This window comes from Atractosteus spatula, chromosome 4, assembly GCF_055471065.1.
Source record: "Atractosteus spatula isolate fAtrSpa1 chromosome 4, fAtrSpa1.hap1, whole genome shotgun sequence".
Taxonomy (NCBI): Eukaryota; Metazoa; Chordata; class Actinopteri; order Semionotiformes; family Lepisosteidae; genus Atractosteus; species Atractosteus spatula.
In genome coordinates this window covers 23,226,994-23,299,082 of record NC_142709.1, presented here as the reverse complement: position 1 = coordinate 23,299,082, position 72,089 = coordinate 23,226,994, and the positions used below count along the sequence as shown (strand labels likewise).

Here is a 72,089-nt window from a genome sequence, read left to right as displayed (position 1 = left end):
AGTTAAAGTGTTAGCGTTGCGTCGCAGTTCATTTTTTGAAGGTTCGGGTTCTGCACGGAGAGGGAAAATACCATTAGTGAAAGAACTCAACACCGCAAATTACCAAAAAATAGAAAACGGTGGGAATTTTATTATAGACACCTTTAAGTGTGCATGCTAAAAGAATGTTTTATAACATGACACAGACAATCCTTAATACCGACCTCTTCTCCCAGGTGATCTGGTAATATGCTCCACACCCTCTGGTATAACGTGAACATCTGCATGTGTCTCCACAAGGTTTTGAGGGGGTATTGTAAACCCCAAATGAGATTTTTTAAACGTATAGCTCGTTCCCTCCCCAGCGTCTGTGAAATAGACACACACGTGTATTGATGTGGAGAAAGTACCCGTGTGTCTTTTAGAGCATTTAATACTGTGTCATTGTTACTGGACAGTACCTTGTGTTGTCTGCATCCTTGCTCTGTTCCTGTATGATGCTTGCATTCTCCTCAACATCCTTGTTATAGTGTCTCATTATATAATCTTTTAATATTACAAATGTAATTTTACAAATTAGTGGAACAATGTAAATTATTGCTACATGTACATTGGAATTATTTCATTGGAATTCAATGATAACACAAGTGAAGAGATTACGCAAAATCTATTATACTTTAGAAGTGAACATAGAAAGGACGCAGACAACATAAGGTACTGACCAGCAACAATTACACACACAGTATTGAATGCTCTATTTACAAGTGTGTGTGCTGTATACACATTTTATGTCTATGTACTGTATGTCAATTAATAAAAGCATCAAAGATCATGCAACGAGGTCAAAGATCCCTTCAACACACCAGGGTCTCTTGCATATACTGTAGCATGTGTGATTAATGCTGATGTATTGATTTTTTATTTATGTGTGATACCATCCAATTTAAGGTACATCAAGTCATCCTGTATCATTTAATCAGAGGAAAGATGAGATGGTAGTACACTGCACCACACCTTTAATTAGGTTGATTCTGTTTGAGGAAAATCATATATAAAAAGACTAAAACATACAGGGTCTTTTATATTATGATATTAATGTAAGATAGCATCATTATTTGAATTACCATGTGTATTTTAACCAATTTACTTTCAAACACAATTAATCATGTCCATTCCTTGATGTCATGTGCCCTTTCAGAAAACTCTAAAAATCATTTCAGTCTGTGAAACATATTTGAGGTTAGTTTCCATACTTTACTTAAAAGGGTACACATTTAAAATATAAACAAAAAATATTGAGTGTGCAAGATGGATTATAAGGATACCTGATAATCTGTCATTAATTACCTTGTTTGTATCACTTAAATTTGGTATTGTATCTGGAATTAATTCTATCTTTATTTTTTTAGAATATCTGCTTTTTATTGAAGAATTAAGATACTTCTCAGCTTTTGGCAACATTTGTATTATACTTCTGTGTACAGAGTATTATTTATTGACTATTTCATTCCAGTTAAAGTTGCTTTAAATTGTTTGGTTTTTTCAAAACTAATGCAAGCCATGTTTCAAATATAATCTCCAATAAACATTGAAATAGACTGGTAGCGTAATGTCTGAATAGAAGAAAATTATATTTATGCTCCACATGTATGAAAAAATATTGTTTTCTTTAAAGGTCATTAAATTAAAAGGCATCCCTTTTCCTTCTGGATAGAGACAAAGACAGGAACCCTATTTTTCATAAATATTTCTTAAAAATACAACTATTTACTGGAACTAAGCTTTGGGGATTGTAGAAGCTGTGTATGCATTTAGTTGTTTATTTTGTTTTCAAAAAAGCAATATTCATATACTTCACAATAGTCTGAAAACAATCCAGAAAACATTCCTCTGTAGTGCTGGCTGACAGGAACTCAGATCGTTCAATAATCCATTGCTTTCATTATATCATATAGTTGCAGCTTTAGCTTCTTTTTTAATGAAAGGTCTATTTTGAATTATTTAATTTCTTTAATTTTATTTTATATGTTGTATGGCTTCATTGAACATCTCTCTTTGGTCAAACCATCATGCAGCCTGGATGATATATCTGGAAACATGGAATAGGAGCCATAGTTTGTGGAGTTGTAAACGTATCTTGAAGGCCCCAGAAATGTTGATGACCCGACAGATCTGCTTTTAATGGGATCTGAAGCTTTCTCAGTGACATCTGCTGGACCCATTGTGCAACAATTCCTGAATTGCATTCCTGTAGATTTCCTCTCAAGCCAGCTGCCAATATTAATACTTATCCCAGAGGGAGGAAGTCTTTCCAGAGCCTTTTTAGATTTAATTTGCTAAGACATCCTGTTTAGGTACTTATCAAAAGAACAGAAGAGTTTGTGCCAGATATGACTAGTGCTTTAGGGACTTGTAAGATAACAAGGCCAAGTAATTTATATTGCATGGACACTGAGTTCCTTTACCCACCCCTTCCTTTTTTAAAGAACAAATCTAAAAATCAGTTTTAGTTGCAAAGTAAAATTATATTCACATACTGTATTTAAGGTTTAGATAAAGTTTCTAAATAAAAAATCCTTGTCCCTTTCATGTTTCTTTCTCAAAATATTTAACAATATTGTCATTTGAGCATCTGGAGTCAGTTAATCTAGGCAAAAGATAATATTAAATTAAATATTAAAGATAAAATATTTTTTATTCATTACAATCTTATATAACAATTCCACCCAACAGATTTGTGAGCAGTGAGAACAGAACATATAAAAAGTATTTTAAACACTAGCCCACATGTGGCTGGATACCTAAGAAGGCATGGGTGTTAATTCTTTGTGATAATGTGGGAGTCTATCCTCAAAACAATATTTGTTCATTTTGTAAGTATAACAGTCTGCTATACTTGTAAGACTAGGGAAACTACACAAATTGTCCAATTTTTCTTTTTTTTTCCATGTTTTGGTGGTCTCATGATTTACTGATTGAAACAGAAAATGTTATTACATAAAATCGTTTGGAATAAAAGCAATAAACATTATGTAATTTATAAAATCTGTTACAAAAGTTCATGTTTCCTAATCTTTTGTAAATGTTTCTGAATAGTTCACTGCAATATTTCAGCAAGTGATACTCATGCGATTTCTTTAAAAAAAATATCCAGGAAGTTTTCTGATTAAGACATAAGAGCAGTTTTCGCTTATGTGACCACCTTAAACTTCAAGCAATACTTGCCAAGCATACTAATTCTTCTCTTTTTTTGTTATTGTAGAAGAGAGCTATATTTTGAGTCTGTAGTATCTGTTTTCAGTAAGTGTTTCTGCAAAAGAAGTGAACATTGAATCTTACTGAATTAAGCTGTAAACTTCCAGGCATTCCAAGGCATTCTGCAGTTTGTTGCTATCAATTGGGTCTTTATACTTCTCAGTAGAAGCCGGATGTTCACAGTTGCCGGCAGCTGTTGTTTAAGGCCGACCAAACAGCTGATGGACTGGCAGAGTATTCAAGAAGTGTGGCCTAGAGCCTGGGAAAGGTCCCATTTCTGAATGCACCAAGTGCTGTTTGGTAATTAGCTTACTGAGTATAAGATTAGCAAACTAGTACAAGTGGCAATCCAAATATTTTTTTTTTTATATTAAAATTCAAAGCTAACATTATTTCATTGAGAATGTCCCAGCACCACTTTCATGGTCATTGAGTTTTAAATACCTTTTATATATAATATATAAATCTGTGAAAAACTCATATATATCTTTCTCATATCATTTTTTTCTTTTTATGCAAGATCTTAAGTTTAAAGTTATTGTGTACTGAAATTTTGCACATATTATGTTTAGATAATTAAGTTATAATAGATTTATATTTTTCAATACAAAAAATAGCCTTGTAACATTATGAATGTGTAGAGAGTAATAATTTTAATGATGGGGAACACCTGACAGTCCGTCAGATCTGAATGGTAAATATGATGGATGAAATACTACAATACTTTATACTGTTTTTATATTTATCATTTACAGTACGTTGAATTGCTGTGATCACAAATTAAAAACTAATAAATGGTAAGTTTGGATTGGAATACTAATAATAGAAAACAGTCGTGGAGTAAATTGTTGCTCGTAACACATACACTACATTGCAAATCCTGAATGTTTCTAAAACATTTACATCTACACAGGCACATCATTGTATATGTATTTTACAATACCATTATAGGTATGAATATCATTTATTAGTAGGTACTCTAAGATACATATAAACTATATTTTAAGTTTTTAGTGTCCAAATATACATACATCAGTAAACATATTAGAATGTATAGGATTTCATTTTTTTTCATGCTATGTAGACCAATGTCACTTATTATCACTTGAAGTGTTCAGCCTTTTAAATGTATTTTTAAGTTAATTGCAAAAGGAAGGATGTGTTTCAGTGTACAAATGAGGCTCCAGCTATATTAGCTACTTCCTATGTCAGAAGAAGGTCAGAACAAGGAGTCAATTGTCAAGATGTTATCTAAGGTTGATGATGTCTGTCTTGCTTATTTCAATGTTACTCTCCCCTGATAGAACAAAGAACAGATCAGAAGCTACATGATGAAAAATGCAGTATTGAAAAAGAAACAATTATCTACCTTCATTAATAAATTTTCCCTTTGATTTTATGAAGGGAGTCTACTTAAAACTTACAAAAAACATTACTGTATGACATAAAGGAATTCCTCATTTTGTTAAGTCTGTATTGAGAGACTCTAAAACATGTGTTTGAAGGCATGAGTTGGTATTCTTTGTGCAGAACAGATGGATCAGAGCTTTTTATTAATCTGACCATACGGTTACATTATAAAGTGTTTAAACTGCAAACCACAGTGAAACAAATGTGTGGATAAATGTATTTAAATAGTCTAGTACTTAGTAAGCTCCTTCTCTGGCATTTACATTTACAGTATGAAAGTGTAACTTTGAGTGTGTAGTCAGCATCTTTCTAGAGATAGTTTTCTGTATTCTTCAGTTACAAAAAAATGTATGCTTAAAATGGGTTGAAAACTAGTACTTTAGATCAACTCATAATGGCAGCTGGATTTGTTTTTGGTGACTGGCTAAATCAATGCTTTGATCTTTTCCTTTGTATTAACTATGCTGTTGATATGGTTGTTATCTAACTCAAATTTTCTTAGGTTACAGATTGAGTTGAATTTCAATTTATTTATCACAAGTTCTTTTTAGCATCATGAAGTATTTTATATACCTCGTCTGTTATACTTCCTGTTTATATTAAATAAACTCCTAAAAATTAAAACACCAGATCCAATCTACTGCATTTACATAGCTGTTTGTTAAATGTAAGCAATAGCAAAGAAGATTGGAGAAACAGAAAAAATGAAAGTTTGTTTCCATAAACACATAAATAAAAATATTTGGCAAAGTCTACATTTGTACCCAACTTTGACGAGACATTAAGCTGAGGCAATGTTTGGAAATAACATTTTATAGTTCAGTACCAGAAGGTTTTCATTTTAGTTGGTGCTCATGGGGTTATCTTGAACTTTTGATTTGACATAACTTCACTGTTTCTAAAGTGTAGTATGTTTTCCATTGATTAAGTATGTAAAACTAAGGTATTGAGCTACATACCTTCTAGCTAGACTGATCCTGGCCAGTAAAACAACGGGAGGCCTTTAAAGAAAAAAAAAACTTTAAAGTTTCTGCTATAGGTGATACTGGGTGACCAGTAGGTACTGTAAGACTGTTTCCTCTGGACCAGAATGTTCAGAATTAATCCCCCATTTTTATAAGTGTGGATTGGAGATATTGATTACTTGCTCATCATTCTGTTCATAAAAGTGAGAGGTATTATCCCAGTATCTTGATTAAGTATCACGCTAGGCTTGCTGACACACAATGGTTGACATATTTCATTTCCGATGAGTGCTGCACTTCAGTTAAAGAGTTTCTGTTAAAGTAAGTTTCTTTGGGACATGTTGAGTGAAAAGCACAACGTAAAATGTAATTAATTATTGAACTGGTAAAATTCATTTTGCAAATTTCATTTTGCATGAGATAGTTTCACCTTTTAGAATAGGGAGACAGGCTTCAATTTATTTTGTGGCATCCAGGTTTGCAGAGAGAGATTTAATTGTTGGTTGTATTCAATTTAGTTTAGAAGACAGCTTATCTCATATTCTGGGCCCTGTAGGCATTATTTAAGAGTCAAATACTTGGTAGCAGTCTGGAGTTTTCTGGGTAGTCTAGACATAGGTCTCTGAAACACCTTCTCTGTAAACTTGTCATGTACATAAGGAAACTTGTGTGTTGTATGTTTGTGTAGTATGTAGTGTGTGTAACTGTTAATAAATATTTGTTTAACCCAATTGCCTCTTTTCACCAAAGCTGTGCCAGAGAACAAAATTGTCAGCGAACATAGCAAAGTTTAAGTAACGTATTAACCCATCTGAATATTCAAATTAATAGTTAGAGTACTTTTCCAAAAAGACCTTGAAATTTGCATGAAAAAATGTTTTTTTTTCAAAATAACGAATATGAATATACAGTATGTTTGTATTATACATATAAATATCTGTATTCCTTTATGTATTTCACATTGAATTGCAGAAATGTCCAAATTATTGATTTTTAGTGCAGTCTATGGAATAAATATATTCAAATATTTTAAAGAATATAATATATTTAGAGTAGGATTAAACAATCTAGACAAGTATGCAAAATGGTAAAAGAACCTGAAATGTGTAAGAAGGGAAATATGAAGGAAACAAAATTCAGTGACAGAAAAAAACAGCTTTCAGTATGGAAGACATTGAATAACTAAATAACATTGACTGATCTCTCACTACCTGCAGCAAAAAAATCTTCAAAGAAACATCAAAAGATTAAGAGGAAGTACCCAATCATAACTGTTTATTGAGGTTCTTTGGATTTTTTCTCCTAAAAGCCTTCTCAGGTTTCAGGACAGAAATCTATAGCTGGATTATTTATTCTATTAGTAAGGCAAAAATAAATGGATTCAAATTAATAGTTAAGGGAGATAAGAAAACTGAATGTCAGAAATATTCAAGTGGAAACCCTGAATGCAAAATAAACAAAATACACTCTGAAGAGAAATAAATATGGAAAAGTATCACCTTCAAGGTGAATTGGCTTCAGTTAATCAACTCACCACTTACAGATGCAGCCATTCAAAATGCGTGGTACAAACCCGCGGTACGGTAAACTGCCCACAAGCCAACGCGGGGCACCGCAGGGCACCGCGGTAAGTGATTGGCTGGCCAAAATGACCGACAGGGGCACTCGTGGTGCATTGGTTGGTAGTGAAAAGATTTAATCATTTAATGTCTTTACTGTGCACATTTTAATCCGCTTAGTTTTGAATATTTATATGGAATTTTACCACTAAAGGGAAATTTTAGTAGCTGAGCATAAAAAGAAGAGGAGCATAACGCATCTGAAGGTCATAAACGATATTAATTTAGGAACATAAACATTACTGTATGCACGTAAACTGTACTGTGTATGGCTGGTCTTGGTAGTTTAAAGAAAAAATACACACCAGTCTTCCATTTCTCCCTAAACATTTTAAGTATGAAAGTTTTATGAAACGGTACCCAAATATGCAATTGCTGTATAGAATGAATTTTAATTTAAAAAAATTATTTAACACGAAAATTAAGCTGTTTACATCTTCCGCCTGAGAACAGTCACCCAACGCAGAAACACAGCCACTAACTAGCAAAGAGAGGACATTAGCTAGCCAATATGATAAAGAAATAAATGATTATTTTGTTTATTTCTTTTGCACATTTATTTGAACATTTCCATCGATTGTACAAGCACTTGGAAACTGTCCAATCCCTAGTTCATCAGGCATTTTCTTTTACGCTGCGGGCATTCTCCCGGTCTGGCGCCAGTCTGTGTCTTCTAGGATATAACGCCAGCGAACTCTTGTTTTTATGTCCACTATAACAGACAATCTCCTTTGCTTTTAACCGAGCGTTTAATAATTTCCTAAAATGAAAATGATTTACTTTATTTCCCTCACGGGATCAATAAAAGTATCTATCATCTATCTACATAAACTATCGGACAGAATTCTTGGGTCTCCCCATACCAGAGATTATGGTAGGGCTGTACCAGGAAGAGGATTTCTTTCTATTCGAAACGTGTATTTTTAAAGTTTAAGAAGTAAAAACCTTACATTGTACACAGATTTCTAAACTGATTAGGATCGTTATCTTTGTCTTATGCATAATAATGTTCACCGCTCTGTCCAGCAAATTAATAATAAACTTTATTTTATATAGCGTTTTAAACGAATAAGTAATTAGATTGCTCATAAACCTAATCACTTATTCTACATAAACACAGCGTAATTGCTCTCTGAAAATGCTTTTTCTTTTTATTTAGGCTCAGATTTCAACTATAGATCGTATTATTATAAACTTTCTTGGAAAAATGTATTTTATGTAAACCATGTTTGCTATTAATTGATTTAGGGCTAGAATATGTTCATTGTCTTCCAATCGAGTCGAGTTGACATTAGAAGCTTGCCACGCCCGGACTGTTACACCAACGCATTAGCATGTTAAAGCGATTTCATTGAGGAGCCTAGCTTTCTTAACTAGTAAGTACTGTACTTCCTTGGTTTTGGAGGGGGGAGGTGTCTTTCGCTGGAAATCTCGCCCCCTTCTACTTTGAAAATACCTGTGAAACCGGTTTAATTCGTCACAGCCAGCACTCCCGCAGAGAAGGGGGTTGTACTCGTTAATGTCTAAGCCGGAACACATCATTATATCTCATTTTGTATTTCTATAAAAAAATAGTTTGCCCAGCCTAACACTATTGTTGTTATTGTTTTTATCCTGTAAAGCGCTTTGAGGAGCACAGCTTTCTCACCACTTAGATTACTTTTTGATACCATCCTTACACAAAGCAAAAACTTCTTGTATTTTCCGATGACATACAAGTGGAAAGATTACAGATTTTAATCGTCTTTTTTCTGAACCAGGGAAAATCTGATCATGTTTCTCTATAACAATAATAAAAAACTTTATTTTACATATCACCTTTAAAAGTGGCATCTCAAAGCAATACAGTAGATGTAAACCACAGATTACAAAGTAAATACCCAGACAAACGCAAATGCGTTTTTAATAAAATGCTTTTATTCATTCAGCAGAGAGAGAGAGTAAAACCTGGGCATAACAGCTGTTCCTTTTTCTGATCACTCGCTCTCTGGATAAATGTCTCACCTGTCCTGTTCTTTGTTTTCCTAATTTGCTGATTATGCCTTCTGCGATCCACTCCTGCCCTCACACCTAAAGAAGACTATTTTAAATTTCTTTGCGCGGTCCATTGTGCAATTAACCCTTGTATGTGCTGTCCTTAAGGTGATATCACATAAAGGTGATATGTAAAATAATGTTTTTTATTATTGTTATAGAGAAACATGATCAGATTTCCCCCGGTTCAGAAAAAAAGATCTAAAGTATACTAGTTTGTCACTAGTATACTTTTAATACAGTCTTTGCTGTGCTCTTGAGGATCCTTGTGATATTTCGAGCTCTGGTTGAATGATAAGTGTTGCAGTTTAAATCTCTCTCTCTCTCTCAATTCAATTCAAGGTGCTTTATTAGCATGACAGATGGATACAATCAGTGTTGGGTATTTACTTTGCTTTGAGATGCCACTTTTAAAGGTGATATATAAAATCAAAGCTTTAACTTGCTTTAACTCCGCATGTCTGAGTTCTTGTGTCTGTCCTATCCGAACCCGAAAGTATTACAATATGTATCTTTATAGCAGGTGGTGTACAGCTTTTTAGTATAGATTACACTTTTCTAAAATGTATTTAAAAAATAAAAATGATTACAATCTAATCTTTCCACATTTGATCCCAAGATCCCAAGAAAAATAAATCTAAACGGGGAGAAAGCTATGCTGAAAGTTTATTAAGATACTTTGAAGATAAAGATATCAATTTATGTTGCATTTGTCTGATTGTGAATAAAAAAACACATATATTTAAACACGCGTTTGCGATTTAAATCAAAACGTGATTTAAATCAATATAAATGTTTATATTGTAACGCATAGGTGACTATTCATTGTTATTAAAATGACTTAAATTCGATCATGTTGTGATATTTAGAAATATAAAAGTCAATTAATTGTCCATAATATTGCTATTCTATTTTTTCAAAGAAATGTCGCAGTACACGAATATAATCATATCGTTATTAATTTCTTTAGATACCGATTCCATATTATATTAGCAGAAAAGCTTAAAACTACCACTTTTTTACACGCTATTTCACATGTTAGTTAAAGACTTCGATGCTTAAAATGTTTAGGGAGAAATGGAATACTGGTGTGTATTTTTTCTTTAAAGTACCGATTCCTGGAATCTGACTGGCTGAAACCCTTCTGAAGTGGTTCCATAATATCTGGTATACGGAAAAGAAAGCATTGATAAAAAAGCCTGGATTCTCATGTATCTGATACAAGTATCTTTTAATACAGTCTTTGCTGTGATCTTGAGGATCCTTGTGATATTTTGAGCTCTGGTTGAATGATAAGTGTCGCAGTTTAAATAATTTTCGTAGTTAGAAATTATGAAACGCTCTGTTAAAAGCAAGGGAGTTTTTATGTCCGTTGCAGTAAAAGAAAATGCCTGACAAAGTATGGCTTGGACAGATTCCAAGTGCTTGTACAAATGTGCTAAAGAAATTATACTTTGAGTTTACAGCTTGTCCAAAGTCATTCATTATTAATACTATTAGTAATATCTTCGGTAAAGGCTTTGATGCATAAATATTTCTGATAAAGGTTGGTTGTGTACTTTTGTCCAACTGAGCAATCTTGCTTTCATAAAATATACCAACTTTTTATTGACTGATGATTAACATGCTGTAATACACAGTTTAAATTTAAAAGCTCAAATGCTGTACATGAGAGGTTAAGCTTTATTGGCTCCTCCTGGCGGTTTTACGAGGTGATGCCGGATACTTTCCGGCATGACGTCAAATGACGCGATTTACCCCGTGATACTGCGTGATACTGCGACACGCCCACCGGGGTATACCGCGAAATACCCCACCCATTTTGAATGGCTGCATCTGTATGCACTGGATTGCCTGCTGTGTGCCACATTCAGCATCTGAGTGTATAAATGAAAACTCCAAATACATGTAAGAAGATTAGATTAAACATGTGTTGCACTTAAATTGACTAAAAGTAACAGTATAGCAGTAAACTCCACCTAACAATACCAGAAATATATTTCACTGTTTTCAGCACTGAATACTGTACATTGTCTTTATCACTTATTGGTACTGGCTAGTGGAAAGCTTTCCTACAGGTTTCATAAACAAAAATCCAACTTCCAACACATAGTGGCAAGGCTATTAATCTATTTTATAATGAAAATACAAATGAATACCAAGGTGCTAGTGTTCTCATTATAATATAATATGAAGCTTTAGATGATAGAGTGAAAATACATTTTTTTTTACTATAAGCCATAATTTCACTATAATCCATATGTTTATCACCAGATGGCAGGTCACTGATGGAAAATATGATGTCTAGACGAGATACCTGTACACACAATAGTCTGTTAATAGCTTATTGTTTTAAATGATCAATCTTTATCTTTGTCACCAGTTATATATTCCCAACCACAGCTCCATTAGCTATTACAGATGTCCAGCCTGTCATGTTTGTGTTGGTCAGTTACCAGTCTAATGAACACAATCATAAATATTCATGTATTTCATGTATTTCAAGTATTAGTAAATAGTCTTTCAACAGTGTATACACTTTTCATACCTCTTGTGCACGGGATCATTTTGATTGGGAAGTTAAGCCCCTGCTGTTCTCTAGCATAATAAAAACCTTTTTGTGTTAATAGTAAAGCTGTTTGCAAAGAAATGCGATTTCTGACCTGAATGAATGATTTCCTTTCCTGTAACTGTCAATCATGTGATCTGAAAATACAAAACCCCATAATGTTTCTTCAGTTTTAGAGCATATATTTTAATAAAAGCTTTTGGAACAAATTATGAACAGTGTATTAGTCAAGTGTTCGTATTTGGAAAAATAAACTCAAAGTAATGAAAGTAAATATATGTAAGGAAAGAATGTAAGCAAGTACTGGATTAAATCTTATATTGGAACTAGGTTAGATTTTTAAAACCATTGCATAGCTTGATCCTTATGTTTACACTGATGATCCTGATGTAGTGACTATAATATCAGTCTTTACTTCTCAAAGAAATGTCATTGAAGATTCTTATTTTTCCCCAAAATATTTCCCCTTAAAATAAAAGTTAAGCTTTCAAAATTGATTTTGATAGGGTGGCACAGTGGTTAGCAAAGCTACCTCACAGCACTGGGGGCCATCTGCATGGAATTTGTATGTTCTGTCCTTGTTCATGTGTTTTTCCTCTAGGTGCTTTGATTTCCTCCTTCTAAAACCAAAAATCTTTAACCTTTAGTTCACTCATAGTTAAAACACCAAAATATGCTGGAAAAACAAGTGTTTTCAGCTTGTTTGTGGTTTACTACAACTATTTTAACAGACTAAACTTAAGGAAGCTGGGGAGTTCCTGATTGCCATTTTCATACACAAGTTCCAGTGCCAATCTAAACACTATGAGGTAGGTAGGAAATGTAGCCCAAAATATACTCATGAGTGATTGTTTACATGGTAAATAAAACTAAATTGTTTAGTCACACACAAATAAAGGTATTCCGCATGAATTGCAAAATAAAAACAGAAAGAGAAAATGTATGTCTTTTGTACAGTCAACATCACTAGAATCAAAATATTCTGCCAGTATTTAGTCAGTATATGAATCCTTATCTTGTCCATCTACTGTGTATTAATGTTCCTCAGGAACACTAATTCAGGATATACCAATGTTGTTTAGCCTCAGGTACCGTAACCTAATCAAAACACAATGTTGTTCATCACTTGAAAATAATAAGAAAATACACAATACAGCATCTTTTCTTCAGCTCTTTCAAACACTTTCTGCATATGGGAAGTTTACTTTGCCATGTCAGTATGTACTCTTTCACAACATTACACAACATTCTAGGTATTTTGAGGTGATATATTTAATATTTATTAGTTTACAGAACCTTACTTAAGTATTTCAACTTTTGCACATTTTGTTACTTTAAAGCTCACAATTGTGACACTCTGAAGTAGCAATGATTATTTTATATATGTAACCCACTGCATTAAAATGAAAAATACCATTGAATATTAAATAGAAAAGAGTATTAAATAAATAATTAACATGAAGGAAAAGTGGAAAATATTATGTAAATATTCAAATCCTTTGTTGTGGTAAACCAAAATTAATTTAGGTACACAAAATTACTGTACCTTAGTCAGCCACACAATTAGTTGCATAGGCCTCTGTCTGGCCTTTGCCTGTGTGTAATAATGGAAGATCACATGACTTCAGACTTTAGATACACCTATCTTGGTAAGGTTCCTTAGGTGCAGTAATTTGAAGCAAAGAATTAACCATTAAGACCAATAAGCTTTCAAGACAACTCAAGGATAAAGTTGTAGAAAGGCACAGATATAAACAGGTATTTGGTAAAAAGAAATTTCAAAGAACATATCTCTTTGAGCATAGTGAAATTGATCATTAAAAAATGGAAGGAACCCAGCCACAATGTAGATCAGGCTTTCTTTCAAAACTGATCAGCTGAACATGAAGGACACTGTTCAGGCATGCCAACAGAGACTTTGGAAGAGTTATAGAGTTCAATGGCTGAGATGTCAAAACATGTGCAAGGGCCAGCCCTATCGTGGTCACTTCACTAAAGGGGTTTGTATGGACTTAAAAAAAACTAAAATCCCACATGGGGTTTGCAGCAGAACACTTAAGCAATATTGCAAACAAAAGTGGCAAAAGGTTTTCTGTTCAGACAAAATGAAATGACAACTTTATGGTCTAAATGCAAAGCATTACAACTGACACAAACCCAACATAGTTCATCACTCAGTCAACGCCATCCCTACTGTCAAAAATGGTAGTGGCTGCATTATGTTACAGTTCTGCTTCTCAGCAGGGACTGGAAAGCTTGTCAAGATTGATGGGAAAATCAAAACAAAGTGCTTAGTGGAAAGACTGGACACTATAGAAACAGTCTGAATGCTTCATACTGAATACCGTTCTGTGATGGGGCCCATCCCACGGTCGGCAGCGTTTGTTACAGGCCTGAAAAACAAAGGAAAAAAAACAACAAAAAAAATGGACTCACCTTTTGTATCCATGATGTTCCTCATGGCGGCAGGCCAGGACAAGCTGAGTGGAAGAGGATGAAGAAAGTGGGACTGTACACATTGTACAGATATCTTTGATTGTTTGTTGGCTGTGGCTGTTCTTGAGATTTCGGAGACACTAGAGCACATTATGCTTGGTTTCAGAGTCAAAACCACGTTCAGGGTCAGGGCAAAATTTAAAGCTTGAGAAAAATGACCGGATGGCTGTTGGCAGGTTTCCACGGTGCCCTCTTGTGGACTGGAGGGGAGCTGGTTTCTCCATCCATTCATAAACACTGATGTCTAAGCAATCACCCTGCACTAATTTGTACAAAACTTTTATTTCCATGGAAAATATAACCCAGGCAAATACTTTATATTTCTCTGGGAATAATGTTTGTTTTGGTGCATTGTGTTTTTGTGTAATGTGTAAAAATGTTGGTAACAGAAAAGGTTGCCTTTAAGGTAATTGTGGGATGTTAGAGGGGTGGAACTTCCTCAATAAAATGCAGAGGCTGAGCTCTGCTAAATTAATTTATTGGCCTGAAAGAGGAAGGTGCTCTGATTTCTTAGTTCAGTTTTTTTGGGGGGAAAGTTATTGCTTGCTGTCTTGTAAAAGGACCCCCTTTTTGTTTGTGGACTGCTAAGACTTATTACAAACTGAGCCCAGGTGACCATGCAGTAAAGAGGGCCCTATGACACTTTCATATATTATCCCATTTTGTGAAATTTCAATGATACTTACATGTATTCAATTATTTCAAGACCTGAATACTCAAACTGATGACTTATAATAATCAGAAGTTACATTAAATGTCATGTTTCCAAAAATGTGAAAACTCTGTAAGGATCTGGAAACTTTTGCAAAGCACTGTATGCTTAATGTTAAGCTATAGGGAAGATATTTTATCTTTTACTTTGACTTCTGTTAGTCCCAAAAGTCAATTGCATCACTTATTGTAACCAGAAATTTTAGAGGAGTTAAATAATTTGATTGTTTAAATATTACCTTATTTTCAACACTGTTCACAAAAAAGTGCCACAACATCAGTTGGTTTAATAAAGCAAAGAAAAATATACACTTTATCCAAGATTTCTGAACGCTCTCCCCCTGCTCACCGATTTGAAGACAGTTACAGAAAAAAACCATAGTGAATATGTTGTAAACTGAGTATTTCAAGGCTATGCATTGCTTAGAACTAATATAGACTTTAAAGTCTGTCTATGGAGGGACCAAATTTGTTAGAATGTTTAGCATATATTACTTATGTTGCAGTTCCCTGGTTCCAATGAGTGGACGTTGGTGTATAATTTACTGCTGCTTGTTATATGATTTTTTTATTATTTCATTTAGCTTCCATATTTTTAGTATTTTTATGATTGTTCATTTTGTCTCAAGTATAGTTCTGCTGATTTGTGGTTCTCTACCTCTTTTCTGTCTATCCTTCCATCCATTTTCCAAATAGTTCATCCAGTTCAGGTCACGGGTAAGCCGAAGCCTATCTTGAGAAGAAATTAGCACAAACAGGGTGTAAGAAAACTGGTTCAGGGACGCCAAATATGTAACGTTGCCATAGCCAAAATGTAATGTAGTGGCTCTCTGAAGGCACCAGTTCTGTAGGGTTTGGGCATTTACTGTGACAATTATTAATTGTAGCAGTAAATCACAAAGTTGATTCTTTTGATGGCTTTAGAATCCAACCATGCGATATAACTCAAACAACGCACACACACAGGTACTAATACACGAGGATACATTTATTAATACATAGAATATGCATGTAAACCTAACAGATCTTATTGTGAGGGTTATCAGAATACAAAGGTATATATTCAATCAGTTACAAAGTGTTACACATATCAAGAGGACATACGTTCAGTATATCATTCATTTAGACCGTTTCGTACATGAACTTGGTTATAACTTCTACATTAGATACTCAAAACAAGTACATAACTCTTAGGAATTAAATTGATATCAACTGGTTGGGATAACAATTGAATTCTCAAGCTGTAATGCAGTGAAGTTGAATACTCATCCAATTTCTGGGGATTCATACAGATGCAGCCATTCAAAATGCGTGAGGTATTTCGCGGCATACCCCGGTGGGCGTGTCACAGTATCACGCGGTATGACGCAGTTAACGTGGTGTCACGTGGTTAACTATCCGGCGTCGCCTTGTAAAACCGCCAGGGGGAGCTTAACCTCTCATGTACAGCATTTGAGCCTTTAATTTTGAACTGTGTATTACAGCATGTTAATCATCAGTCATTAAAATGTTGGTATATTTTATGAAAGCAAGATTGCTCAGTTGGACAAAAGTACACAGCCTACCTTTATCATAAATATTTATGCATCAAAGCCTTTACTGAAGATATTACTAATAGTATTAATAATGGATGACTTTAGACAAGCTGTATACTCAAAGTATAATTTCTTTAGCACATTTGTACAAGCACTTGGAATCTGTCCAAGCCATACTTTGTCAGGCATTTTGTTTTACTTCAACGGGCATAAAAACTTCCTTGCTTTTAACAGGGCGTTTCATAATTTCTAACTACGAAAATGATTTAAAATGCGACACTTATCATTCAACTAGAGCTTAAAATATCACAAGGATCCTCAAGAGCACAGCAAAGAGTGTATTAAAAGACACTTGTATTTATCAACGCTTTCTTTTCCGTATACCAGATTTTATGGAACCACTTCAGAGGGGTGTCAGCCAGTCAGATTCCAGGATTCGGCACTTTAAAGGAAAAATACACACCGGTATTCCATTTCTCCCTAACGATTTTAAGCATCGAAGTATTTAACTAGCATGTGAAATAGCGTGTGAAAAAGTGGTAGTTTTAAGCTTTTCTGCTAATATAATATGGAATCGATATTGATTTAAATCGTGTTCTGATTTAAATCGCAAACGCGTGTTTAATTATATGTGTTTTTTAATCATTATCACGCTAATGCAACATAAATTGATACAGTATCTTTGTCTTCTAAGCATCTTAATAAACTTTCAGCATAGCTTTCTACCCGTCAAGATTTATATTTCTTGGGATTTTGGGATCAAACGTGGAAGGATTAGATTATAATCGTTTTTATTTGTCAAATACGTGATTGTATTTCTGAATGTTATGTGACACCTACAGTAGTTCACTGCTTTAAATACATCGAATTAAGAAAGTTATGTGTAGCACTTTAGATCTTTTTTCTGAACCAGGGAAAATCTGATCATGTTTCTCTATAACAATAATAAAAAAAACTTTATTTTACATATCGCCTTTAAAAGTGGCATCTCAAAGCAATACAGTAGATCGAAAAACAGTTAAAAGGGACCAGATTAAATACCAGACAATCGCAAACGCATTTTCAATAAAATTATTTTATTCATTCAGCAGTTTGTGAGAGGAACATCCAGCAGGGAGAGACACACACACCGGTTTTCATTGACAAAATTGTTTTTTTTCAATTCCTTTTGTCTAACAGGAATGTTTTGTTTGTGGACAAACTGTTAGACAAGAGGAAAAGACCGCCTCCTCCTACGAAGCATTAATCGCGTATCTAAGGAAAATTGCAGTATACCTTTGTTCATGCACATCATTATACAGTACAGTATCTCAATTTGTATTTCGATAAAAAAAATCGTTTGCCCAGCCACTACTGTTGTTATTGTTTTTATCCTGTAAAGCGTTTTCTTTTTCTGCGTTTTCCATTTCCTTTTTCTGATCACTCGCTTTCTGGATACACATCTCACCTGTCCTGTTCTTTGTTTTCCTGGTTTGCTGATTATGCCTGCTGCGGTCCACTCCTACCCTCACACCTAAAGAATACTATTTTAAATTTCTTGGCGCAGTTCATTAACCCTTGTATGTGCTGTCCGCGCCCAAAATGCAATTAAAAAAAAAGTAAAAAACCGCGCTCAAAATGCAATTTAGAGCTTAATAAGATACACTCCACAGGCAAAATTAAAGACAAAATTAAAGACGATTAAAATCTGTAATCTTTCCACTTGTACTGTGAGTCATCGGACAGTTTCTGCTTTGTGTAAGGATGGTGAGAAAGCTGTGTTCAATGTATTTAAGGGACTCAGAAGTAAAAGAAGATGCTTCATATTGCGTGACTAATTTTAAAAACCAAGTTATAAATGCAGACGCTCCCTCGGTGCCGCGCCGGGTGTAAATATCAAAGTATACATTCCCAACAAGAATTGTACCCATCTGTCAAACAAATAAAACACCTTGAATTGAATTGAGGGAGAGATGGGGGTAGTGGGACAGAGATACTGTAGACAGACTCAAGGCAAATAAGATACTTATGGGTACGCAGGCATTCACGACAGCAACATACGAAACGTTTGCACGTACTGTATAGTTAAGTTATTACTTGGTTTTCAAAGTGCAACGAAATACAATATTGTTGTTGCTGCTGTTCTGGTTGTTTTTATCCCGTAAAGCGTTTTGAGAAGCCACCTTTAAAGGCGATATATACTGTAAAACCACTGATTCTTATGGAATGTGCTCCGCAGGAGATTCAAATTTTTATTTATTTATTTTTTAATCGCGTATCTTAGGAAATCTCAGTATAACTTTGTTCATGAACAGTGGCATGTTACATTATCATTCGTTTTTTTAACAAGGCTCGCCAGCTAATGTGAATCGAAACCTGTCTTGCTAGCTTTTAAAGTCGTGCATGTGTAAACTGTACTAGAGGGCATGCAAGTTACTCTGCCCCTTTCAGCGGCAGGGAGTCCCTCTGCTGCAACACACAGCAGACAGAACGGGAGACTATTGCCTTTCATATCTGACACCAGTGAAGTAAAAGGGGTGTCTAAAGGGGTGATTTTAGACCACATTTTAGTTACTTTATTTTGTTTACTTTTAACATTTCTGTAATTTACAGTAGATGTCACAATAGAAGCCCGAAGCCTATTATACTCAGTCTAGCCTTGGATCCTCTGAGTCCCTTGACTCAGTTATTGCATATTAATTTCTTGAGATACGCGATTCCATATTATATTCCCTTTTAATCAAATTCTAAAAGTATGCTTGTTGACTCCGGTATCGCGTTACTTAAAGACTTCGATGCTTAAAATGTTTAGGGAGAAATGGAATACTGGTGTGTATGTTTTCTTTAAAGTACCGAGACCAGCCATATACTGAACGTTTAAGTTCCAAAATTAATATCGTTTATGGACTTCACACGCGTTGCAGTATGCTCCTATTCTTTTTATGCTCAGGCACTAAAATCTCCCTTCTGCTTTGTGTAAGGATGGTATCAAGAGCAATCTTAAGTGGTGAGAAAGCTGTGTTCAATGTATTTAAGGGACTCAAAAGTAAAAGAAGATGCTTCATATTGCTTGACTAATTTTAAAAACCAAGTTATAAATGCAGACGCTCCCTCGGTGCGCTGCTCTGGTGCGCCGGCTGTTACACAGTGCCTGTCTGCCGTAAGCGTTACAATATACATACCCAACACTGCTTGTACCCATCTGTCATGCAAATAAAACACCTTGAATTGAATTGAATTGAGGGGAGAGGGGGGGAATACTAAAGCCAATACTGGCTCAATACCCTCAATGGGCTTTGACGTGCTAATGCGTTGGTTTAACAGTCCGGGTGTGGCAGGCTTCCAATGTCAACTCGACTCGATTGGAAGACAATGAACGTATTTTAGCCCTAAATGAATTAATAGCAAACATGGTTTACATAAAATACATTTTTCCAAGAAAGTTTATAATAATACGATCTATAGTTGAAATCTGAGCCTACTTTAAAAATAAAGGAAAAGCATTTTCAGAGAGTAATCATGCTGTGTTTATGTAGAAAAAGCGATTAGGTTTACGAGCAATCTAATTACCTATTCGCTTAAAACGCTATTAAAAATTTACTCTGTTGCACACACACACACACACAATAGAAGCAGGCACCGCTGTCAGAAGGGAAGATATGTTCAAAATATCGCAAATATCGATCATGTTGCGATATTTTGAAATATAAAAGTCAATTGATTGTCCATAATATCGCTATTCTATTTTTTCGAAGAAATGTTTGTTAAAAGAAAAGACCAGCACCAGCTGGATTCGAAAACACAACCTGTCAGCTGGTAGTCACGTCTACAAGACAGCTCACATGAACAGGCAGGCGAAACAGCCCTACACAGCCCTGTCGCAGCACACGAATACCATTATTAAATTCTTTAGATACGCGATTCCATATTATATTCCCTTTTAATCAAATTCTAAAAGTATGCTTGTTGACTCCGGTATCGCGTTAGTTAAAGACTTCGAAGCTTAAAATGTTTAGGGAGAAATGGAATACTGGTGTGTATTTTTTTCTTTAAAGTACCAAGACCAGCTATACACTGTATGTTTATGTTCCAAAATTAATATCGTTTATGACCTTCACACGCGTTACAGTATGCTCCTATTCTTTTTATGCTCAGCTACTAAGATTTCCCTTCAGTGGTAAAATTCAATACCTACAACGGGCACAGCAAAGACGTTTACTGTCTTTCTACGACAGACCAACGGACCACGAGTGCCCCTGTCGGTCAACCAATCACGTACTGCGGTGCCCCGCGTCATCTTGCGTCATACTGAGCGACGTCACCTGCGGTACGTGTCTGTAACGCGCACTTTGAATGGCTGCATCTGTATCTCCTGCAGGCACAAAGAATCAGCTGCAGGCTTGTTGCTGTCCAATCCGCGCTCTCTGGCTCCGTGCCAGGCTGTGCTGTGCGGCTTGCGACGGTGCGCTGCTGATGTTCACTGACCGGCTAGTTAGTGTTGGCTTTAACTAGCAAAGTTTGTGCACAGGAGAAAAGATGACTGTGGGTCCCAGCAAGTCAGGAAGAGGACCGGTTCGTTCCTGATGAAGAGCTAGTTCTGAATAGTGATTCAGCTTTCCACAGTTCCGACCTGTTCACGAGGCCTGCTGCTGGTGCTAACCTCGGGTGGATCCTCGGGTTATTCTCTGGCAACCTCCGCTCTAGACTCTTAGAACAAAGGAAAGTTCTGGCACTCAGACACACTGGCCGTTCCGGGGTTGTCCGGGCTGAGTCTCAGGATGGTCAGGAGGCGCGCTGCGAGAATGTCCTGCCCTTGGGAGCCTTCTGCTCCTGGGCCGTCCTGCCCTGGAATTCTCCTTTGAATTCCCTTTAGAACAGTCCACAGAATTCTCCACAGAATCTTTTGAATCTCATTGAATCTCCCGAATCTTTCAGGCTCTCTGTGTTGCCTGTTTTTACCTGGAGAAACTTCAGCTCGCTGATTGGCTGAAAGTTCCATGGGCATCAGAGTCCCACATGGGTTACTCGGCCCTACCAGTCCCTGATTGGTTGATCACGGTGAGATATGAGTCACTTACTCCTGACACTTAGGAATGCAGTCCAGATGTCCATCTGGCACTCCCTAGACAGATAGGCGCCAATGGATGACCATTGATCATAATAGCCAGACTTAGCTAAGTGCATCCCCCTTTGGGAGCTGTCCTAGGACCTTAAATCACCCTGCATGAATAGTCTCTCTGTGGCTGCACCACAGAGATGAACAGAGAAATGGGGCATCATTTGGGAAGGCTCAGAACACTTAATTCTTTCTTATTAATAAGCCTCGCCGCTACAGGGTATACCCTGGAATGCATGTCAGTCCATTGCTGGACATACACAGACATGTACACATTCACACCAGGGCCAATTTTCCTTGAAGCCAATTGACCTACCAGTATCTCTTTGGGCAATGAGAGGAAACTGGAGCATCCTGAGGAAACCCACACAAACACATTGAGAACATACAAACTCAGGGGCCCAGTGCTGAGAGGTAACAATGCTAACCAGTGCATCACCGTGCTGCCCCCTCACTACTTATTGTCATGATCATCATCCCTCCTCTAGAGTGCCCTCCGACCATATTTGTATTTTAGTTTCATTATCACGTTCACCTACCCCTTGTTCCTTGTATATTATTTAAACCTCGTGGCTCTGAAGCTCAGGACTCTGCACTGGAAGACGTACTCCTGGAGGCCCGCCTAGTATCAAGTCGCCCTAACTCTGTGGCTTGAAGGCATAGGCTTCCGAACAGCGTCCTGACCAACTGAGTCCGGGGCTCAGAGTGCCTGGCCTTGTCACTCTGTTTTTAAGTTCCTTGTTCCTGTCCCTGTTCATGTTTTTATTCTTGTCTTGTCGATGATGGATCACATGGTATAGGATTTTGGACTGCACCCTGATTTCCCTTTTGGACTGTTTTGGAGTTGTTTGCCTGTGCTCCCCCCTGGCACCTGGATCACTGTCAACACCGCCCCCTGTTCGCCATCCGTTCCATCCCTCACCATGTTTTCCCCGTAGCCCTTCTCCAGTCACTTCCGAATTATACCGTCTGCACAGGGTCAGGACCGGCTCCCATTAAATCTATTGCTTGAAATTCAGTATCTGACAGAAATTACAGAAGCATATTTATTAAACCGCTTTACACTACAGACTGTTACTCTAATTCATAGTCCTTTCAAACAATTTGTTTACCACATGAACTGATTTAGGATTGAAATACTGTACAAAATAGTTCCATACTTACTCAATTTATAATCTTCCAAGCATATTCAAAAGTGTAATCAAAAGTGTAGGTACTAAATATAAAATCCTATATATATCCTATTATTAATGTAATGATTACACATGGCATCAAAATCTAGAAACTTTGCAGGGGGTTCAATAGTATTTTTGCAGGGCACTGTATATAGTTAAAGAATATAAATCAAGAAATGTCATGTTAACATTTATAGTGCACTGTACTCAACAAAAAGAAGAATCCTGATTTGCACCTTAGTACCAAGAATGGAAGGAAGTGAGGCCAATAGACCTTAGCAATTAAATGTGCATTCTGGAGCCGGTAGTTAATGATCAGGAAAAGTAGAAATTCATTCAAACAAGGCAGAGAGTAACTTTCAAGGTGTACTATTTTGATTTATTGGCATCAAAAAAATGTGATAAAGGTGTGGGGTGGGAGTTGACTTTTTTGGTGTGGGAGCAGTGTTGAAATAAGCATAAGCAAGGTATTTCAGGAAAGGAAGCTACAGTATGTATTAATATTGTACACTCTGCTAAAAGGTTGGAGATGATTTATAGTTTGACTTCTCAAAACAACCACCAAAGTGCCAAGCTAATGACACGTAAGCTCAGAAGAAATCACAGACATCCATCAAACTTGACAGACTACATCAAAACAAAATTTCCTTCACTGTTACATGATATGGAGTTTCAATCACACAGTTTCTTTAACATTGTAGGTTCTTGTAGTGTTACTTGGGTACCTATTTTTATTTTGTGTATATAATATTTATCATTTAAGCCCTAAACAACTGATTTTTTTAATGAGAGATAAAACATGATTTTATGAAGGCCTGAAATATGTGGTTTTCTATTTTATCTAAATATTTATAAACAGTTCATCTTTATTAAGTATAACAAAAATATTTATAAAAATTTAGAAAAAAGTAAGGAAAGTTAATTACTTTTCATGTTCCCATCAACAGCAAAGTGAATATTACACTGTATGTCTTAAGGGAAAGGCCATTGTTTTAGATTTGGGTTAAGAAAAAAAAATACTCTGTGTTTGTTGTAATGAATCACCAAACATCAAGACTGTTGGAGTATATGAAATACAGCAGAGTTACACTGAAAAGCATAAAGTATTATCTGGACCAAAGTATAAATGTTCCTTTGTCTACACTCTACAACAACAAAAAACACACATACAGTAAGTTGTCCCTAAAAATGATGTGCAAGTTTTATAACCTTTTTGTCATAGAATACCAAAAATGTATATACTATATGCCTTTTGGTTTGACGGTAACAAAACTAAATTCACAAAGTGCATTTTGTTTTTTGGCATAACTGATTTGTTAAAGGGAAAAGAAAATGAATGCTTATACAAGTAGCAGTTAATTTGCTTAGCCATACTTAACAGCTTGATCACATGAATGAAAGTGTGCACCACTAATGAGGCACAGATTTTAAGTGGTGTAGAGTGCAGGTTAATAGGGTCTCATAACTGGTCTTATTTGTGTTCTTAAACTAAATTTTAATTATAGGGGCTGGATAAACAAGACTCCAGTTAAAGCTAACCTATAATGGAAAATAATGTATCCATGTTTATACAGGTGTTAATAATTGCTAATGTTAAAAGTTTTCTGTAAGTATAAAAGCTAAAGAAACTATACTGATGACTTTGTCACATGTCAGGCCATGTCTGAAGTGGGAAGTTCTCAAGACTCCATTTAGGCTGAACAAAAATGAAAGACTTCCCACTTGTCTCTCCAGAACAGTGTATGTATTCATCTCCATCATTTTTGGTTAGCAATATTTCTGCGATTCCACTAACATCATAATTGTGTGCTATTGTAGTATTGTAGCATTGCAGCTTTTATCTCATGTATCTTTTTGTTTAGTATTCCTACTGTAGCTTTTAGTTATAAACACTTAAGTATCTATTTTTCCCTCAGGTTCTGTTTTTTTTACATTATTGTCCATGTATGTATCTTTTTTATAGATTTTTTCTTTGGCTTCTCCCCAATTACATTTTAGTTTCAGTGATTGTAGACATCTTTATGAATCCTTATTCCGAGACATCTGGAGCCAATATTAATTAGATGTACTGTAATCCAGCACACCCATATTATAGACTTTATCATGTAAAGATTTCCAGTAGCTGAGAAATCTAAAGCCTTCATCAGCACACTATGCCCTCAGCCTTATGTTGTTTTGATACAGTATATTATAATTTAATGATGTTCACCTTTGCCCAGTGTAAGTAGGATTCCTGAGAAAACTTGTTTAGTCCTGTTCCTGTTCTTCAGTTTGCTTTCAAGGTGTTTTAATTTGTCACAGAAGAAAAGTGTGTTTAAAAGTACTGACACTAATGACATTAGACATTAGATTAATGCACACTCATGGATTGATTGTCTGTGGTATGTAGCATTAAATGTAGGAAATATAGGACACATATTTTTTTCTAAACTGATAAAGATTGATTTATTCTGTAACGAAAGCGTTCTTTCAGGACCCTATGTAGACAACACAATCCAGGGAAGAGTGAGGAAAACACGGGGAAAAAAGCATGCAAGGGGGCTGGAAGGAAAACAGGGGGCATGTCCATGGTGCACTGGTGTTCTGGGGGGTGAGTCCAAGGCAAACAGTCCAAAGAGTGTCCATAGGAAATCCTTGACGAGGCAAATGTCCAGAGCTGGGTGGTCCATCCAAGATGAAGACAAACGGAGTTAAAAACCGGAGCGGGATCCGGCGGAGGGTCAGGGGGAAAAAGGGGAAACGGGACCGGTCGCTCCAGGTCCCGGACTCGGCTGGTACTGGAAACCAATGCAGAGCGTGGAACAGAGTGAGCATCTGGCTTAAGTAGGGAGGCAGGAACCAGGAGCAGGTGCACAAAATCAACTCAAATGTGAAGAGCCGGAGCGCCCTTAAGGGGGAGGGACTACAATTTGACATATTCTTGTCTATGGTTTACTTTGCCATGGGAATTCAAAACAATGAAAAGTCTGCATTTCAGGGAAAGGCCTATGTACAAGGTTGCTGCAGGTTTTAGAGCCACATTTAATTTAGCACCTGATTATGATCTGGAGAAACACAGGTGATTTATTATTTCTTAGTAACTGAATTAGTAAAATGAGCTTATTGAGGTCTGAAGTGAAAAAACAACAAGAAACAAACTCTGAATTTGAGGACCAGGGTTGATTACCCCTGCTCTAAATAATCAAAATTGCTTGGGCAGTTCAAGACTTTTTCAGACTTTCTTCCCAGTGTGCTATCAATGGGGAAATAATCCTTCTTAGAACAATAATCTGTTTATTCTCAAAAAGGTTTTTAAGATTTGCATCGTTTTCATAAGTTACATTTCTTTGTGACACCACACTTGTAAATTCTCTTCTTACAATATTCTTTTATACTGTTATCAAAATGTTCATGTTTAGGTGAAAACAATTAACAGAATGAACCACTATTGGCCTTTATTAATAAACCATTTGTTTCATTTGTTTGAAAAAGACATAATTCATTAAGGGTCCTCAATTCTGGTTTGTCTACAGTTTTTCAGTCCATCTTGGCACTTAACTTGATTCAGCTCAAGTTGCCTTAATTGGACCAGATTACCAACTTCTCCAGGTCTTCAGATGCTGGTGCTTTAAACAAATCTGGTCAACCTGCAGGAACACGGGCACTGTAGGATCAGGATAAGGGACCACGGTCATAAATGAACAATGGTTTCAAACACTCAAACAAAAAAAACATTAAATTATTGTGTACTAAAAATGTTGTTTAAATAGAGGTACAAATATTTTTACAAAATTGTTTGGCATTTGTAATATTTCAATTCCAGATTTTTAATATGTTGGCCATATATATTAAAAATGTAATATTTTATTTGTTGAAGACCATTTAAAATAAAAATATATGAACAATGACATATCCAATGCTAGAGGTGAACAAAATAAAATGTGTCATTGAGTGTCCATGATTTGGTAATTTGCGTTTTTACTGCATCTGTATTTAGCACAGTCTTTAGCTGTCTGTTTTTTTATTGAGCCATTCTACTGCCTTAGCCGGACAGAAATGTAGATACTGTACTTCACTTTCATCTGACAGAGCACTTTCCAAGCTAAACAGTACTTTTGGATCCAGGTCAATAAATGCTTTACCATGTTCTTTCTCTTTCCCCCTTGAGCTCACGAAAGAGTTGAGTTCAATTCAGCCTTTGACTAGGCTCCCTGAACTTGATCAATGTAGTCTGAGATTGGATAAGAGCACAAACCTGGCAGAACCATGTACATGAATCCACTATTACCATATCGGTAATGCAAGGATTTGAAACCAGAGGAAAGCCTGTGAGTTTGTTACTGTTACATTCTTGTTGGCCATCAGCTCTTCAATTTAATGTACATAAATACAATTTCATAAGCATAACTCTATATAGATTTTATCTTAGAATATTGTTTCAGATTTCCACTATGATGTCGAGATCTGTTATTTCCTTCCTGGTATAGCAAGAAAACCATTGTAAATGTGTAGAAAACAAGGTCAGATGACAATTTTCTTCTATGGTAAAATATGACAGTCTCTTGGAAATAGAGAAAGGAATACCTTTTAACCATAGATTGCCAAATACTGAAATTCTGTAACATTTTACAATGTTATTTCTAAATACACACCTATATCTTTCTACTATTTTATAACACTGAAAATAAGTAATAGCTATTCAAGGTTAATACTGGCAAGTATTACAATACAATACTGTTATTTAGGCAACTGGATAAAAGCAATGTAAACCAAACATTTTGCAAATGTAAACTACAAAAAAGTCTACATTCTAGAGTATTACAATCTTATAGTGACGATATATTAACTCATAAATTAGCAGTAGCTGTAATAAATTTGTAAATTTCTATAAATAAATGAAATACAATATTTGACTAGACTCGGAAGCTAGTGTGGTTTAAATAATGTATTTCACCCCAACAACATATAGCCTATGTTTGCCAGATGGCACTGGCATGCTAAATTCTAATTTGTAGTTTGGTTATTATTTTGTATCTCTTAAAGTCCAGCAGTAAAAACATATCAAGATATGAAGTAGGATCGTCCATCCATCCATTTTCTAACAGGTTTATCCAATACAGCATTGTGGGGCAAGTTAGAGCCTATGCTGGCATGCAATTGGTGCAAGGCAGGATACATCTGGGATGGGACACCAGTCCATCACAGGGCACACACAGATAAACAGACATGCATAAATTCACACCAGGGCCAATTTTCCCAGAAGCCAATTAACCTACAAGTACAGTATGTCTAGATATTGCCATAATTTCCTTAGGGGTATGATAGAAAATGCCTGAATTCTGTGAATACAAAATAAATCACACAAAGACAACAAACATTCCTTTGAAGACTACTTCTATTTCCTGACATTTTATATTTTCCACACATCTTAGGGGGATATAAAATTAATATATTACTTCTGTATTCCTCTACTGTATTTACTTATGCTACAGTATTTGATTGACCAATGTTTGTTTACTTTTACTGTGTTCCCTTTTTTGTATGGTGCTATTCCAACAACCAAAACATTTTTTAACAATCATTAAATTCTGGCATAATGTTTTCCAAAATGGAAGTTCTTTTAGTAACAAAAAAATATCTTACTCATCTCTTCTTATAAAATTCAATTCAAGAATAATTTTTTAAGGCATTTATTTTAGGGCAAATAATTTTTTATATACATACCAAATTTAACAGTGAAGTTTTCTTCATTAATAAAGTAGACACATATCTGACTTAGGTTAATAAATATACAATTAATTGTATAATTAGTAGTTGATCAGTTCTACTTTTGTTGATAAAATATTAATGTTTATATTAATGTTTCGTATAATATTTATACAAAATTTATTTTTATAAGGTTTTATACATAAAGTTGGACCCACTGTAATAAATATTACATTTAATTTATGTTAATTGTGTTTACTTCATGAATTGATGTCTTACTAATGATCACCCGGGTATAGAAAGAATAAAAGATTTTTCTAACAGCTTATATACAGTATTGGCTGTGTTGTCTTATGATACACTAAACAATTTGGAGACAGGACTGTGAGTTCAGAAGTTCAGTAAATGTTTTACTACAATCATGTACTTACTCTTATTCTGTCAAGGACTGCAGACCAGGTTTTTCCCCTGTATGGGTTTTCTCAATGATTTATATTTAATAGTTCCATAACCCATTTGTTTGGTATAGCAGATACAAATAGGAAAAGGAAGTATTAAAGTACCATAAATGGTTCATACTTGCCAAGAGGCCTTTATGAACAACTCTGTGAAAGTCAAGTCAAAGTCAAAGTTTGCAGAGAAATAAAATCTAAGAAAAACCTGCTTAGTTTTGTAAGTAGTTGTTTTTTTTTTTGCTTTTGTACACCAAGATAAAGATGAATAACATGTAAAGACAAATTAATTGGCGATACATTGTAATCATGAAATACATGGTTACATAAACATTCTAATTCAATAGATTTTAATATGAATATTTAACAGTATTCAAATGATGTGAGGAATACAAACCAAAGTTAAGCTTTCTTTATCCTAAATAAGAACTGAATATTTTATCTTAATTAACATTTGTTTCTGTTTTTCTGTGTTTTTGTATTTCTTCCTACTGTAACTCTTATTACAGCATTTTTATAAAAAAAGATGCAAATAAAATGACCCACGCAAAGATTATAAAATAAAATTTTTATAAAAAATATTATCTGAAAAAAAAAACTGATAAGACTATATTGTTTAAACATTCACCATTGAAAATAATATCTGTGCAGCAGTAAATAAACTTTTTAAATCTTGGAATTATCTTTTACAGGGCAAGCAATAACTTTAGAATAAATCTGACTCAAGAAAAAATGCTTTAAATTGTGACATTTCCAGTTGATTACAGTCTATTTACATTTGTGAGCTTCTGTAGCATTACCCAGGCATAGTGAGATATTTTTCTTCACATACAGAAAATGAGTAAATCATTAGGGTTTAAAAAACAAAGATTCACTCTGTCTACACGTGTCTGTAAAACACCAGAAATTAGTTTCAAGCCAAAGAATGAATGAGGAAAGTATGTGCAAGCAGGCCAGAAGCATAGGAGGGTCACAGACTGGGTTCTTTCCTTTAATAAATTTTAATGAGAAACTTTGCATTCCAAAGTTGAAACAGTCAGACTGTGTCTCGGAATGACTGGGTTGCAGTTGTTCTATTAAGAAATATTTACACCATAAAATTAGGTACTTACATTGATATTAAGCATGTTTATTTAATGAATATGTGTGCAGACAAAAATCATTGTGCTACGAAGTAATGAATTACTTAATTTAAGCATATTAGTAAGATTAATATGATGACTTTTTGCATGCCATGAGTCAAGTGAAAGAGGAAAGCAGTAATTTATTTAATTTCACCTTTTTTAGAATAAACAAACAAAAATAAGAGTGGTGTTTAAGTAAATGAAGTTGTGAAATTCAATGTTCAATATGGAGAATTAAGGAAAAATTAAGGAACCTGACTGGTGTTTTGGAATAAAAATCCTAGAGATCCTGCTTTTCTAAGGGAATAGTCAGAATAGGTGTTAAAATGTAATGATATATATTGCATCATTAGTGATCATTACTGTGTTACTCTACTTTCTTATTTTTAATCTGTATAATGTAATGGTTTTACATTAGCATTGCGGATGTGGGAAATGTTAATACAGTTTGCAAAAATTATATTTAAAAAAACCCTAATGCAGATTTACTTGAATCAATCAATATTGCATTTGTCTTTGAGAAAAAAGTGAAAATTTACATTGAAATATCTCACATTAATTTCACTGTATGAAATCACTGTAAAAATGAAAAGGTAAAAAACATTTTGCCTGGGAGCCTTCTCCAGATAGAAATATATTATTATATATGGTCTTGTTTTACTTTATAATATAAAAAATAAGCTCTAGTTGTAATCTCATTAAAAAATAGTACTTTCATAGAATTCTGGAGGGAAAATTCATGAAAATAATAAGTATTAAAGTATTTAAGCCAGCATCCATTTGAATTTTTTGAGACTTGGTAAAAACTTACTTAAATCTATTATTTATAATGGCAGTGGCAGATGACAAAGGTAGATTGCTTTGTCTATTCGGAAATGTAAAGTAGATGCACTTCACTTGTAAAGCATATGTGCATAATGTTAATGGATATCTTCATCTATACTAAAGTATTAGTATATTTACATTGTGTGACGGATTCTACCCAAGGCTGGGCGGTCCCAAGGATCCACATACATAAAAAGTCAAAATGACCAGAAGAAGTGAAATCCAGGAGGCCCTGTTGTCTTCCTTTTCAGCCACCCTTGCTCATAAGAGTAAGGGTGTTTACCTCAATGACCTAGTTAAATTCCACTCTGGTCTTGCATGATTAAACCTAATGCTTCCTCTTATTTCAACTGGTGAAACAATTTCTCACTTCTCTACCTGATCCGCTCTGTAGTGTGGCTGTCACATATCAGTATAATAAAACATTAATATGTGTCTAAGAAATAGAATAATTATTATTTTAAAAAATCTCTACTTTTATCTTTTTATTGTTTAAACCTAAAAGATTATCTTAATATGACAAAGGACCAATGGTTTTTATTTGCATCTTTTTGTAAACTTTTTCTTTACCAACCTATAATTCAACATCTACAATGAATGACTGCAAATGCATAATCCCAGCCAGAGCTGAGATATTTTTCAATGTAGTCATGTCCAGTAGGAGTAAAATATGAATCAACAGTAGGTAATCTTTTAAATGGAGTTTATTTAACTAAAGTTTGGGAGGGATGAAAACAACCACGCTTAATCATTCCCAGGCGTCAGTGATTAGCAATCACTCCCTTCGTCTTTCCTCCACCGAACACTATAAATACCAAATGCGATATCTCTTTCCCTCGTGTGCGACTTTTGCATCCCACCTCCACCCCAACTTCACCTCTGCAGCTACCCCTTGGTTACCTTGCGTGGGGGTCCTGGCCTCCTCGTCCTATGGCCAGGAGGTCAGCCCTCAGCCAAGCGGGTTAAGCCAAATATTCGCTCCACAATAGTTCGTTACACTTTGATTTTGGGTGTTGTCATTCCTAGTGAAATACTATCATTAAATAGTACGTACACATTTCAGTTACACAAAAAGAATCCATTTTCTGTATCAGACCTTTAATTAAAACTTCAGTATTAAAAAAGCCGGCGTTACATTACACAACTTTTCCTAGGATTTTCAGTCGTGGCCTTCATTTACATAATTGTGAGAAAATCACAGCGAGTTGGAGAGAGTCGCAGTGCGCGCCCATTACCGTCAGTTATAGCCCTCTTATTAGCCCCTACGACTCTCCGCGATTTGCTACGATAATATTAAACAGGTTCGATTTTCTCGTAGCCAGTCTCAAGTCATAGGGGTGGGCTCTTGTGTCTGCGACAGTCACAGCAAATGAGCGCTCAACAGGAAGTACAATGCATACAATGTGGCTACAAGGAAAGAAGGAAAACTAATGTTTTGGACTGTGCAAACGGAGAATTTTGGAGCCAGCACAGATGTCTGTTTGATGTTTTGTGTTTGTCTTTTCTTGTCTGTTGTTTGCTTACTTTCTTATAGTGCCCCTCCTCTTATTCTGGTGTGCCCCATTTTGATTGACTGCCACAATGAGGCGACCTCGCAGTACTTTCACGGCGCAATACAAGATTTGGAACCATGATGAAAAGTCGTGACAGAACCGTGTAATTAGTAACTCCGTGCGATTCCTAGTGGTATTATTTGACACCCTTTAGGACAGAAAAGACGGGAAGATTCAGCAACTGCAGTCATTAACTGATGTGTGGTTAATGTTCTTGCACCCTATGGTTGCCGTCGCATCATCCAGGTGGATGCTGCACATTGGTGGTGGTGGAGGGGAGTCCCTTACCTGTAAAGCTCTTTGAGTGGAGTGTCCAGAAAAGCGCTATATAAGTGTAAGCAATTATTAATTATTATTATAATTATTAAATATGACATTCTCTCCAACTAGAAGTGGTGTTGAGTCCTGTAGTGTGACGTCGGCTTAAGAGCAAAGCTAATACAGAACTTTACCAGAGCATTGAAGCAGTACAGTATTGAGCAGGTGTTGTAGTTTTGGGTAGATTTCAAAAGATCTTTAATCATGAAAAGCTCAACATTTAAAACCAACTAAAACCAATGTCAGAAGTTTCCAAAGTCCTCCCCTGATCTTTACTGTCCCAGCTTGACCTTTGCAGTCCTGGATTTGTATCTTCACTAAACTGCAGCACCTCATATACTGACTTTAATTTATGAGATGTGTGATTTCCATAGACAGTTCAGTCAATGCTGAATAAAGCCTACAGCTCAATTTAAATCTGGAACCTCTGAAAAAAATATTTATATAGGAAAGTTCCCAAAATTAGGTCACGTGCACAGCCATATGCCTTAAATTACCTAAAACCTAACCTCATATAAAACTTTTTTATATTTTATTACAGTTCTGATAAAACTGCATCAGTTCTTTCCCTGAAAATTATATGAATCCGCCGTGTGAGAATTCAAAGTTGCAATAGAATTAATGGAAAATTGCAATAAAGAATATCACCCAGGTCATGTACACCAAGTTGTGAGATGTAGTTGCTATATTTTTCCCTATACATACAGTAGGCAGCCAACTGTTCTTTAGCTCAGACTTTATTATTAGGAGAATATGGGCTACAGCTATAATCTAATTACAACATTAATGGCTTATTTATGTGTGTAATTTATTCTAACTACTTGACACGCAAGTTTGAGATGGCATAAACTGAACACAAAAAACAAAGATTGTATAAATGTTGAAAGAAAATTTGCACAGAACTAATGTTTAGGCATAGACATTTTGCAATGACTTCTGGCTGTAGTTTCTGGCAGGGTTTTGGACAGTTTTAGCATATGAACTTTTACTGTCTGGGGTCATGAAAAAGCTTTCCAAAAAGCCTGAGAAGAGAACTGACTTTCCTGTCATCTGTACTCTATAAATAAATTAAAATGATGTTATCCAGCAAGAGTTTATTTCTTAGCTGAATACTCCAGATTAAAAGAACAAGACAAAAAAAAACATTTATTTTGTGGCGCTTAACTAAGGAAGGAAGCTTCTGTACATTAATCCACTTGAGTCCAATTTACAAAAGGAGTAGGAAACCATATGTACCAAAATCACAAGAGACAGTATGTCATCAAATATCAGGAGAATGTAATAAATTATTATTCATATGTGATTTCCATGAAGCAATGAACAGATATTACTACTACTAGAAAGGTTTTGAAAAATTCTTCACTGAAAATGAAGCATTGGAAAAAGAAAGTGAATTCAGAACTTTGATTAAAATAAAAAAAAATTAGTTACCCAATAGTAATCATAGTTTTGCATATATTGTTTTAGCATATTATATATACAGCAATATCTTATTATTTTTAAATAAATATTGAAGTGCTATGGAATATTTTTGGGTAAAAATGTATGTGTAACATTATGTGGTTTTTTGTTGACACAGCAGTTCATGCTATAGTAAACAATATCACCATTATCTATAATTGAATAAAAAATTATTATTCCATACATTTCCTTGACCTGTAGCTACTGTTTTCTTAAGCTTTGCCTCATCATTTGTAGTGTGCAATGCCATTTTTATTTTTAAATTAAAAGTGCACACATTGAAAGGTCTGATTAGAAATAAGCTACCGTGTCCGCCTTTTAGAGAAGTGATCTATGAACAGTAGAAATAGAATCAACACAATGCAGGAAAGGAAATCTATTTTTATAGATTTATAAGTTGGCAACTTTTACCTTTTACAGAACAACAATGTGGAGTGTACCAAATACCTAATATCCTTGTTAAACCAGTTTTGAGCTAAATCTTGCATTGCTGCATTTTGCATGGGTCATAAGAAAATTCCATTAGGCTGTTTACAATATTTTAGCAGATTTTAGATCTCTTTTGGATTTTTACTAGTATTTAGTAACTGCACTCTAGTATCTATCTACTGCTGACAAATGTAGAAGGACACTTACTACAAGCACTTACTACTTTCTTTTAGCTTGTGGTTCATTCTAACACTTCTTGTTTAAATTAATCCTGCTTGCCTTATGTACTTTTTTTTCTAAATGAGAAAGGGGATACTACTGCTTTCCTTATAGTCTTATAAATGCAATCACTGCAAGTCCACACACAGGGATTTTTCTTTGAAATATTTGATGTTTACTTCAGGAACAGAGTATTCTTTATTGTGTTCTACAGGTAGTTTTATGTCCTGTTACTAAAAGTCATCAGCCAAAAGAATGTTTTAGTTTTTGAAAGTATAAAGGTTTTTGTACATCTTGTGAACCTAAAATATCTCAACTTTATATTAAAAAGAGTCAAAGTAAATAAATATTTTGCAGTTGCACCAAAATCCCAGTCTTGTTATTACAGTAATTGTTTGCATAATGTAGATTGTTTCATTTATTAATAATAATTGCTTACACTTATATAGCGCTTTCCTGGACACTCCACTCAAAGCGCTTTACAGGTAATGGGGACTCCCCTCACCCACTACCAATGTGCAGCATCCACCTGGATGATGCGACAGCAGCCATACTGCACCAGAATGCTCATCACACATCAGCTCTCAGTGGGGAGGAGTAATGAAGCCAATTCATCGATGGGGATTATAGGAGGCCATGATTGGTAAGCGCCAATGGGAAATTTGGCTAGGACGCCGGGTTACGCCCCTACTCTTTTCGAGAAGCGCCCTGGGATTTTTAATGACCACAGAGGGTCAGGACCTTGGTTTTACGTCTCATCTGAAGGACGACGCCTGTTTACAGTATAGTGTCCACGTCACCATACTGGGGCATTAGGACCCACATGGACTGCAGGGTGAGCACCCCCTGCTGGCCCCACTAGCAGCAACAGGTTCCAGCAGCAACCTTAGTTTTTCCCAGGAGGTCTCCCATTCAGGTACTGACCAGGCTCACACCTTCAGTGGGTTGCCACTTGTGAGTTGCAGAGTGATATGGCTGTTGGCCATTATTTTGTGATTTTTAAGGATCACAAAATAATTCACAAATAGGAGGAAAGAATCACTTCTTCTTCTACCGAAGTGCATCACCCACCCATACCAGCAAACCCACTACCCAGCAGATTTAGTAGAAATTACTTCTACAATTGAATCAAAGATGGAATTCAGAGAGTCCAGGTTATCCAAGTCCAAAGCAGAATTCACAGAGGACACTGAGATTAACATCCCTACATTATGAATAGTATCATGGTATTTTAATTACTAAATATTCAGGACTGTTATCTCAATAATCTCCAGAATGATTATCAAATAAAATGAAGAGAATATCTTAGAGAGAAATTCTTATTTTTTATCCATCTAGGCCTCAAGCAATAATGTAGATATAATTCATATACTACCCTAATGATACCATCTCAGGAGTCTCCATGTCTCATCAAAAGGGAATTACTGAGTATGTAACTGTCTTAACAGGGATGAGCCTACAACAAACATTTTGTTAAGTGGAGTTTCAGAAGAGTTGCTTTGTGGTATGTTTTGTTTTTATCATTTTTGTCTATTTGCTAATTCAGCAATACTTGTGTTCTTTAAATACACCTTTAGCTTACATTTTTTTAGATGTGAAATGGACAGTGGAAATACCTCATGCATCCATTCTATGGCAGATTCTTTAAGCTTGTTTTTAAGACAGACAATTATTTAGTCTTGTTTAAAATGTATTTGTTAAAATATTCTATTTTGACAGTATGCCTCTCCTCTATAGCACATTATCAAAATATATTTTAAGTGAATGACTATCTCCAGGGTATGTTTGAACCATATTTAGGAGCAGTTTGACAAATTGCTATTTTACATATGATATTTAAGTGTTCAGCCAATATCACCAATATGAATCTCACACAGCTCCACTGCAGCTTGAGCTTTATTTTGTGTCTTTATAATATATATATATAGTTTTGGTAATATTTCACAGCTGCATTCCACATTAATAAAACAAATAACACACTCCAGCAACCAGTGAAAGCCCCAAACATATTTTCTTGGTGTCTCTCCCTTCAAACCAGTTTGTTCAAAAGGACACAGAATGGATTCAGAAATCAGATGAATATTTAAAATATAAAGATATAGTTATTAGATTTAAAAACATATAAATTAGATTCAGCTGTTTACAGTAGCCATGATACAAGGGGAAAATAAAGATTTAAGAGTTTAGGCTTTATTTGTTAAGTAAAGGATTCATGTCAGAACACTATGTAACTGTACACCTGCAGATTAAAAACAGACTATTCATTTGTTTAAATCTGGTATTAATAAGCAGCTTTGGTCAATTTCTAAATGATGGCAACAAACAAACCCTGTCTTGGCTCCAAGTTGGATTATATAACAGGCTAAGCTTCTTTGCAGATCTGTCTGACCTCACATCATGAGTGTAAATAACCTGCCTTAATTGGCCAAACAGGCTTCAGTCATCTATTATGGGTTTGAAACATTCTTCCGACCACATTATCAAAGTATCTGAGGACATTTATAGAAACCTAATTACAGACTACATAGTATTTCCTTCCTCTCTGCTGGCTCCTCAGGGGTCATTTATTGTTGGCTCCATGCTCATGTGTTTTCCCAACAATCAAGCACAGTCAAATCAGTGGCTTTTCAGTGATTTGGGAAAATGACAATTTGGAATATGAAAGGGCTTTCCCTACCATTCAACGGGTTTCACGTTTCACTGGCAGAAACATCACTGGATAATTGGTTCATATTTGCCTGTTAAATAAATATTCTGGTGGTTTTGTGGATATGAAATAAATACAACCTTTACAAACATGCTAATCAACTGTTTCTAAAGATGACTTTTTCATTATCAAGAATTTAACCTTAAGGAAAATTATGCAAAGAAAAATAAGACCCATAAAATCACTGAAGACTTAAACAAATAAATTTGTTAAACAAAGATTTATTAAAATGTAAAGTCATGGACATACATTTTAAGAACTTAATTTCCTTCTATGTTTCCACATTATTTTTTATTTTTATTGGTCTTCCAAAGGATACAGTGGTAAATGCCCCCTATATTCCTTTAGACAGATGCCAAATATATCTGGCTGGGACCAGAGATGACCTTAATTCAAAGTAAACAAGCATTGCATATAAATGAAAGTCTAGGTGAAAAGCAGAAGCATATATTTTCATTATCATGTAATAATGTGTACCAGGAGTACTGCATGTATAGATATGGTGTATACTGCATTGTTGAAAGGCTGGCCTTACAGGTGGTTGACCAACCTGGTTACTATAGTCAGAAGAGAATGAAAAATTTGTGAGGAGGTTTTCATATTATATTTAATACATTCAAGAAGACTGGTTTTTAAATAAAATAAAAGGCCTCAGGGTGTCATGGTGGCACAATGGTTAGCATGGCTGCCTGGCAGAGCTATGGCCCTGGGTTTAGCTCCTAGGGTAATATTTGTGTGGATAGATGATGTGAACATTTTTATGTTTTCCCCGTGTTTGTGTGGGTTTTGGTGGGATACTCCTGGCGAAAGACATACTGGTACAGACATACTGGTAGGTTAATTGGCTTCTGGGAATATTGGTCCTAGTGTGTGCGTGTCTGTGTTTGTATCTGTGTATGCCTTGCAATAGACTGGCATTCTGTCCAGCTTGTATCTTGCCTTCCACAGGGTTCTTGCCAGGATATGTTCTGGCTCCCCTGCTAACCTGTATTGGATGAAGGAATTAGGATAAAGGAATTAGAAAATGGATGGATAAAAAACCTAGTTAAGATGAAAGCAAATATGAAAAACTGGTACAAAATACTCAGTCTACATATTGTACATGCACAGTTTTCAAGGTGAATGATTTCCAAATCACTTCATGTACGGTTACCATACAACAGATATTCAAAGAGAGGCTGATGATGTTTAGAAGAAGGGAGTGGTGTAAAAACAATTTCACATCCAGCATTCTATTTTCCCTATGGCCAGCACTGGGTGAAGGTCGTTCCTTTCCTCTTTGTTGATTGGATTCTACTTCATGACAGATTTTACTCCATTCTCTCTTGGAATAAATATTAACCATATTGTGTTTAAATCCTGGTTCACCATGTGTCAGTTAACTCAAGATATCAACTAGAAGTAATCAGTGAAGTGAGATAACCTACTATCCATATTATTCTGCCATACATAATGTTAAGCTAATCTTTAATGATCTTGGATGTTCTGTGATTTCAGATCATTAATTACTACTGCTATTACTATTAATAATGATAACAAATGTGACTAGTAAGCCGGATAATAAAAATTGATATGCCATAATCTCAATTTTTGAAGGTAGATATATAGATGCAAAATAGGAAAAGCAACTAAGGCTCACACATAACATTTATATAGATGGTATTTTGTGACTTTGGATTTTTTTTATCAGAGGGAGGACAGAGAAACTTCTCTTCTCAAATGTTATAGACAGAATTTTTATTTTGAAAGGCCATAGTTTTGAATTAATTCCTGGTCACAAAGCCAAATTTCCACATGCACTTACCGATGCAATTCTTTTCATCTTCACATATGTGAAGAAAAATAGCCAGCTGTTCCTTGTATGGCTCAGAAAGGAGGATTTGAAATATGGCTTTGGGGCTATTTTTGGCCGGGGAGGCCTAATGGCAAACAAGAAACACTGGAGAAGTCACTGAGGCCTGTCCATTTGAGAAGCTTAGAGGAGTTTCCTGAAAGTCCCTTCTTCACTCATTACCTCTGACAGCTTTCATTGACAACGTGTGACTAGGGTTTCTGAGCATTTTAAAGCAGTGGGAGTCTCAGCTGAACAATTGCGCTGTCAATTACCTTTTCCCCTCTGTTGTGAAAAGGGGGCCCATAACAATGCACGCTCTCAGCTGGGGGTGATGGTGTCCTGGGTTTGAAGCCCTCATTGCAAAGTCCAGCATTCAATGGCAAGAAATATTCTCTGACAAATTACTTTTTTTTCAAAATGAGGTTATATGAGGTTTTATAAAAATATTTGTTGTACTGATCTGTGTCCAACAACTGCATCTTCCTGTGACAACTGAAGATAAATATTAAACAAACAGTTGTCCAAGTGCCTTCACCTACATGTTGTGTTCCAGGAAACTTCCTGTGGGTATTGATCACTTTGTGAAAAGCCTGTCCATCATACAGGCGCTTTGTCTAACAGTCACTTCCATTTGAATTTGACTGACTGAGGAAACTTGCGTTATTTATACAGAACAGCAAGGCTTTTCATTCATAAGTTCAGTTGGGGGGACGGGGTGCTAATGACTTGGCTTGAATAAGGTGGGGGGATGTGGCATTTATGGCAGGAAGCAACTCAAATGGCAGCCAAATGGGGGAGGAAAGCAAAAATGGATTCTTGGGATAAACACAATAAAATTGAATAACACATTCAAATATATATGTGCATATTGTGAATACATTGCTATGTACATGTGTGCCTCACTGCTGTGAAGTTGTTTAAAGAAAGCTTAGAAGGGTGAGATAGTGTTAACTAACAAGTGATTTGTGCTGCATACTGATAGTTTCCTTCCATCAGGAAACTTCTTGGCCTGTATTACAGCATTGAATTCTACTGCTCTCTGATTTTAATATGTACCACATTTTTCACATTATCAGCCTGTTTACTCTAAAGAGCATTTATTTTCAAATACATTTAGCCTTATGTTTGTGTTACTTTTCAAATACATGGGGCATAAATATGTGGTATTTCTAAAATAAGACAGAGTTTTATTTAATATGTCTTAACAGTACAGCAATTCATATTTTTATTATGCTGAAATTCCTTGGTATGTTAACATAGTTCAGAAAACAAATTATGCATATTGAAAATATTTTTACAGTAGTTTACACTATACACTATAGATCAAACGTTTTCCAAAGAGGATGACTATTGGCTCTGACTCATTGCAGTTAAGGGACATCATTCCATTATCAGAATCATTTTCAATTTGTGTATGTAAAACATCAAAAAACAAGTTAATTTTGGATCTTGTATTTATTTTCATCAAATGATTAACATGTAACCACCTTCTTAAATAGTGCAGAGCTTAGGTCTGCTGAGTATCTTTTCGATTATAAGTGTAATATCATAAAAATGAAGTTATGGTGGAACAAGGCGAAATGCGTTGTATGAAGGGTATATAGTTTGGTTTGGGCCATAACAGAAAGCCCTAACTTATTTTAGAGGTGTAACCACCAGAGGGAGCTCAGTACTTCTTCAATTGCTAAAAGAAATGATACCTGAAATGTTTTGTTATAAATAACTCCAAAGACTAGCATTTCTGAAGAAATTACGAGTTTGTTGTATTTGAAAAAACATGCAAACACAAATCTCCTCATCTTTTTAGAATCTGTACTTGCAAAGTTAACTCGTTGAACAAACCTTCAAAACGGATACTAATTTATCAATGAAGAGAAGGTAGAAAGCTACGAAATTATGAACTTAAAAGGGAGATATATGTCAATGTAAATAGAAAAAACGTGAGTGACAAGTGGTTTATTCACTATACGACTAATTTATTCTGGTAAAAAGTTGTCTTTATTCTAGTGAAAACTAGTTTACAAAATCGCATTGATGTAATATGTAAATTGATTTGTGTCAATTGAACATTGTTGTCTAGTATTCGAAAAAAGACTGAAGTAAAATAAAACTATATTGTAATAACCAGGAAAGGGACATACCAAATAATTTATGAGTTAATTAATTTGTGACCTAATCATTTTTTTTTTTCTCAGGAGGGATTGTCACTCGGGTCAATAAGAGGTTTTTACCTCCATAGATAAGTGCATTATTGTGCAAATCAGAGTTGTATAACCGTATATAAAGTATTTTGAAAAAAAATACTTTTAAATAATTATTTAGGGTTAAATATATACCTATGTTTCATAGTAAATTATATGCAGAAATAAGATATGTGTGTCTGGTCTGAAGATTTAGAGTAGTTTGATATTAACTATCTCTTAACACGATGGCAAGGCATTCATATGCAGAAATAATTGGGAAAGCATATCGCATAGCATTGTATCGAGCAATTCGTTAAAAATGAGTTAGAAATGATAAAGTAAATACGAAAAACTGTTCTTAAATTGGTACTGATATATATTTACATTTCTTTTTCATTTTCATTATTAGGAGGTATTTGTAGAAAGGTCATGTTAACTTTCTCCTTTTTAAGTCTTGCCATGTATTTGTTATGATTTTGTTATTGGCCTTTTAAGCGTGTCCCCCGCAGCTCTGAGTAGCTGCTGGCACAGAGCACTGTGAATGCGAATCCTGTCGAGCCAATGAGCTGGGACCGGATACGATATATCCTCTGGGACAACAACTGCTCTGTTCCTCCTTACTTCCACATGACGCCATTTACTGCATAAACCCGACCTCCTCCGGAAAAAAGAAAAAAGAAGAGAAAACTCGAAAGCACCTCGGTGTGCAAAGCAGCCAAACATTCGGCAACCACAGTAACGTTTCTTGAGAACTATCCAGCTTGCACGGCACTGAAGGTCTTTTGCTAAATGTGCTGGGGGCCGTTTTGCAGATCTCCGTACATTGCGTTTTGATGAAGAAGTACTGCAGGGATCTGCTGGATTCTCTTTACTTTATTTGAAATTATTTGTTTGTTTTTTTTTTACTGTCGCGTAAGCCCTCGTGTTCGTTTGGAAAGGAATGCGTATGTTTTCTCTTTTTCGCAATATAGAAGTGGATCAGGAGTTATAATTGGGATCAGACTGTTCTGCTGGATTTTGTGGATGGGTTTTCAACACAAGAGTGATTAGGAAATTGTTTTCCTACTTTGGATTTACTATTTCAAGGAAAAAAGAAGAGGGTGACAGTGGTGCGTTCACGGTGAGCTTTTGGTTTTATACATTAAGAAATCTGAAATTGTATGCTATGTTGGATGTTGTGCAGTGGAACGCTTTAACAACATGGGTTAAAAAAAAAAAACTTTTGCATTCTTTTTGAGTACTCGGAGTGCTTTAGCTCCGCGCCATTGGTGCTGTTCTGGGGGCGTAAGTGTGATCTCGTGTTCAACAGCTTTATTATTATTATGTTTTGCAGCACAGTGATCTGAACGATATTTATCTGTTTGAAATGTTTTTTGCAAGCATTCCACGTTGCATTCGGGTTTGGTTATTTTTGATTTAGTGCAACTTTGTCACCTGTTTTGAGTGTTGCTTTTCATTCCTAGATTCTTTTAATACTTATTTATTGCACGATTAATGAATAGGTGTAATGATAATACATGTAGACACCAAGGATTTGTTATAATCTCACTCGTGTGTCCTGACACCACAATTGTTTTATTCTATTTTCAGGTGTAACGTTTTTAGGTTACAGTCAGGTTTGTGGTTTCTATTGCAATATCGGCAACTTTATAGTCTTCCTTTTTGAACTATTTGTCAAATGCCCCACCCCAATGGTAAAGACCTTTGGCTGTGTAATCCTTAGTCCGATCACACATTCTTAGGGTCTGCCATGGAGATTTTCATTAACTTTTTCTTTTTAAAAGAACACATTAATGCTAAGCTTAAGATTTACAGTTAGCTGAGAAACGATAAGAAGGATTATTAACCTTGGTCTTAATAATCATAACTTTTAATATTACGGTGAATGCATTTCTATGTTACCGTTTTTAATAAGTTTACTGCTTTGTTTTTATGCCATTATTGCCAGAAATAGTGACAGTGTGAGTTGTCCTAGCTGCGTTTTCATCAAAGGGGATAGTCATAGTTCAGAGCGGTTGTAAATTTTGTGATGTTTAAAACGTGTTAGAATATTGTTCCACGCCTTTCTTCTCATTAAGTAAGCAGTTTAAAAAAGCAGATGATAGCGAAAGTTTGCACCTGTGTCAGTGGAAAAATAAGAACCCAGTAGATCAACTTTCTCTTTCACGTCTAAAACTGAGCATCTTTAAATTGCGTACGGCGAGATCGTTTCGCAAATAAATACAAGTTTGTTGGATATATAACAATACTTACTAGTACAGTATTTAACACACTGTATTGTCTGGAGATACGGTATGGTGCTAAAACTGGTTTCATCAGGAAAGTGTTCATTCAACAGACATCATTGTTGAGACTTTGACTTTTCGCTTGCAGAAAATTTCATTCTTTATCAGCTTTCTGCACCTCCCTATTTTCATCACTTCTGAAAATATAAAAGACTGCGGTATTCAAGTCTCCTTAAAAATGCATGAGTGTGGTGTGAGCTATTTGTTATGTTAAAAAGTCTAGCCTGCTACATTGTAATTCAGACGATGTGATCCCGTTTAAACTTTCTAAAGGAACAACGTCGTTAAAGCATTATTACATCCCAAGTCAATATCCTAAAGTTTGCAAAAATGCAAGTGGAAGTTTATTTGAACTATTCGACACATAAACCAAACTAGATTTGACGGTAAAAAACATTCCTTTCAAAGCTAAATCCTGCTGAGATCAAATAATTTGCTTTTGACATTACAAAAGGTTAAGACAGATTTTTAACTTTGAAACTGAGTACCAGTTTTATTTTTTTTATCTGTTCCGATCAACATGTTAATCTAATGTATAGGGGTATTATCATTAATGAGATTATGAGCACTAAGGTAAAAATGTTCCTCAATACAATTAAAGTAGAACACTTTGTTTTAACTTAATGTTAATCTATTGTGAACATTGATATGGTTGTCCAATCATAGTTTGTTAAAAAAATAAAGTGTAATGTTATAAAATAAAAGCTGCAGAATGTAGTATTTTCACATTTTTAAAAAGGCACATTGTATATGTCAAAATAAATATTAAGATGTAAATGGATGAAATAACAGCAATGTAAGTATGAAACTTTTAGGGAGTTCCCAGATTGTGATAAAATAACTTAGAACAACAGTTTTGATTAGGATATTTGTTTTACACTTGCTGTGGTTTGTAGATGTCTTAAGTTGAATGTAAAAAAAGACTAAGCAGGCGTTAAAGCTTTATTTTCCATACGTGGACATTTATTTTTGACCCTTCATGACTAAGTTCTTATCATGCATAAAATGATTTTTGAAACAAGCTGACATCCTGCATTTTAGTGGGGGTTAAAGAAAGTTTGGTATTCCCTGCAAGTACATGCAAACATACACAAATGGCAATAGAGAAGTCTGCTTGGGTTGAGCTGAACATGCCTTTCATATTCTTGACACTATATGATGATATTTTAATTTATCTGATTTATAACATTATGACTTCATGAAAATGTATCACCTTTTCCAACGCCTTTTTCAATGCTTTTATATGGTAGCACTGGCACTCAAATGGAAGGAATAGGGAAAATGTACATTTTTTCAGCTGGTTATGAAGTTGTCTACCAAATTATAGAGAAGTGATGTGTGGCTTGCCTATCTCATGCTTCATTAATTTAATTTCTTTCAGGATTTCAGATGTGTTCTACGCCTGCTGGAGGAATCCCTCTTCAGAGTAAAGATGGAGACAAGAACTCAAATCGGCAGTGGTTCTCCTGCACTGCTGCATCTTCTGCGTGACAGCGGGAGGCAGCATGCAGGAGAACCTGACTCCAGGGATACCTTGACTCAGCAGGCCCAGGTGTTGTCACTTGATCAGATCAGGATAATTAGAAGCTCCAATGAGTACACAGAAGGACCAATGGTGGCTCCTAGACCTGGGAGTAAACCCATTGCTCTCCAGTCTACTCAACACAAAACGGACAGTGTGCACGGCTTGACAAATGAACAGGAGCAGCAGAGGTTTATCCACAGAGATGCACATCACCACCACACGCGTTCTTCTAGGGTGGCTTTGTCCCAATCTACTGACGCAGTGAGTGCTGGTTCAAGGAGTAGGACAACTACAAACAGTACTTCCTCTGAGCAGAGGCTCTTGATAGATTCTCCCACTGAACGGATAATCAGGGTGCAGCCAAAACCTTCTGAACTTAAGTCAGAGGAGCTTAAACCCTTCACTTTTGAGGAATGTGGAAACCATGTGTATCGCTGTGAAGACTGTGGAAAATGCAAATGTGAGGAGTGCACTTACCCACGGACTCTTCCCTCTTGCTGGGTTTGTGACAAACGGTGCGTTTGCTCTCTTCAGAATTTGGTGGACTATGGTACTTGTGTCTGCTGTGTTAAGTGCCTGTTTTACCACTGTTCAAGTGATGACGAAGACAACTGTGCAGACAATCCCTGTTCTTGCAGTCAGTCAAACTGTTGTGTGCGGTGGTCTGCCATGGGCATAATGTCCCTATTTCTGCCTTGCTTGTTGTGTTACCTTCCAGCCAAGGGGTGCCTTAAGGTGTGTCAGGGCTGTTATGACCTTGTCAAACGACCTGGCTGCAGGTGCAAAAACACCAACACCATCTGTTGCAAGAATTTAGATTCCTCGGCTCAGAAATTTGAAAAGCCGGCACAGGAAACGTCTTATCATAAAGGACGTGCAACTTCAGAAACAAACTAATAAAGGTGTAGTTCTGGCACTGTAGAAGCAGTGGGTTGGGATTTGCTTATCTCTTTGCAGTGGCTCACATTTTTAGCCACCATTTTGTCTAGGGATGCATGTGGATAAAGCCCATCTGTTTTTTTTTAAAGACTAAGCCCAGAAATTTAGTTCTACAGACTCTTAATACAACTTATAAGCTACAGCTGCAAATTTTCCTGACCAATTGTTTGCTTGTGAATAGTTTTTGCAAAATATGTAAATTAGCATTTTTTCTGCCAGAGATAGTTTTATTTTTGTACATATAATATTTCAACTGTGAAAAAACGTGGTGCCAAAGCAGTGGCATCTTGAGAAAAAAATATTATACTAATATGTTGTACATTCAGTTGAATGTGAATCAATCAGTATGTTGTAGACTGTTGTACCTTACAAAAGTCAAACTGTAAAAGAATCTTATCCTCTCAACTTTACATGTACATTGTACAGTGACCATAAGAAACAGGCTTTATATTCTAATTTTTCAACGTATTGTTTAGTGTAAAGAATATTTATTTGAAGTTTTATTTTATAAAAAGATATTTATTTTAAAAGGCATCGATATCACCCTATTTAAAAATAAACTATCATTGTTGTTTCAAATAAGGGTGGCAAATCAGATGCATATGTGCGCTGCAAAATAGAAAATATATTAACGTTTCAAATTAAACAGTTGTTTGTCTTTTTTGATTTGTTCATTATCCTGAGAATTGTGTAATATAATTCAGTAGTATTTAGAGATCTATAGCACTATTTAGGACTTGGTTCCATCTCAAGGTTTGATGTTGACCTTGTGTTCTTTCTTTCTACCAAATTGAATATTCTAAATTCATTAGCATAATACTGCACTAGGAAGTCTGAAATTCCAAAAAGAGCTCTAAAATTAAAATAATGGGAGTGCAGTATTTAACATGATGAATACACATCAAAGCCCACTAAATATTCCAAAGAAATGAACTAGAATAAATTTAAGAAGACAGTGACCCACATTATCTTTTTTTACTGATTTCCATTATTTAACAGATTTAGTGGCTTTATCATGTATTTTATAGAGGAATCTAGGAAATGTTGCTTCAAGACTATTTCAAGGAAGCAGGTAGTTTTACAAATATATCTGATTAATGATACCAGTCCAACATTACATGCGGGTTATAAGGCATCTTAGACTGTAAGGTGAACATTTTCTTTTAGAATGAAAATGCCCTGATAATCTTCTTCAGAGTGAACAATGGAAACTGAACCAAAGAACAGAACTGGAAAGTATATGGAAGTCTAATTTAAACTAAGAATAGAGACACATCTTTACCCAAGACTGGTGCTGCTATGGAAAAAGCTGTGCAGCCATGCTGTTGAAATCAAACTCCTAATTTGTTTTGAGTATCTACTGGAAGAAGTCCTTTGATTAATTGCCTACTAATTACCAGAGGGGCAATACTGGCCAAGAGGCCTTCTCTCTTTTGTAACTTCCTATAAATCTACAAGTTCCATCAGGCCTGAAGTCTGTCTAGGAAATAGGCATTATGGATACTATAGGTTAGTGTATTAATAAGGTCTCATTTTAGAAACTAGGCTTCACAAGGTTTCACAACTCACCCTATATTGTCTGGTTATTCTCAGGTTGCCGTTTCACGGAACTAATCATAAAATTGGACTGCTTGTATTTGCGAGCCCAATATCTCATTAACATTCCTGTTCACATTCTAGATCCAGATATGTTTGTCTATATTTTATCGTTAAAGTTTAATCTCAGACTTCAAAAACGCTCTTTTTAATCAAAGTGTGGTAAGATTCATTTTGAGTACCACCTGGGACAAGTCAAGCTTCACTGTTCACTGTTCAGTAACATCTGTCACTGGTTACCTTAACATTCATTAAAATGGTTATCTGTTAATATTTTGCAAAAATGTGTTGATTTGTATAGCTAATGCTTGTTCTACTTCGGTTTTAACAAGCAGGTGCAGGGGTAAACATCTGATGGAATACACATTTGGCAACATCACTTTTGGAAAACAGGAAATAAAATGAAAAAGCTTTTTATCTTTACAAAGAGGAAGAAAAGAACGGGTTGGATGCCTTCCGTTCTAGCTAGTTTCAATTGCTGGCATCTTTTTCCCTTTCAAGTATGCATCTGGAAGTTATAGAGAAACTGAATGATGTTGCAGGCTTTCTTTCATGGGGCTAGCTGTAGGGCAGCATATGTTCTACTTGAGCTTTGTATCCAGCTTGACTGCTTAGCCTGTGTACCAGATGTTTAGAGTACACAACAACATATCAAACATTAAAATGTAGTGCACTAGTGGAAATTAGGGAAAGGCACCCTAAAATGAAACAGTCATGCATTACAAAAGGTAGCATACACACAGTTTTGCTACATAATTTGATAAACTTAAAAAATCTGTTTTAATGTATATACCTAGTAGTAATTTATTTTTAGAATATGTCATGATTTAATGCATAAAGTGCTTTACAAAGGAACTGTGAAGTGTGCAGTTATTATGCTTATATATAGTTTTAATGGCTACATCACTGGAAAAAAAACTTTGTTCTAGTCCAGAAGTAAAGCTTATATTTAATACAGAAGTATATAATAAAACCTTACTTAAATCAATTGTTCTAAGTACCTACATTTATTTAACCCAAAAATAAAATTGAGAAATGTTAAACGGGAGAGGCACAAACATAGCACAGTGTTTATCATTGCTGCCTCAAAAGCCTGGAGCCCTGGGTTAAATTTCAAACCAGGACTCTGCATGGAGTTATTATATTCTCAATGTGTTTGTGCAAGTTTTCACCAGGTGCTCCAGTTCCAGTTTCCTGCAGTCCAAAGACATACTGCCAGCTTTATTGGTTTCAGGGCCATGTCTTAGTGTGTGCATGTCTGTGTCTGTGTCATACGAATAGGCTCGGGGTCCCCTGCAACACTGTATTGGATAAAGCAGCAAAACAGTATATGCATGGAATATTAAATGGGTTATTTTCCACTCAGATTATCAATGCTGTTTTATTTAGATTTAAAAACTTAGTAATGGTAATGTGATCTAGGAATATTATAATCCTTCAAAAAGTTTAGCACATCAAAAATTGCATTCTCTCCACTTTCTTCCATATAGAGCATCTGTTTGTTTTAAATACAATATTTAATTCTATAAACCTTTAGATTTCACTGTCATCTGATTCATAAATGAAATCGCTTTTGGTAAAACCTTTTCCTTTTCAGATAAAGCCATGAAAAGGTTTTCAAAACATACTGCCTTTCAGGCAAATAAATCTAATGTATTTAAGTGGACATTTGTAGAATTATTTCATTGAATGCTTCCAACACTTGATAGACAATTGTCTGTTAAAAGTTTTGTTTCACACTGATAAATATGATGAACATGTTTCTTTTTAGATATCCTGGATATCAGTTTTCTACAAATTTTGTAGAGAGTTGTTGGAACTAAATTGCTAACATTGTTCCTCTGGTTTTATAACCTGATTTGGCTGCAAAAAATATATTAAAAAGCTAGAGTAACAATATGGAAAGTGGCGTTGGAACAACCCAGATAGTCCTCTGTTGTTCAACATTTGGTTCAGAAGGCACTACTTTTTATTTCCATGTTTTTTTCATTTTCAATTTTAACCTTGTAAGAAACAGAGCTGTCCTATTTCTTGAAGAGTCACTTGAACATCAGAGTCTTACCAGACTTGTAAAACTAGACACCTGCTTTCAAGGCCACCCAACACTTGAGGATAATGATATGCTGTTCCAATTAGAGTGCCTTGTAGTTTTCGGTGTTCAGGTTTATTTTTTTATTTCCTGTGGTTTTTGTGCTTGGGCGTTCTTCAGTACACAAAAGACGTCAGTGGAGCAATATCTAAACTGTAGTTTTCAACAAATATGTATTTTTTTTAAGTTTGTACAGGAACATAAATATATATTCAATTTTTTAGTGTGTTGAGATGTTCATGATGATGAGTCGAAAGAGTCCTATACTGATTTTATAAGTACATGAACATAGAATTGTATTTCATTTACAGTGTGAACATCTGAAAACTAAATTTAAGACAAAGATGTATTTCTCCTTTGATTAAGGAAACTTTCTAGAGCATTATCAGAATGGTTACAAAACACTGTTTCTTTTAAACCAATTTTTTTTTTAATTTGTAACTCAGCAATGCAACTGCAATTTTATGTGTTTTCTCATATCTCAACTTGCACGGGGACATATTTTATTTATTCAATAAAATATTTTTTTCAGAACTTTGATGTGGTGTTATATAGTTAATCATAACTAACTGTATCTAGTGTAGATCTACAGTATATGTGAAACTGAAAGTTGAAGTATTGACTAGCTCCAGTCTCTAAAATAATTTTTATTAAAATTTTACAGCAAATACCTTTTCAAAATTAGCTTGCTTCATTTATTCAATGCAAAATATAAAAAAAATATGATTTTATAGTGATTTAAGCTTTTAAGTCTGAAGTGACACTAAAATAATAGCCACAAGAACAGTTATTACTAAATGTATAAGTCCTTTTGATTATATACACAACTTTCAGCAGCTAGTAAACAAGATGATTGTGTATTTTAATGGTTGTTTCACTTCAAAAGATCATCTTCCTTAATAATTATCCATTATTTTTTAATATATACTAATCTGACAAGCTCTAGTTTTAACATGTGAGGATAAAAGCTTGTTAGCTCGTCTTCCTCGGTTAAATGTTCCCTGCATATGGATCTAAGGATCTCATCAATTTCATTGTCTCATTGCAATTTGCAGGATGTTTTAGTCTAAAAATATGTAACAGCACAATATAATGTACTAATAACTTATCCAATAGCATTTTTCTAATTTAATTATTTATATGTAACCATCTACAATTTTTGCATTTTTCTAATGAGTTTTTTCCTTAATTTTCCTTAATTTAATCCAAAATTGGTCTTTTAAAGATCTTGATAGCATATACTGGACAATATAATGACATCTGAATTTTGTTTACTTATTTTGTTTAGATTGCAGAAGTCTAGTATTTTTCTTATTTCTTATTTGGAAACTAATTTGAGATTGAATAATTATAGCTTGGGAAATGCATTATTTTAACTAAAGATTTTTATACTTGCTTTCCTTCATTATCTGAACTGTTGAATCTTAGAAACAATAAGGGTTTGGTGACAAGTAGGCATGTGAAGGCAAAGGGTTAAAGACATTACTTTAAATGACAAAAGCTGAACAGTTTACCCCACATTCAGCCTCTCGTGTATTCATCCTATTTTCTATGGACTTGGCTATTTCAGCTTTCTAAGCCCCTCAACTACCTGCCCCTAATTGGTATTCTTGGAGGGGGCTTTGGGTTTATGTGTGTTTTGTATTTGTGTGCTAATAGGGATGGGCTTGCCTCAGAGGAGTACAGGAAGCTCTGACTGGAGAGGGGAGCAGAACTGCGTTTAAACCTCAAATGCTTTTTTTAACGTGACTCAAGCACAAAAGCTCTAACGATTATTAGGGAAAAAAATAATACCTTTCGAAAATGTGTCTGTCAATGTACTCAGCCTAGGTGCAAACCTGTGTAGTCCCATCATATGTAAACATAAAAATGTATCGCCAATATAGGTAGGGCTGTTATTTCTTTTATCAATCTAGAAAGAAAAATCTTATGGAGAAACAAACTAAGGCTCAAATACAGAAAGTAATCAGAAATCGAAACACCAATTAACATCACTTAATAGGGCCTGTATGTACTGTAACATAGAGTCTACCAGCTTCTGGAATTCTGCAGGAGGGATGTGGCACCATTCTTCCTCAAGAAAGTCAATCAACACAGACCTGGTTGATAAAGGTGGAAAACCCCATCTCAGAATATACCATAAATGTTTCATTGGGTCTATAACTTGTGATAAAGAAGGCCATGACATCTGGGTAACATCAGTGTTATGTTCATCAAAACAATGAGTGGTCACACATGGTCTGTGAATGGGGCTATTGTCATCCTGGAAGACACCCATCACAGGAACGAAAGAAGTGCTGCAACATGGGGTGAAGATGATCACTCAGCACTGTTAAGTAACAGTTAACACCGACTTTGCCTTATAAAGGAATGATTGCACCAAAAACATTCTAGAAAAATGAGCCTCACAACATTATGGAAACACTTGTGACCATCACTGTAGGAATTAAACACTTAAAGCTGTAGAGTTCTTCAGTTTGGAACCATGGTGACACAACAACATGATGATTCACCTGACCATATCACATTTCAGCTCTACTCTGTAGTCTATAGACATTTTAAGATAATCACTTTGCCATGACTTGGCTAGTTTATTTATACAAATAGTTGGAAAATATGCCATTGACAATAACTGCAGATGTCTGCTAGATAAGTCATAAACAGTGTATTAGGTTATGTGGTGCACACAACTATTAAAGCTAAAAATCCCAGTTCTTAGTACAACTATAATTGTTGGCTGTCTGTCATCTATTTTTGTGTACATCAATAAGTAAATACACTGAAAATGTCTATAGTTTTCTTTCCACCCATCTATTATCATTAAGTTGTGTATCCTCTTGAGACTTTTGTCAATTTGGAGACTAAAGTAAAGGTATACTACAACAGGGTAGAGCTAACAAAACAAAACTTCTCTCTCCCTGAACAGAATGCCAGTCTATCACTGTCTGTTTAGACATTGCCTATGATCTATACTGTCATGAACATTTACCACCAATTGATCCCACACTCTGCTCAATGGCATTCCTGTAATCAATGATTCATACCTACCATATTGTTTAGTGCTCAATGAAGAATTTCACTGTGTTCTGCACTATAAGGAATTGCACTGCTAAAATGTGTCCAATCTTCAATGTTTTGTGTTTTCATTTCTGTTTTTATTTTTTTCTAACATACTTTCATTATGTATTTATGTTATGCATTACTATACATTTCGTAAGCTCGAATCTCAGGGCAGCTCTTAAGCCAATAAATTGCAGAGCCATGAAGAATGGTGCAATTAAGAGTGGCCAGGAAGAACTCACAATGTCATACTGGTACATGTCTAAGGTCAGAATCCAACCCAGGACTCTGGAGCTGAGAAACAGTAATGCTAACAACTACACTACCCTGTAGCTTTGTTTAAGTTCAATTTCTTTTGTATCAAATTCGATTGCTATTTGGGCATTTTAAAAACTTCACAAAGCTCCCAAACTGAGGGACCTGATTAAACCATAGCAATATCTCAGGTAACCTGTACAATGTTGTAGCAGTCCTAGATATGTCCCACACATCTTCACTAACAATAAAAAACATAAGATACACACTAATACAGTGGATTTTAAGGAGATATTTATGTAAGCATAATTATGTGAGATGACACTTAAGTGTGGCATTATGAACATAAAAAGTAAAGAATAAAGCAAAGAATTGAAATTAAGCAATGAATTTTCAGTGGGAAATGTTATGATGACAACCAATTTGATTTTGATGGAAATTGCATTATGAAAAAATCAGTACTGGCAGACAATAAACAATTCTTTGCTACTGAAATATGAAAACTTTAACCATGATTGCACAAAAGGCTTTCCTATAGTTGAGTTTGTGTAGAGAAATGTATTGACCATGAAATAAAACATTATGCTTTATATTTTGAAATATTAAAAATATTGTCATATAAATATAGTATAATTATATATACATCTAGAGATATAATATATTAAACAACATACATCATGATACTATATCATGATTAGAAAATACATTCCATCGTTTTATTTTATACTCATACAATAGGTGCAATTTAAGCATTCCTTTTAGTTCAGAAATAAAAGCCTGAAGAATGATCTCTGAACTTTTTTCAACTTAACAGATCAGTTTTTTTTGTGCCATCTTTCTTTTTCTTTTTTTTCACACAGAGACAATCTGTAGTCCCCACTCCTTAACACACATAAAGCTATGCAGACACACCTCCTAAAAAGTGTTCCTCAGCACAGTCATTTGGCTGAGGTGCAATTGGAAATGCCCTAGAATGGCTCTTTGTTGATTTTAGCTCTCACTGGAGTCCAGTGTTGCTGTGAAGCACAGTGCTATTGAATCTGTTCACTCAGGCAGAACACTCAACAGGAAGGAAGGAAGCAGCCATTCTTTATGGTTCTATTGTCTGACCACCAGGCTTAAGCAATCAAACAGTTATGCAGGCTGAGCTGAGGTGCTTGCACACCAGCCTGTTATGGTGGGGGAAGGGTAGAAGCCACTACTCACTGGCTGTATCTCATCTGAATTTCTATCACAGTCATTCAAGTCACTTACTGTTAGCATACATCCTTTTAACATTCACTTTTTTTAATAAGGCTTTTACAAAAGGTCTATGTAAAATGCCTTTCATACTTTATATGTTTGGAAAATAATATTTTCCAAAGAGAGATATTACTATTTTGCATAATCTAGTTTGAAAAAGAGATGGAATTTATCACACATGCAATTAATTACTACATTTATTCAGTAGCTGGCAGAGCTCATTTTATTCATAGAAACTATTCATTCATAACCAGTCCTAGTATGTGATCAAATATGTCATTTTAACAGATATTCTTTATTCTTTATTCTGTAGCTTTAGTTCAAATTGTTTTCAAGCTTTTGCTAAAGACGTATTAAAAAAATGAAGTTTAATACCTGTTGCATAGTCAAGGACTGCCTTAACATTTCTTTGCATAAATGGCTTACAGTCAATCTGTATATTTAGTAATGACTCATTTTATAATGAAAGTGTCTGTGCAAAATCCTCATGAAAACATCATGTTCAATATTTGAGTAAAATAGAACACCAACAATACATTTATTGACATATTAAACATTAATTTGTTATCTTATTCCAATACATAATTCCTTAAACTTCATGCAGTTTCTCTGTTTTCAATATTTTTTGTATTTAAATATTTAATTCTGAAACCATCCATTTTGCTCAAATGCATGCTATCACTCTTCACTCATGTAAGTGATCCAAAGAAGGGATCCCTTTTGTGCATAGTTTAAGTATGATCCAAAATACCATTACTGGCATGACATAAAAATCATAAATCAAAAGAGGAAAGGAACAAGATAGAGGTAATGTGTTATATCAATGATTTATAGAGTCTCTTGAACTATACTCAGCAATAAGTGCTTCACTGACAAAACTAATAGAGATGATGAACTAATAGAAATGATTAACAAAAAGTGAAACCTAGTATTAGGGACTGTACTACATTATCAATGTAAAGTTTTCCATGGCTAAATCCAAAGATAACCATGCATCTTCAGAGTTATATACAGTATAAACAAAATTAGTATTAGACGAGCTTTATGTTACCTTCCACCTATTTGACCTGAATGACAAGAGGTTACAAATATAATCTAAGATGTAAGAAGCAAGAATGAACACTCTACAACAATTACAGAACATTGTGCATATAGACTTATATTTTTATGCACTGTTTTGAAACTATACACTGGAAATGTTGATGTACCATATTTCAACATAATTTCACATTAACTACAGCTGTAGTCACATCATAGCAAAGGTCATTGTAATTGTACATGTAAGACCTAACACACTTTTGTTCTTCAATCAATGAGCTCAAGGCTTAGTAATAGGCCGCAGCCAGCCATATCACCCTGCAACTCACAACTGGTAACCCACTGAAGCTAAGCAGGGGTGAGCCTGGTCAGTACCTGGATGGGAGACCTCCTGGGAAAACCTAAGGTTGCTGCTGGAAGAGGTGTTAGTGGGGCCAGCAGGGGGCGCTTGCCCTGCGGTCCATGTGGGTCCTAATGCCCCAGTATAGTGACGGGGACACTATACTGTAAACAGGCACCGTCCTTCGGGTGAGATGTAAAACTGAGGTCCTGACTCTCTGTGGTTATTAAAAATCCCAGGGTGTTTCTTGAAAAGAGTAGGGGTGCAACCGCGGTGGCCTGGCCAAATTTCCCATGCCTCCTAATAATCCCCCTCTATGAATTGGCTACATTACTCTGCTCTCCTCCCCACTGATAGCTGATGTGTGGTGAGCGTTCTGGCACACATCATCCAGGTGGATGCTGCACATTGGTGGTGGTGGAGGGGAGCCCTCATTACCTGTAAAGCACTTTGAGTGGAGTGTCCAGAAAAGCGCTATATAAGTGTAAGCAATTATTATTATTATTATTAATAGACTTTGCAATTGCACTTCAGGTTTGCTTCAACATTTGAGCTGAGCAAATACATATGAAAACAAAGCTGCAGAACAACACTTACAGAAAATATAAAACCTATTGATTAAAGCAGTAACCTGGCAGCTAGTATTGTCTTTCTTATTAATTTTTTTTTTTTGAAATGTGAGTTGATCGATCAAAATACAAGTTACTACCGTTGGAAAAAAAAATGACCACATTTCACTGATAGAACATTTAATAAGAAGTATGCTCTACATACATATTCTGCAGTATTCAAGTAAATTATTGTTGCTATGGTCAACACAGGATGTGACTGGACTTCCAAAGAGAAAATTTGTCTTAAGCATTTTAATGTCAGGATTTCAAAAATTATTGTTGGGCAAAAAGAATATCAATTAAACTGAAAAAAAGGTAGCATTATAAAATTTTAAAGGAGGAGATTGAACATTCTGTTGCCAATAACATGCTTGTTTTTGAAAGGATAGTTATTTCTTATCATGGTCCAATATTTTTTTTAACATGAAGGAGCTTTCAACCTCTGCTTTCAATACTGTGCATAAAATGTTCTGTATGTTTATCAGTTGTTAATAATATTAAAATAATTATGTAGCGTTTTCAGGTTCACATGGGTATGCGGCCTCGCTGCTGCCGCCTCAGGTCGGCCCGCCACCGCTGGAGACTCGAACCCAGGCCTCCCGCATCACTCAACAGGGAACCAGCCAGCCGAGCTAAAGAGAAATCTCCCGTCAGCCCAGCGGCTGAGGTCCCTGCTATTCACAGGGAAGGAGGGTGACGTCACCGCGCTGGCAAGCCGCCTCGCACAACCTGTAATGTTGGCCGTATGCGTTACATTAATATATTTATAATCTTTCCTTAATATGTTACAGACACACTTTGAAGTTGGGAACATGTATTAATACTCCAACATTGAGCAGTGTTAAACTGCTCTTTAGAACAGATCTGGAAGACAAAAAGTCCTAAGATTCTATGCATTCATCAAATTACTTTTTTTTTCAATTTCATAATAAACATGCAGCTTATACTACATAAAGAACATCTATCTTTTTTAAAAGAAGCACTTATTCCAAAGCAAAGAAGAAATTGAGCTGGAATCTAGCAAAACAGACAAAGCACATAATAAAGGATATACCTTGGGTATGATCCCAGTCCGTCATAGGGTGCATACACTCATGCAGTCACACACGTATGGGGAGTTTTGAGACACCAAATGACATAGAAAACATGTCTTTGGATTGTGGAAGGAGTCTGGGGTATTGAACGGCTACAGAAGAACACGCAGGCTTCTTAGAGGCTATTTTGTTGTGTTAATTTTCATTATAAGAACATTCTGAAGAATATTTCCTTGAAAAATGTGATATAAAATACATTGTCTGATGTAAAATATGCCACTAACATGCTTTACATACTATGTTTGTTTTCAGTTTTTTTGTCACTGATTCCAAATGTTCTATTTAATTTTGCAAACCATGCACTACAGAAATGTTATTTGGCAGTGGTTGGTTTTTGTGTTCGTTGACCTTGCCTATAGAACAAATCATTGTTTTTGTTCTCAGATTGATGTCCTAATATGCACACATCACCTATGGTCATGAAAATATACAAGAACAAATTTCTTAAACAAGATTTCATGCTTCTTTTTTATTATCAAACATTAAACAAATACTATTAAAGGAGATCAAATATGATAAATTTATCTAATGTAATGTATTACTATACATCTGAGCATTTTACTGAAGAAATTTGACCCCACAACCATGTTGTAACCTTTACAACAGTACCAGTTAAAGCTCCAGAACCTTAACTACTCCTCTATAGTGAGGTATGCGTGGCACTAGGTAGTACAAGTGATGATGATGGGTTTCATCCCTCTTCACTGTCACTCTGCTGGCATCCAACTGGTGCAGTGCTGGCTCTTCACACTCCTTCCTGGTGTCTTGGTTAAATTGCTCTCTGGTCTTACAAAATCTTTTGTACATAAAGTCAAGTCCATGAAGACTTGTGAGTAATTTTCTCTCTTCTCTACCTCACCTGCAGCATTGTGTGACCACTGGCTCATAATGGATGTCATGTGTCAATGAAAGTAATCAACAATTATACTGAATGACAATATTTCTATGATTTAAGAGGCAATGTTTTTTGGGATATGTAAAGGCCGTTAGTGAAGAAAAGTATCTAAATGAAAATAAACCTTTATCAGGGATTCTGAAACACACATCTTATATATAGAGTAAAGAATTCATTAGTTTCAGAGCATATAATATATACATGCATATATAATTAGTACATACATTTAACTCCAATTTTTGTTATATTTTGAATTAAATTGTCTCTGGGTCTTGTCTTAAAAAACAAAGCTCATTTACAGAGAAAGCAATGGTAAGTTTAATGGGAAAGTAAACAGAAAACAATATCAGCAAACTTCAAGTCTATGTATTCTAAATTTGCTTTTTTAAATGCATTATAATGATTTTAATGTTTTTTTCTGCCACTCAATTATTTCCTTTTCATGATCCTTGTGTTTCTTGATATCTTTATTATTTAAAATATTTTATTGCCTTATTAAATTATTAAAACCAACTTGATATTAAGTTCTAAAATACTATCATTGCACAATGTGTAAGGCAGAAAATGATCAAATGTATGTAGTTTAAAGGTATAACTGTTACATAATCAGAAGCTTGGTTTGCGTGTTGTACTCATGCAAACCAAGATATGAATTCATTTTCATATCTGTTTTAGAATTGTAATCCTATTTGCAAAGGCTTGTTCAAAGGTAATGTACATTATACACATTATAGTTTTGAAGAATGGCCTCTCTGTTCCTAATAAGGTCTTATCAGTATAACTCCAGATATGTAAAACATGAAGCCTTACCTGGGTCTCTGCAGTCTTATTTGTTTACAGCATTTACATCAATTTTCATTTTTTCATTATCAGGCTTATGATCATCCATTTAAAATAATTTGAAAAATAACATCAAATATAGCAAATATTATGGAGAAGTCTTGTGTATTTTAGATTAGATTTCAGACATTCTTGAAATAGAATGGAAAAATAAGTAGACTGAATCCTTAAAACAGAAATCTTATATGTGTTTTTAAACTCTACTTGTTTAAAAATAATGGAATTTCATCCATTCATGTTAATTCAACACTCATTCCTACTAGTAAGTGATGGTTAAAATGATGTTTCTAATGAACAAATTTATGATATGGGGAAAAAAAAATATATTTTTCTTAAAAAGCAGTATAATTAATTTAAAAAGCTGTATAGCCATTTTGGCCTGTCAGTCTGAGATTCAGGGGATTTCTGTAGACAGGAATAAGAGGAAGACAGTACCTTTCTGGTTTAACATCAAGGCATAAAAGACATTTTTTTAGAAACTGCGATGACTACAATACATTATCTCTTTGTGCAGTTGCATTACTTGATGAAAAATAAAAGCTGAAACAGGCAAGTTCAAGTTTATGATTTGCTGTCTTTTCAGTTTGGTGTAGTTTGTAGGTTGAATAATCCATATGTAATCCATTAATATGTCACATGTGCAAACCAATCACCATGACATTAAGATAAACCAGTAGTGACTCTGTGGAAATAGTTCAAAAATGTTCAACCACAGGCACACCACATATTGGGCATAACAAGCACAATTTAAATATCCATATCAAGAAGGTGCTATATATATATTACCTCTATGTTTACTTATAGAAAGAATATTCCATGGCCTCCACATCTACACACCCTCAATGTGCTGTTTTATGATAAATGTTTCTGTTAGGAAAAACAGGCAAGTGTATTTCATGTTTGGAAGTCCCATTAAGATATATTATCCTACACATTCCTTAGGCTGCCAGAAAAATGTGTTTTTGTTGGGGGATTATATTAATTCTGAAAGAAATTTTTTTTTTCATTATGAAATGAAATTGAAAAGAACTGCTTCAAAACATGGCTTTCATGGCACAGCAAAATCCTTCAACAGCTTATAAACTAAGCTTTTAAAAAAGAACTGTATCTCAATTTTATTTTCCAAACAAGATTTGTGTTGCTTTCAGGATAACAATTGTCTAAAGCTGTAAAGCACATGAAGCGCCCTAATGTCGCCATAAAATGTTCACTGGTTAATTATTTGCTAGTATAACTGTTCACTTCCTGCGGTGGATTTATGTTAAATCCTGTTATTAGTCTTGCTCTGCAATTGCCATTGTCTGTGACTGGGAGCAGGTTGAAAGGCTACAGTCAGCCTTTTATTACACAATGTGTCAATGAAGAGTCAGGCCAATGTTCTACTGATGTTGTATGTAAACTGCTGAGCCCATGCCTGCAAATGGCTTTTGACTTCGAGTTTTTATTTTCCAAATATTCTTAGTTTTTAAAAAGTAAGAAAATTGTTTTTTTATATTGTTTGTTTATAGTTATAGGTATGAAGTAGTTCAGGTGGGTAGCTGCGTCAACACAACATTTCAGCTGTACACAAACCTGAAGAAGACTCCACGGCCAAATCGTTGTGTTTTCTTTCTTCTTTTCAGCATGGAATAAACCTATTACTTGTTCCTTAGTTATAGGTATTGTTTTTCTTAATTTTCCTTTGCCTTTCAAAGTCATTATTTTACAGATAATCATATATTTTACATGCAAAATAATCAAGCTATTTATTACATTGAAATAACATGACCCTTTCTCCCCTTAAGAGCCTAGAATTATAAATTACATTTACAGTAAATTCACTCTGTCTGTTTTTAGTTATGGTGTCTGTTCTTTGACATCCTTACTAGAGGCCTGCTGTGTCTCTGGCTCTGTCTGCTTCTTTTCCTTCCTAATTAGGCTTCGCCTTCGATCTAGTTAATGATGCAAGTATTTTAGAGATCCTTTGCCCTTTTAATCAATTAGCAGAAGGCCACCGCCTTCAACAGCTTTGGAGTCATTTGCCCCTGGCTGGATTGTTCATTTGCAGTGATGCTTCTTAATGACTTTGAAAGAGTGGGCTAATATGATTTTGAAACGTTTTAGTAAATCTGTTTGGGCTTACGTTTTGCATATGAGAAATAGAAAAGCCAATCTCCTAATATACTTATTTAGTATGATTATGAACAGACATGTTAGAAACAAGAGGAAATCATTCAGACAAATCTAGGACATTATATTACATTATATTATTTCAAGCAAAAGAAGATCTTTACTCAAGACTAAAGAAATTGTGCATTGAAATGATTAACTTTGTACTTGATTATAAAGAACATCAATCACATGTGTCTTTTAATTTGTGGTATGTCCTTGCACTTCTTTTGCTGCTGGGTAGATCAAAGTACTTACCCCAAATCCTACTGGGTGCTTTTCGTTTACAGGACATGACAGGTTCTATAGGCTCTAAGTAACAGCCACTATTAAGTAATCTGCGCATTTTGCTTGTGACAATTGTGTTGCATTGAGTGGAATTCATGCAATAAGATGGTCAAAAAGCCTGGCTAGTGTGTTTTAACACTAACTTGTGTCTTCATTAACACAATTTCTCCATGATCTTTGAACAAACCCTACAAAACACCATATACTTTGTATCATTAAATGCATTTATTAAACATCATTTTAATATGAACTTTTTGGTCAACATATTATGATCTACAAGAACCTGAATGTTATATTAATACTTGTTCTTAAGTTTGTTAATGTACAGTCTCCTAAATGAATTAATTCATTTGGAAACACCATAGGGAAGGCACCTGTCCCACTTATGTTATTATCATTTATGATAACATAAAAAGATAATTCTCAGTTTGTACAAGGAAATGAACTCAATAGACAGCAAGACACTGGGCTATAACAGGATCTGTGCATACCATGTGCTGAAGACATTATTATAGACATGCCGGAGGACATCGCTGCATGGTACTCAGTATATGTAGAGTGTGTGGGAGTCAGCTTTTAAAAAATTGCTTGTAGGACTGTTACCCTGCCTTGTTATATCTAAAGGAACTGACAGGAAAGTATGAAAAATTAATTTGGGTTCTTTATCTATTTATATGCTTTCCCTTAGATGCAATATGTTATATTGTACATACAGTTTGATAAAAAAAAACTCATTTTAACTTAATTTAGTTTTGTGTGACAATGGGGCATTGAAATAATGTTCTATTTTTAGAACAGTTCTAAAGACAAAAAAGGAAACAAATTTCTCTGAAGAGGCTATGGGATATTCCTTGTTTCATTTTATTACAGTTATAAATTACAGCAATACTTGAATGATATATCCTTGATGAGGGTAGTCTTTCTACATAACTGCAATGGATTCTGATGCTAAGTTTTTAAATGTTTCAAATAATGATTCCAATACTATTCACATTTAAAAATACTTGAGAAATAAAAAAAATATGATGTTATACCCTGCTCATTTTTTACTTCATCAGTTATATACTAAACTCTTTCCTGTGGCAGAAAACTTTCCTGTAAACTATATACTAAACTCTTTCCTGTGGCAGAAAAGGACAGAGTTCACATAATGCTGTTTGGTAAGCCATGTCACGAGTATGAAAATGAAACAATATAAAGAGTACGTACTTAATTTTCTTTTAACAGACTAGAGTTGATAAAAATAATTTATATATATATGCTTTTCACGTATGATTCCTGGGTTATTATCTTTGTCATTTTAATTTTTCATAAGTAGAATCAGACTAAGCTAACTAACAGAAAATGTGCTATTAGATGTTTATTAGCCTCACAGCTGAAACTGGAGGGTAAAATTCCTGACAAAACTGATAAAAGCTATTTGTACACTTTCAAAAATATTTTAGATCTATGTGTAAAGAAATGAAAAGTCTCTTGAAATATTTGTAATTTACGACTGTTGTTATAGTTTTTTTTAATTTCTAACCTTTTTTTATTTTGTATATAGGCAACTCTCTGTCTGGAGGCAGTTTAATCTTATATACAGTAGTCAGAAGTAACTATCTGAAAATGTCGTGCTCCTCTTTTCCTTTCAAAATCATTTCAAAATTTAACATGTGCCTTATTTACCTTATTTATATTTCCCCAATTAAGCCTCAGTGTGTTCTAAAGTTGATTTTTTTACAGATGTTCTATTTTTTCTTTAACTGAAGATTTTAATTTTGTAGGAAAATGAATATAAAAATGTTAACAACTTAGTCGATGAATGAAAGTAAATAGTGATATTATGTCTATCTACAGATATTACATCATTAAGTCATAAAATGCTTATTTTCATGCATCCCCTCTTCCGTATTTTCCCCCTTTCTTTAGAGACTTCTGCTTGTACAAGAGGTCTCGCTGTTGCTGGGTCACAGACTCTGAGAGATTTTATTCCAGACAAGGGTAATACAGTCCCTAGGATTAATCATTTACTTACAATACTGTAACAGAAACTATCTAGAAGAGTGGAACTTGCTACACAAATATTTGAAAATGTTTCAACTGATATACTTACTAAATATATGTAAGTAGGGGACAGCTATCCTGAGGGGCTTTTGCTAGTTAAGGATGGGGACCAGAAGTCCAACAATCCTGCTTTAGTGTCTCACGTTAGCTGTCAGTTTAGACTTTGCTGCTAGTTTGAACAACTTCGAATGTCCCAGTTTCTGTCAATCATACATAAACTCTTCACAGAGAGAAACCCAAATAAAAAGAACATCTCTTCTGAAATACATGAACAAAGGTTTAATGTCAGGTTATTTTAATGGTGCTAACACCTAAGCCACTGTAGGAGATAAACTTCGTAAGCAACCTCTATTAGCTTCACTTTCTTTAATCATTAATCATACACCCACATAGCATCTGGATCCTTTTACCTTCTGTTCTCTCCATAAAATTCATTTATTTCTTCCTCATCCTGGCAACTCAATATGCGTTCTTTATCCTAAAACTGCAGAAAGAGGGACATTGAGGAGAAAGAAAAACAATTAGTCATATGAATCAGCAACAGGCAGTTTTTAAAGAAAAATTGGAAGGCTTCCTATTGTGGTACATTTCTTATAGCAATTGAAAAACCACTAGCATGAGAATATTTTAATGAAATGTATTGCCTTTGGACTTTCAAGTAAGACCACTGAAGCAGCACATATAATTGTAAGTTTTAGGAAGTATAATGTAATGTCTTTCATCTGAAATTGAGTATGAGATTTATTTAAAAAAATTTTTTTGAAGGTAGAATCTGGATTACCAAAGAGGTACAAAAACAGGAAGTGACCACTTGTTCTTTATCAACATTAGCATCAACACCCTATTTTTAGATTTCTGCGGTATAGATAAGCTTTTGCTATTGCTGGATGAAATACAAATTCAGTGACTGATTCATACAGAGAATATAAAAAAAAGAATGTTGGTCTCTAGTCTCTACCTGATTCATCATTACAGTTTTTTCCTAGACATGTTTTATGAATTCAGGTAAAGTCTATTCTAGTTGTTTCGGGGGATTTATAAAGACTGACTTTCTTGCAATTGCTTGAAAATGATCGATCTTTTACCAACTATTTCTATGTTAAAGAAATATTGTATAATGATGATATGCAGGCTTTATTTATAAAAGTACTCATACTTATTAAAGACAGACTTGATTTCTGTCAGACTCATACACTAAAAAGATTGACAAAAAGATCTGTCTTCTAACCATATGCTGGTATTTCTTTATTGATAGTATTTTGCTAGGGTTGATTTTTAATTGAATTTGAAATAAAAACAGGGAACATCTTTAATTTATTAACTATGTAAACATATTGAACAGTGTAAAATTAAAAACAACATTTATAATAATTTTCACAGAGAGAAATAAAATAAGCAAACACTGCAGTATCAATTACACGTGCAAATGTCTGTTTCAGTATCGCCAGCCTGGGAATATGAACTTGTGTTTGATTTTAGTTTCATCAACAAGCAATTAAACTTTGTTTCATTTTCCATTTCATTTCATTTGTAAATCAGGATAATGCCATCATAGACTCCCACACGTATACAAAAATGCAGACAATCACAGCTATATGTTGAGAATAAATGGATGTTTTTTGGGTGTGAAAAATATTTTGAATAAAAATGTTCAAATGCATTCCATGTTTCTAAACATGTAGTCTCTGACACTTAAATATTACATTTTATATTAATATCTGTTAAATATTATTTGAATTAAAAATAGATTTGTATTACAATATGTTTTTTAAGAATTTATGATGGGATTTAAAAATATCCAAATCATTGTAATTAAAAATAATCTATCAAGCAGATTAAGGATTAAAAAAAACAAAAAGTGCTTGAACCACACCACTTAACCAAATCTCAAAGGGTTTAGAGGAACAGTAACATAGTAATTTGTCATTGCTATTTGTGCTTTCTGACATACTAACCTCCTCCAGTTTGTGTCATTGTTTTGGCACTTAACTGGCATAGTATAAAACAACATAAAATGTCAAATTTGAATGGTTTCCTGTAATGTTATTTTATCAAACTGGCAATTTCCGAGAGGATTTGGAGCTGTGTTAGTAATTCCTTAGGCACCAGGGAGGTCTTTCTATAGCTGCCAAGATAGTCTATAGCAAAAGCTGGTCTTAATATGTGAATAAAAACATTCCTTTCCTCAGATTTATTTTTAGACCTAATGTCAAGCAGCTTTCAGTGGTCTACAATTTGGTCACATCAACTAAGAGTTTAGCAGAGTTTGTAGTCCTTTATTGGACATTTTAATTGTGAAATGTACTGTATAAAAATACTGCAAACATTAAGACCTTTAAAATAAAAAGAAAAACACTTAAAATGAGAAGTAAAATAATATATGAAAATATATTTGGAAAATGTTTTGAAAAATAGTTTGTTAAAGATACATAGGAAAATATGTTTTCAATACAAATTGCCAATATAATTTAATACGTGTCTTTGTGCAAAAGAATACCCCTCAGTTATATTTTTAAACCTATACACACAAGATTTGGATTATTTGACATTTCAAATGACAAATTATTTGGCATTTACTTGATTTATCTACTTTATATCACTAAGCAAAATGTTATAGAAACTAACTTAAATAAAATACTCTCTTATTAGCACAAAATTACTTGGAAAGTAAGACTGACACACCACTTTATATAACAACTCCAAAATCTTACTATTATTGAAAACTTATAGAGAAATGTGCAGTTCAATCCCACACACTACTACCCTCTTTGGAACCTAAGATGAGGGTGATCCTATCAGAATAATGGAATGGAATTGGTCTAAAAATATTTTTAAATGAAAATTGTTAAATCCCCTAAGTTTTCTTTCTGCTTGCTGCGAGTGCAAAACATGTTAGAGGAGACATTTAATAACATGGCCAGTGAGTGTGTGAAGGACACTGTAATTCAGTAATGGACAAAATTATGAAAGGTCATTTTATCTGTTACAAAAATGTATAAGGAGATGTATAAAAATGTATAAAAAATGTATAAGGAGAAATAAATTATGCCAGTGATAAAGCACCCATAAGGAAACATTAGGCAAATGGCATAAACAATAACTTCAGAACATTGTATTTACATTAAACTGGAAAATAAACACACCACAAATGGATTCTATTTTAAATTTACTACAATCTGACTTTTTAGATAGAACTATTATAGCCAATGAATTTGAAAACAATTTCTTTGAAAAAATAAATAAATGTATTGGTATTCATCAAGTCACCTGGATATAGTGGTTTTCCTCTAGAATTCCACAAACATTTTTGGCAAATAATAACTCTATTGTTTATTATTATATTAAAAGAAATAAAAACAACATAATCTGTTCCCTAAATATGAAAAAATCCCTAATCTCAATACTACTGAAACCTAATAAAGACCCAACCCTCCGTTCTAGCTACCGCCCCCTATTTCTTATTAATGAAGACTTTAAGGTTATTAGCAAAGCCTTAGCAATTTGAATAGAATTTATTAAACCACTAGTGATCCATTCAGACCTAATAGGATTCATCAAAAAGAGGCATTCCTCAAATAACACACTGCCTCTTTAATCTCATGGAAATATCTGTGTTGAAAAAATCTTTGACAGAGTGAATTTAGATTTCTTATTTGCAGTTTTGGAAAGGTTCAGTTTCGGAGAGTTGTTCATTCATTGGATAAACATACTTCATAACTCACCCCAAGCAGCTGTTATTACTAATGGGTTAGTACCACAACGTTTCACTTTAACAAGAACACTCTGACAATTACAGAAATGTATATCTATAACGTATATCTAGTTTCTATTTCTTCATTCTCAATTAAAGAATGGGAAAAAGACTTGGCAATCAATACCAATACCACTTTCTGTATGCAAATTTGTAGAAATATTATTTCTATGACTATGAACTCTAAAATACAACTCATTCAATATAACACAGTTCAGAGTGCACATATTACTAGACATAAGGTGGGATTTATAGACACTCATACATGGCCTCAATGTACAATTTACACCCCGGACAAGTTCTCATATGCTCATATGTCCACTGGTTCACAATTTCTAGCAAGAAGTAATAGGCTATCCTACTTTATAGACTGCAGTATTCCTCCCTCCCCTTGTCAGTGTTTGATTGGTGATCTATCAGATTTCTTATTTCTTCCTTCAAAATAAAAATACTTTTTCTTATTACAAAGAAAACCGTTCTATTAAATTGAAAAACTACAAAAGAACTGAATAACAAAAAGGCTCAATCTTTCGATAAATTACATCTCACTGGAAAATAGCATTACTTCTTTAATAAACCATAAAAGATTTAGTGAGACATGATCAACTTGATTAGTCAATTGAATTTGCAGATGTCACATATATAATAGATGATAATGGTGGTGAGTTTTTTTGGGTTATAATCTGTCCAAAGAGGTATTCATGATTATATTATATATCTGTAATTGTTTATATTAAATAATATTTCTCAGGAAGAAAAAAATATAAAAAGGTAGGTAAAAGAGGGGGAAATGCACTTTAGGAGTATACTGTACGCTAATTCCAAATCTAGGATACTACTAGTTATCACATTAACATTCTTGGGCATGGCCTATAACAGGCAACTTTTCGGAGTGTGAGAGATATCAAATGCTGCACATACCTAGTTATGGACTGAGATGAACAATATTGTTTAAGTAATATATTATTTTATTTAAATGGTTGCTTTATGTCACTGTTTAATAAGTGTACAAAATGTATATTTGCATATTTATCTTTTTTATTCTGTGTTTTGTGCTTTTATTATATCAATTCTTAAATAAAAGCATACAAAAATGCATATAATAGCATATGGAAGCATGATTTAAAATAACATGATTCATGTTTTTCATTCCTAACATTTTTTTCATTTGTAATCAGCTGTAACAGAATATGATGATAACTTACCTGTATAAGTTGTGTTTGTTTGTTTTTGGTCATAGAACCATTTAGTTCAGACTCTTAATGATGACAATAGGCAAATATTTTTTTAAGAAATGCAGTGGTGCTCTCCAGCAACCACATTTCTATGCATATTCTATGCATTGTAAAGAATAAACATCCAAATAGTTTTTTTTCAGTGTCAGTTCATAATATTGTAATGTTACTTTTCCTGAATCAATTACAACCAAGCTCATTTCCCTTTCATTTTAACCTTTGCTATTTCAGTACTCAATGCCTATAGGAAGTTAAGATGAAGATGTCACTCTTTATGAGCATAACCATACAGTAATTAACGCATTGCATTAACCCCTCACTGGTCTAATTAGAGTTTGAATATTACCTTGAAGAATGTCTTTCCTTGCATTGATAAAGTCCTGCTCGGCTACTTCTAGGATGCAGGTCACCTGATGATGAATGATAGAGATCATAAATTTTGATTATTCAGAAAAAAATACATTAGCCTGAATTTAATTCCAATGAATCAGTTGGTTAGCCAAATGAATTATATAAGTATAGGATCATAGATACAGACACTACAGAGGAGTACTGGTGCAAATCTTATAATATTCTGATAGTAATTCTCCAGTTGGCTGACCAACTTAGAAGTGACTATGAAGATGGATCACTTTGACAATTAATCTTGATCGGGTGTAATATTCAGCTGCTCACTTTCTGGCCACTCAAGAGTGATCCGAATTACATGCCTGCTTTTTCTTAGATTGTAAGCAGTTGCTCTTGAAAACGTTTGCACCGTTAGTGTCTTCTTATTAGTGTCTCCTTCATCAACCCTGACATAACTAATGTTTCACATACAGTATATTGTCCAGTTTTTACTCTTTATATAGTATATTTGAGATAAGACTTTAGTGCGTATTAAAAGATTATTAAGTTTTCTTAATTATTGCTTATTAAACAGTTTTTCTGTGCATGTAATTTAATGACTATGATTTGTAGTTGTAGTGCAACTTGATTCATGCATGAATTCCAGCAGTCAGTATTGGTCTTGAAAAGGGGGTTTTGCTGGAGATGGAGATACAGAAAATTAGAGAGTATAGTAAACCCTCAGTTTAATTGACTAATAAGAAGAGAAGCGTGTCTGTTATTGTTATTGTCTGTTATGTCTGTTAAATCACAAATTAAAACACACCATTATATGAGGAATATATGTCCAATATACAGTACACCCTTGCTTTACCAGACTAACAAAGCAAAAGGGGTGCCTGGTATTGCCAAATGTCTTTTAAATTACCAGTTAGGTATTTCAATTCCAGACAACACACTCGTATATGAGAAAAAAAATGTGCTAGAAGTAAACCAACCTTTTTTGGGAAAAATAGAAGCTCATCCATTTTATCCTTAAGGACCCTTGATGGTTGTTACTTGCCAATAACTATGAGTGTCAATCTGTGAAAGCCGTCACCATTTGCACAAGGTAATTCTGAGATCCTTTTCTTGCTGATTTTATGTTCTTGAGTAGATGTCTAGTGTTTATACATGTTATTTTTGGTATTTTTAGGAACCAATGCTAGAAGACACCAGTCTTGTAGGCATTGTACAGCTGGAATAATATGATGCCTTCATCTCGGATTAATTTATTCAGTTTATTAGGGAGTAGTTCAATCTGTTCTGTGGGTGCACTAAAAGCTTGACCATAAGTTCTTTCATTCACTATACCATAATGTTTCCAAAAACCCCAAATCTATCCATCACTGCTTTTGAAATTAAATTTTATACAGTATGTGTTTGGCTCTGACCTAACATCACAAATCTTCCCCAGTCTAGGGCATAGAAACAGACAGCTACAATTTTGTAAGCTCCCTAGATACCATCACACATGATACTAAATTTAAGACATCAGTGAGAATGTAAAGCAAATAACTTACCTAAAACATGAAAAAGGAAAAATGGTTGTGTTTGGAGACTACAGTATATTCTTTAAAATTCTACAAGTAAGATATGCATCAAAGACCCTGAGTTAACAACAGTCTGATGTTTCTCTGTTACAGAGTTGGCTGTGATCATCCAAGGAGTAAATACTGTAGACTCCTAGTAAACTCAAGAGAAAACCCAGCTGTTGTTGTTGTTGCTGTTGGAATAAACAATATTATCTTGAAACAGCATTCTCTCCATTTGTAAGAAATTCACATTAAACTACTTTTAACAAACAGAAGGACTAAACCATAGTTCTTCTAAAAAAAACCCTTCCTGTACCTTGCAAAGCTGAAAACTGGTAATGTTAGTCCGCAAACACATGTGACTAAGGACATAGAGTGCTGAAAAAAGCTGTCTGTACAGATGTAATGGATTATATCTGAATGAAATGTATACTACTTGACTAGAGTAGAAATTACAAGGGGACTAATTCAAGTATTCAAAATCAATCCTTAACAGCACTTAAAAATGCCAATGCATTAGCTTCTTTTGAATTAACAATTAAATAAAAACCAGAGGACACAATATAAACTAAAGGGAAGTGCATTTAAGATGTTAAAAATGCATGAAAGACACCTTTAATTTGTAATATTCTTTACTGCATTTTCGTTTTTGAAACCATTAAGTTTTAAAGACAGCTATAAAAGCATATTTAACTAAGTTGTTGGAGTTGTAAAAAGTGAGGACACCTATTTACAAAACAGTATTCCAAGGTACAATTTGTTTGCTGTGTTGCATTGCATTAGCACAATTAGTTATTAGTATGATTACTTTTGTTTTAGTTGGATTTCAGAATTTCAGATACTGGACGTGTGTCGTAGATCTAACATATAATAATAATAATAATAATAATAATAATAATAATAATAATAATAATAATAATAATAATAATAATAATTGCTTACACTTATATAGCGCTTTTTCTGGACACTCCACTCAAAGCTCTTTACAGGTAATGGGGACTCCCCTCCACCACCACCAATGTGCAGCATCCACTTGGATGATGCATGGGCAGCCATAATGCGCCAGAACGCTCACCACACATCAGCTATTAGTGTGGAGGAGAGCAGAGTAATGAAGCCAATTCATAGATTCATATCATATCTGAATAAAAAGCAGGTCATTGCAACATAAAATATACAATTGTCTCTGCATTCATGTGCTAAGAAATCACTCAATAACAGTTTCTGAAGATGTTGGGACCTTTGCTACTCTGACTTGGGATTGGATATTCTATTGGG

General features: G+C 34.6%; 1 protein-coding gene across 1 annotated transcript; it reads left to right on the top strand.

Moving 5' to 3' along the window:
* Positions 1-42,242: 42,242 nt before the first annotated feature.
* Positions 42,243-47,028, top strand: spry2 (sprouty RTK signaling antagonist 2). The gene is made up of 2 exons (XM_088914602.1): positions 42,243-42,753; positions 45,300-47,028. Exon 2 carries the CDS (start codon positions 45,351-45,353, stop codon positions 46,338-46,340), a length of 990 nt encoding a protein of 329 aa, XP_088770728.1. The 5' UTR covers positions 42,243-42,753; positions 45,300-45,350; the 3' UTR covers positions 46,341-47,028.
* The last annotated feature ends 25,061 nt before the right edge of the window (positions 47,029-72,089 follow it).

What these genes read in the sequence shown, in the direction of transcription:
- spry2 (XM_088914602.1), top strand. Translation starts at nt 45,351, where the DNA reads ATGGAGACAAGAACTCAAATCGGCAGTGGTTCTCCTGCACTGCTGCAT.